Source organism: Poecile atricapillus, chromosome 9, assembly GCF_030490865.1.
Source record: "Poecile atricapillus isolate bPoeAtr1 chromosome 9, bPoeAtr1.hap1, whole genome shotgun sequence".
In the NCBI taxonomy this organism is placed as follows: Eukaryota; Metazoa; Chordata; class Aves; order Passeriformes; family Paridae; genus Poecile; species Poecile atricapillus.
The window spans coordinates 8121895-8192286 of NC_081257.1; the positions used below are offsets into that span (position 1 = coordinate 8121895).

At 46.2% G+C, this 70392-nt stretch overlaps 3 protein-coding genes across 18 annotated transcripts; 1 reads left to right on the forward strand and 2 right to left on the reverse strand.

Moving 5' to 3' along the window:
- Positions 1-2655: 2655 nt before the first annotated feature.
- On the reverse strand, positions 2656-28836 carry HEMK1 (HemK methyltransferase family member 1). 7 transcript variants are annotated; one of them, XM_058844730.1, is made up of 11 exons: positions 28337-28836; positions 24860-25269; positions 24302-24393; positions 23249-23342; positions 11595-11744; positions 9530-9594; positions 7673-7722; positions 6377-6482; positions 5543-5638; positions 3711-3824; positions 2656-3371 (listed from the first exon to the last, which is right to left on the reverse strand). In XM_058844730.1, the coding sequence occupies exons 2-11, from the start codon at positions 25118-25120 to the stop codon at positions 3335-3337; spliced, it is 1065 nt and encodes a 354-aa protein (XP_058700713.1). In that variant the 5' UTR covers positions 25121-25269; positions 28337-28836; the 3' UTR covers positions 2656-3334. The 7 variants fall into 7 exon arrangements, with proteins under 7 accessions (XP_058700713.1, XP_058700710.1, XP_058700711.1 ...); XM_058844727.1 differs by lacking the exon at positions 28337-28836 and adding an exon at positions 27658-27827 and having other exon boundaries at positions 24860-25272; XM_058844728.1 differs by lacking the exon at positions 28337-28836 and adding an exon at positions 27398-27827.
- C9H3orf18 (chromosome 9 C3orf18 homolog) lies at positions 27982-38666 on the forward strand. Of its 10 annotated transcripts, none has more exons than XR_009278246.1 (8): positions 28919-28937; positions 31454-31849; positions 32514-32744; positions 33179-33204; positions 34708-34837; positions 36118-37284; positions 37542-37629; positions 38196-38666. XR_009278246.1 is itself a non-coding variant. In XM_058844734.1 (6 exons), exons 2-6 carry the CDS (start codon positions 31616-31618, stop codon positions 36196-36198), a joined length of 702 nt encoding a protein of 233 aa, XP_058700717.1. In that variant the 5' UTR covers positions 27982-28079; positions 31454-31615; the 3' UTR covers positions 36199-38666. The 10 variants fall into 10 exon arrangements, 3 of the variants coding, with proteins under 3 accessions (XP_058700717.1, XP_058700716.1, XP_058700719.1); XR_009278248.1 differs by having other exon boundaries at positions 36118-36310; positions 37197-37284; positions 37542-38666; XR_009278249.1 differs by lacking the exon at positions 37542-37629 and having other exon boundaries at positions 36118-36310; positions 37197-37284.
- A 3101-nt stretch (positions 38667-41767) lies between these two features.
- LOC131582260 (high mobility group protein HMGI-C-like) lies at positions 41768-55614 on the reverse strand. The gene is made up of 6 exons (XM_058845218.1): positions 55520-55614; positions 48214-48424; positions 47519-47635; positions 47045-47092; positions 45201-45291; positions 41768-42257 (listed from the first exon to the last, which is right to left on the reverse strand). The coding sequence occupies exons 2-6, from the start codon at positions 48301-48303 to the stop codon at positions 42181-42183; spliced, it is 423 nt and encodes a 140-aa protein (XP_058701201.1). The 5' UTR covers positions 48304-48424; positions 55520-55614; the 3' UTR covers positions 41768-42180.
- Between the last annotated feature and the right edge of the window lie 14778 nt (positions 55615-70392).

Below are 70392 nucleotides of genomic sequence, written 5' to 3' on the forward strand. Positions count from 1 at the left end.
AGAGCACAAGCTCAGCAGAAAACAATGTGAGAATAAATGTTTGTCTCTCTAAGGTCCCTGCAAAGTCCCTTTCACCCCATATCTCAGGTAGAGACTGAAACATGGTCAGTGCTTGCAGTTCAGGGTGCTCACATGGACAATACACCAGAACAAGAATGGGATCTATCTCTGACCTCCAGTGCTGGGGGGCTTTGGGCTGCCCATTCACAGCAGGAGGTACAACCCCACTCCTGTGTCCCAGCTGAGTCCCCTTCCAGCCTCCCGAGCCCATTGTGGAAGTTCTGTTTCCCCAGCACAGGAACTGAGGTCAAAGCCCCATTTGCAGCTGCACCTACACTCCAGGCCTCTGCTGACCCCAGTTCTTGCTCTCCTGAGCCTGCACCTTGCCCAAAGGGGAAGGCTGAGGCAGGAGTGTCTCCAGCACGGACACAGCTAAACTGGGACCGCAGCTCCATCTGCAGGGCTCTGCCAAAGCGGCTCCTCCTCGGGAAGGGCAGTGTCAGCCCAGCAGATACCACACACCTGCTAACCCCCAAAACACAGCGTGAGCACAACCCCGCTCCCTCAGGGTCCTGAAAGCAAACAAAGCCCCCCTCTGACAGCATCACCTCAGGAATCAAGTCACCATTTGGACACAGTTCCCAAGACCCAGAAAATTCAGTATATGTCAGATACTGGATTATGCAGGATGCCGAGTGAAGCCTCAGCCTTTGTGGCTGCAGGGAGCAGCTCTGCCTCTGCAGAGCTCATGTGCCCGGGGCTCTGCCAAGTGGCAGCTCGGCCTCCTGCCCTCAGGCAACACAGACATGGCCCAGGGCTCCAGCCAGGCTCCTTCAAACCTCCAAAGAGCTTTGCAGTAGTTCTGTACCAAAAGGAGCCCGGGCCAATCTGTGTAAAACACCGAGGAACATGCTGTACTACAGCAGCACATTCCATCGGATGCGAGTCCCACAGGAACATCCAGCCTCCTGGGAGGAACAGCAATTTTTCCTTTTATGAAAAGGTCAGCAGCACCATGTGATTTTCCAAGAGATATAATGACTATGCAATGCAAATACATAGAAATGCAAGTGTTGTAGTGACAAATATAGAATTTAACACTTGTGCTACTGGATAAGACCACTAGTCTGTCTTGCATGGGATTTGTCCTGCTCAGGGCTCAGACAAGGGATTGACTGATGCTTCCAAGAAAAAGCACACTCCCTTCTGCAGTCCAGACACTGGCACTCTCAGAGGGCCACCTAACACTGCTGCAGGGAACCAGCCCACCCCCTAAAGAATGCAGCATGATGCTGTTTAACATTCCCATCAGCACGTGGACTATCCAGCTTTTAAGGTCTCCTGCAGAAGCAGGCTATGCATAATGCTCTGCTTCATATATAAACATTGCCAACACCCAGAAGAAATTTGAGAACTCATTTCTTTAAATTTAATTTTTAAACAGTCTGAAAAACTGAACTTAAAAAATATCCCTAAATTACTGTTAAAAAAAAATCCACAACCACACAAAATACCACCCCTTTGACTGTACTTTGTGCTCATGGCTCTAGGAGGCCAGAAATCAGCTGCACTGAAATGGTATTTCCAAACCTATGCTCAACTGCACTTTAACTGACCTATTTTTCTTTTCTCCTCCCCTAGATTTCCTCTACTGTGTTTAACCAGGGCAGGTACTGCAGGCCAGAGAAAACTCACAAATTCAAGTAAAAAGTGTATAGGACACAGTTAAACAACTGGGGTGGATAAATATAGTGTGAGATGTCCAGTGGGTGAAAGGCAAGACTGTGAACAGAGCTGTGAGGAGGGAAAGGTTCCAGCTGGAACCCAAGTGCTGGCTCATCAGAGAGAGCTCAGGTGTCTGTGGGAAAGCAGGGCTGATGTTCAGGAGTTAAAGGGATGAAGGAAAGACTCATTTAAGGAGTGAGAGTGTGGAAGAGGGGAAAGGAAACAGATGTATCAGTGCTCATATAACACCCTCTGAACCTGCTGCAGCCTTCCAACAGACTCAGTTTGCTGCTGCAGGTCCTGCCTGTATCCCAGGCTGTGCAGCCCCAGGTCAGAGGACAGAGCCTGGGAGCTCCTCCCTGGTGCACACACACAGCAGGACCCTGTCTGGACACTCCCACCCCTCCTGAGTGCTCACCTCCATCTGGACTGGCAGACCAGACCCTTTCCTTGGCTTGCTTTCCTTCCTTCCCTGGCTAGCTATGGTGCAGAAGGGAACCTGCACCACTGGAAACAGCAGCAACAGCAAGCAGCAGCTTGAACTCAATCCTGCCGTTATTTACACTGACATGATGTGGACTGTCCACTTCAGGGACTTCTCTCAGTGCTGTTTCAGGCAGCCCTAGTCTGAGTCACCCTTCTCAAAGAGACAGACCTCAGCTATTCCCATGCCTGTCAAGAGACTGGGTCCTACTCCAAACTCAGCTTGTCAAATTTTGTGCAGGTCATTCCACCTCCTGTTTTTCAACTTCTCCATCTGCAAAACCAAAGCAGTGGCTCTGGCTTTCTCTGTGAAGTGTTGCAATTAAATGCCTCATGTGGTATTTAGGCATTTCTGTTACTATCAGAGCAATGTGCGGGTGCCAGATGTTTATTCAGGCCTGCCAGCACCTCTGAATAGTTGCAGAGAAATTCTTTTAAGGACCCTGATCTGAAGCATTGTCTTTATTAAAATGCTCTGGGTGTTTCTGGCAGCATCCACCAAGTGTCAAGGGCTGTAAATTCAGGTGCTGTAACATGTGAACTGATCCTTCAGAGACAATCAGTCAGCAGGATTGGAAAACAAAAGCTGCTTTGCTATTGGAGCATCAGGATCCTGGAACTGAACAGCATTTGAAATGTGCACAACAGTTATGTCCTGTTATACCTGCATATCCATGTGCCAGTATAAGCCAGGGTTTGGGTTTATCATCATCCCATCTGATCACATTCCATATAAACGTATCTCAAGGCAAATTTAAAAACATATAATTCAATTCTTTCTAGGCCAAATGGATGATTTGGCATGTTGAGAAGTTGTATTTTTAATCTGGAGCTGTGAACTCTTCTGTCTTGGGTCCTGAGATGACTGAGTCATTTTAGCAGAGCAGACTGAAATGTTTCATGCAGTTCCCTGAGGAAGGTGAAACACTTCCACATGCTCAGCTGAACTTCTGCATCTCTGGATGAGGTCTGTGTCAGGAAATGAGGGGTCTATCACTGCATGGAGAGTCCAACACTGGGGAATGGAGATTCCTTTCACAAGGCAGAAGGAGTTTTCAACAAGCTGTTCAGCTGGGCTCAAGAGCAAAAAGCATCCTTGCAAGGAGAGTTATGTCTGACACAGTTGTCAGCTGCTTTGTTTCTGGATGTGCAGAAACCTAGGCCTGTGGGAAAAAGAAAGACCAGAGCTTTAAGTCTCACTAAGGACAATGTGCCTCTATCTCCACCCTATAAAAGCAGTAATTTTCCAATGGCAATAACCCCACCAGAGCCAGTCACCCCATCAGAATGCTCACCTGTCAGAATTTCTGGCTCAAACACTTGCATCAACTGCCAAAGACTATCCTGTCTCAGGATACCAGAAGGCTGAGATACTATCAGGGAGCCCCTATTTTGTCAGACTGGCTTCAGCTGTGAAGCTGCTCTGGGCTCACTCAATACACAGAGGTGCAGGAACACAGGACACAAAACCCCCAAAAACATGAAGGCAAAGAAGGACTTACTTGCCACAAAAGTCCTTGTGAATGGCATGGAGAGTGAGCAGTAACTCTGGGTGTGCCTGTAGCCAGCGCTCCACCATATTTGGATGCCTGGGATCAACTTCCAGAAACACGCCCCTGAAAAGACACATTTGGGAGTAGAAATGGGGAGATGCATTGGGTTGCTAAACTGATAAAAATTAAGATCTTTCTTTCTGTATGACTCTGACCACTGCAGGAAATGAAAAGGTCAGTAAACACAGTGCAGTCCAACAACTCTAAACCAGATCATAGCAGTCCATTTAAGATGCAGATCCCAGCTGCCTCCTTCAGGGGATAAAGTGTTGATCCTGGGAGGAATTCTCATGGTACTCTGTGAGCAGTTAAAGCCTTGTATCGAGATGTAATGAGCCCTTCTGAAGCCCATCCACAGGTACCACCAGCAGTGTTTCTGAAACCTCCAAAGGTTTAAGGGCAGAAGGCAGCTTTTATGCTGCAGGAACACTGAGCACTGGCAGCCTGAAGTCTCTCTGTGTATAAGCAGTGAGAGACATGAAGTACAAGTCAGAACACACGTTCTTCCACAGTAAATGTCTCCATAAATCAGTTATGAAAACAACACCAGCATTCACGCCTACACAGAAGTGATCAAATAAGCTCAGTTAGGGCACCAGGACCAGGCCTGGACACTGCAGGGCTATTTCCATCTCTGCCAGCCTTTATGACACTGGCTTATTCTCCACATCCCCTCCTGTGAAAGCAGAACCACCCCAGCTCACAGGCACAGGGAGTGATGGAGCTGGTTATGGCCTGGGACATAGCAAGAGACACATTTAGCAGGCAAAGGACACAGGCCAAACCATCAAGCGCTCTCCTGAGAACTCTTAAAACATCCCACACTGAATACTCCCTACAAATTCACCAGCTAACTACAAGCTGGGTGTGGATCTCATTTCTGACCTTAAAAAACTTCCACTTCTCAATGAGGGTTCCACCTTATTAAACAAGCAAAAAGAGAAGGAAAATAAATAATTTTAACAAACAACCCCACAGGACCGGTCTCTAATGCTGGGAAATTATGAGGAGCATCTTCTGCTCTTGTGGTCATGCAAAGCACAAGGAATGAATTCTGCATGCACTATGCCTCTCAATATTCCCATTCTTCTCAAATAGCGGATTTTCAATGACCTCTCTTATGGTGGCCAAATGTCAGGAATATTCAACAGGATGTGTGAATGCCCTGGCACGTGAACAGTACACTCAGACTTTGGGGTATCAGCATGTTGACATTCAAAATGGATCCCACATGACAGAGAATAGGAACAATCACTTTTGAATATTAATCATGGAGAAATTTAACATTTAAGAAGCTATCCCTGACTGATCTTCTTTCTCCTGGGATATTCAGCGTTGTATACTGGTACAACAAAAAGGTTTCCCCTAATTAAAGGGTGGGAGGGAAGAGGAGATCTACATCCACCCTCAAAGAGATCTCCATTGCTTCTCCTTCCATCAGTTACTCACGTTAGAAAGCTCCCCTGCTTTCTGCATTCTCTTTCTTGGTTACTCACTTCCATTTTCTTTTTGTTGCTGCTTTGACCTTCAAAGATTCTCACTTCACTAATGACCAGGAAACACCACCAACAACCAAAGAAAGGGTTCATACCACTTTATTAACCATTTTCAAGCTAATTTTGCTTACACATGACATTTTAAAAACTGCTGTTATTAACTGGGGCAATGAGGGGACAATTTGGCAACTACTTTCCCTCTGATTTGTTTTCCTACAGGGAAACACAGAATTTACAGAAGTGGATGGATAAAATACATGAAATTCAAAAGAGGGTAGTACTTACCCAGAAACTTTCAGAAGAGAAGGAGCCAAAGACAGAATTGTTTTAATGACTCTCATGCCATCATCTCCCCCATCCAGGGCACCAAGGTCCTCATAGCTGGAGTGTAAGAAAAAGGCATTTGACAGCAATTCCTGTGGCCCTTGAGAATGCATGACCCCACAAAGAAAGGTGCACCTGACACACCTGAACTCCAGTGGTCCCAGAGCAGGTGACAGACAGCACTCACCTCTTCTATGGGAAATAAAGGGAGGGAGAAGGCAGCTACCACTGAGCTGAGAAACCCCACATTTAGCACAAGCAGAAAATATCTCCTGAAGCATTTCTGAAAATTAGGAGCCAATTGTAGCTGGGATCTCATAGTTCAAACACACAGGTCTGCTCTCTCTAAGCTGGCCAGGGTGCAAGGGTGTTGTACAGCAAGGGCTTGACTGATCCATGCCAAACATCAGCTCAGGCTGTGGCTAACCCAGCAGAGCCAGCTGGGATGCAGAAAGCTCAGCTGTCAGAACCTGCTCTGGTACACATCTCGTACAGAGGTGGGGGCAGGACTTTCTCATCACATGCATGACAATGAGTTTTGGATTGGGAACTTGCTAATTTCAAACTGTGTGCTTTTTCCATTTTAATAAATCTTTAAAACACTTCCATGTTGCTTCAGGCCTGCAAGCAGTATCAAAGCAAGCCTGCATTATTATATCCCAAATAAACACACCTGTATTTTGCAGGTGTATATTACATTTGCATGTTTTTTGTGCAATTCTGTGTAGTACAAGGAAGCAGACAGAAAATCTTGCTTCAAGGAATAGGAGAGGAAAAATCTCTTTGTCTGATTACCGGAGGATTTCTGCATCCAAGGAAGCCATGTCTTCATGGAAAACATATGGGGGGTTACTGACTATGACATCTATGGGGCCCCAGAGCAGCAGCTGTTTGGCAGAACCTAGAAAAGAAAAAGAATCACAAGCAGCTCTCAGCCACAGCATCTTCCCTATAAGCTCAGTGTTGAGACCCTCCCCAGGGAACTGTCTCCAGGCACATGTAAATGTGTTTGGTTCTGCTTTGTGATAATAAAATTTTATCCTATTTCTTTCTCCAATAGCATGCCTTGTTCCCTGTCCCAGGAGTGCAAGAGTGATGCAAAGGAAAGCACAGGCAAAGTATCATTTTTCATAAGAGCCTGCTTAACAAAACATGCTAAAAAGCACAGGAGCTTGATGCCCTGGAGTTCATTGCCCACCTGGATCTAAAGCAACAACCAGAACTCAGAGAGCCCACAAAGACCTAAGTGGGAGCTCAGACTGGCTGTTCAGATGAACATCCTCCCTCTTACAGAGCTGCAGCAGGACCTTCAACAAGCTGCAGAGCCAGGGCCCCTCAGCAAAAACAACAATGGGCTGCTCTTCTGCAGAGCTACACTCCTGCTGCTGTCTGTCACAGGCCAGCCCTGAATCAGACCTCATGGAACCATGTGAGCATGGCATTGTCCTCAGGCAGCCTCTTGGCACAGGGCTTTCAGCTCTAAGAGGTAGCAGAGTGTCAAAAGTGTCAGAAAGGTGTGCTAATGAGCCCACAGTGCTGCAGCTCCTGGCTCCACAGCTGTTAACTGCATAGGCCCCACCAAATGTTAGTTTTAACTGGTTTCAGCTGGCTCTGGGGAAGAAAAGCATCCTTTCCTAGTTCAACTAACCTAAATTCAGGTGAATAAGGTTGGGCATTTAATCTAAGCTAAATATGTGGGCTCCTTCTAACATCAATGGAGAGAAAAACATGTACATGTTTATCTAAAGCCTCTGTGTCAGCATGGAAAGAATTACACTCTATATATTTATCTCTCCCCAGCAAAAGTAAAGAGCACCTGGACTCCCAGCTCAGATGCAACCTTGGGACATCTAAACCTAGGAACAATTCACTTTCTGATATTATCAGGGACTTCTGTCAGCTGATCATCTGCCCTGGAAATCTCTGCAGGGAAAAGCTTCACTGGCTCACTTCTTACTGACCTTTTTCTCTGTTAACCTCATGTTGCACGTATCCCAGAGTGGTCCCTTGGCTGTCTCTCGTGCCTCCCTCCACCCATCAAAGACAAAAAGGCAAAAAGACAAAGGGGATTATAACAGTGAAAAGAGTTACTGTGCGAAACATCTTGGTGGATGATGTGAATCCTTTCTTGGAGTTGCAGCCTGTAAAATTCCAGATGCAAGAACAGAAAGTAGAAAGATTAGGAGGTGTATTTGTGTTCATGAACAGTACATTCTACAAACAGATCATTAAACATTGTACCTCTTATCTGATACACATATATGCACAACTGCCAAGATCTTCCCAGCATGTTCTCTCCTCCCACCAGTGGCCTTTACACCCCAAGTTCTACTCCCTCTGCTGAGGGCCTGTGGTCCTTCCCTATCAGGATACACAGGCATCAGGAAAGGGAGGGATTCCTGCACTGTGTGCCATGTGCCCAGATGGACCTGGCACTGGGATTGATTCACTAAGGCTCATCTAAGCATTTATTGAACACAGCTGGGATAAGGGAGCTCTGAAAAGCAGGCAAGATCTAAGCTGGGTTCAGTCAAGCAGTAACAGAGCTTATCGTGCTGGCTTCTCTCCCAAGAGCTACAGGGCAACATGCCAGGGACAAGATCACAAAGATGCAATGAAAATATCTATGGAGAAATATGAAGCTCCCTGACATGGCATTTATACTCCCTCATCCACTTCGGAGCCAACAAGCAATGTTAATAAGCAAAACAATTTTCCCCAGAGATCAGAGTTAGTTTATCAAGGAGACAAAGATCTGGCCAGCTTTTATTATATCTATGAAAAATTGCAACAGAATTTGGTTTGACACTGACACATTAGGAGGAGACCTCTGCTCCCCATTCCCTGTAACTGGGCTAAGAGGCAAAGGGTAACAGTGAGGTGACCAGTTTGGGAAGGGCTTGTTCCTACTCAGCTCTTCAGACTCACACACAAGCTAAGACTTGCAAGAAGTGAAGAAATGCAGCCCAGTGTAGCCAGCACCAGAAGCGGCCTCCCCAGTGCCGGCAGCAGCTTGGGAAAAGAGAGGTATTTGGATCTGTGGACAGAAATCCCAGCTAATAAGCACCTCTTGAGACTCACAGTTGTACTGGACTCCATGAGAAATAGCAACAGGAATTCTTTCTGAGATGGCTCTAATGAATGCCTAGGGCCCAGCACTTATTGAGAATGTGCATGCAATCTGGAGCTCATTTGACAAAGCCTGCAGAGATGCAGAAGCATGCTGGGATTCCAGCTCTGGGGTTCCCTGTGGTAGGGACGGTCCAGAACAACCTGACAGAAGAACCAGCTGAGGAAGTGGAGCCACTGGGAAGGACAATGACAATCTGACATATCTCTCTAACTTCAGCACAAGGTGTTTGAGCCAGCAGCTCTGAACATCCATCCTGCCACAGCATAGGTGTCTGAACTGCACAGAATCCAGCAGAACCATTCCCACCAAACTACAACTGCAGGGAAAATGCTGAGGAACACCACTGAGCACATCAAAAGAAAAGTGCTACCTGACTGTGCAAGCATTTCTGGAGGAGCAAGGACAGAAACAAGCATATCAATAATGATTGAGGGATCCAGAGAGAGAAAGGCTCAGGATACACTTGTCCTGAACCTCCTAAGTGACATAAACATTCCTACTTTAGTCCTCAGCTTCCTGAGTTCATAGACAGGGATAAGAGTAGTTACCAAAAAACACTTTGAAAACCCTTGATGAACAACATGTGGGCACCACTGCTTTATTTAGGCTGCTGTCTTTGCAAAGCACATTCACAAGGCAAAGAAGCACACTGTGGTAAAGATAAGCTTTTTTTTTTCTGAATTATTATACACTTTAGGAGTTCAACAACTAAACATTTTCTGGTTTCCGCTGCTGATAAACATGAACCACATGTACAAGTATTGAGGACTCTTGCAAAAATTTACAAAAGAAATGAGTAATATGTGGTCTTGTACCTATGTGCATTCTCTCTAGTGAGATCCACGGCAGCCTCCTCTTTATCCATGGCTATGACTCTGCTCTGGAACAGAAAAAAACAACAAATCCCACATAACACCAAGCAGGTGTTATAACATCAAGATTCCCGAGCAGACATGCTCTGCCAAATATGCAAGATCAAAATTGACGAGAGACTGCTCACTCTTGGCTCCTGAAAGGAACAGCTCCTGAGGAATGCATGCAGGGCATAGCTGGGATCATGAGTGATGTGTGTAAGGCACTAAGGTGACTGAAGGCTCTCTGTGGCACAGCCAGCAGCCCACCAGAACAGACAACAACAGAGCTACAGTGACCCACCTCACATGATCCCTCACTGCTCCTGGCAGGGTGAGACTCAACCCTGGCTAGTCTGGGTTAGGCACAGACTGCAGGAAGGTCATGTTGGGACTTATCCTCCCTAGCACAAACAGGATCCCTCCCGACACTACACAACCTCTTGGACACAGATTCTGGCATTTTCCATCTGTTATGCAGACAACTTTTACCCAGTTACTCCACTGCAGTCCTTACACCAGATTCACTGCCTGTATTGACTGCATGTACTTGACTGTGTGTTGAGTATTTGACAGCTCTCCAGCATAATGGTAAGAGACAGGGCTCCACAAAGAGAGATTTGTTTGACCTTCAAGTCCACCTTGGGAAAAACCACAGACAAAGGCCTAACACTCCATGCTTTTTTAAGCCCAGATGTTGGTAAGCATTTACACAGAGGACACATGCTTGAAGAAAGTGCTTTGCATTTGGAGATCATGGTGTGATTTGCCACCACTCCTAAGGGGATTCATTTCATGCTGCCAGACCAGCACCCACAAACATGAAGCTCACCCTTAAGGTAAGGAACATAGCTGTGACCATAAATGAAAAGTTGCTGCTGTTTTCTCAGTACCTTAGTGCCAATTCTGCCTCAAACACTAAGGAGATTATCCAGAGTGTGGCTACCACTAATTCTAATCAGTCAAGGCTCCTTATTTCCCTGGACACAGCAGTTTGGGCTGGGAAAGAACTGTTATGAGTTACAGAGACAGACTGACACAGCTATTTGAGTTAACAAGCAAGGAAAAGAGCATGAAGCTCTTCTCCTAGCTCAGGAAATCAGAGCCATTATACTCTGAAGTCATGAAGCTCAATTATTAACCTTCTCAGGTCACTGGGAGGAGGAAAACCCCTTCCAGTAGAGGCATCAACCTCTAATTCTTACACAGCAGGGCTCATACTTCTACAAGAGAAGGGGCTGGCCACAGCAATTCTCATTACTGAGAAGGACCTGGCTGGTCTTCAGTTCTGAGGAGAGGCAAATACTTTTCCCTTGATCACATGCAATGAGATCTCGAATTCATTTCTCATTTTCTTGACCAAGAGTATCTCCATAAAGATGTTACACACCACAAGAATCAGGGTCAAGAAGGGCTTTGGTCACCCAGATCTCAGTCCTCTTCCTGCTCTTTTGACTCTGTTCAGAAGCTGTGGGTTGTAACTAGGGAACAAAAGACCACAAAAGCATGGTTTGGAAGTTGTGGCAGTGAGATTTGTTTGTCTTTTTGATCCCAAGTACTGACACTGCTATGCTAATCCCTTTCCTGTATCATTTAGTCTTCAGTTTCCTAGAGACAAAAACTTTTGATTCACAGCAAGGTGGTTTTTAGAGATGACTGCCCCATAAATTCAACTAATAGTGTGTGTGCCCATGCCTCAGTCCCTCCTGTCCTCAGCCCAGGTTAGTATCTTAAATCAACACCCACCAATGCTTCAAGGTAAGGCGATTATTTGTGAGCTGCAGCAGCTCAAGAATGAGCAGATTCACCTCTTTCATTCCGATTGTCTCTGCTATTCCTGCAGACAGATGGGGAGAGGGAGCAATTCCCAAATATCCCTCTATGCACTAGAAACTTACAGAGCCTGTCAGAGACCTGAGCTGCCAAAGTTCCATCAGAGAAGTTTGTGACATCTCAGTGAAGATGAGCAGAGTGGGATTGTCCCCTGACACAGGCATCTATTGCACCAGGAGCACTGAAGGGAGCTCACCTGTGGCAGTTTACAGAGCAGACTCAGAGCAATTGCTCCAGAGCCACAGCCAATTTCCAGGATCACAGGACGAGGAACAGGAACTGGGAAACAGAGGGCTGAGTTCTCACATTTCTGAAATTCTTCCTCCACAATTAAAGAGACAAGATCCTAAGAAAACAAACAAACAAAATTACTAAGAGAGCTGTTTTGACTCACACCTTTATGATCTGAGGACTGGAGTTTAAATTTCTTGACTCTGTACCAAATAAAATGTATTTTTATTGCTAATTTTAAAAGCACAGATGGTAGTAATGGAACTGAGATGCCAGAAGTCACTTCAGCTCCATCTGCCCCACAGGGTGCTTTGATTAGTAACCAAATCCTTAGGATACAATCTCCCACAGATCCTCTGAAATCTTCTAGCACTGTTGGGAAAAAAAACAATAACCAGGTAGCTGGAGCACATTATCTTCTGCAACACCACTTACTCCAAAATTTTTGCTTTCAGAATTTAGAAGCTTCAAAACTCAAGATTTCTATACAGTCTCAGTAGGTAGGTGACCAGGAGGCAGTTGCACAGCTCCTAATAGCATCTAAACCAGTAATCCAGCTTGCAGATGAAAAGTCAAGGCAGTGAGTTACTAAATGATCCAAATGAGCAGCCCCCTGCATGTATCTCCTACTATGTTTTGTTGCTATAAAGTCACATGGAAAAGATTTTCATCCATGCTCCGGGATCTGTATGCAGTTCTGCCATTTCTGCCTCCTCCCTCATGTCACTCTTATTTTTTTAAATCTCTTTGCCATGTTATATAAAATCCAACACAGCAGGAGAGGTCTCAAAGATTTCTAAGGTTTGTGAAAATGAGATACAAGAGCAAGCATACACGTGCGTCCCTCTGACTGCAGCATGAACTTCCTGTATTATTCACTGGAGAAAACCGTAAGATGGAAACCTTATGAACACCTTGAGTGCATCAGCAGCTCAGCAGATGCTCTCAGCTCCCTCCCATCCTTGTGCTTTCAGGGCACAACAGCACACACAGGCCTTACTGCCCTCGGTGTTCCCAGCCTGGCTAGGATTCTCCACTTGAGAGGGCTGCTCTTGGATCTCACCTGTAAATCCAGAAGGTTTAACAAAATGTACAAAAAAAAAAAAAACTAGCATAAGATGGAATATTTAAAATTAACAAGTTCTGGCAGGCAGAACAGCTTCTATTTTACTTTACAATGGCTTTTATCAGGAGTCTGAACTTGACAGGCTTGTGCATAAGGGCAGAAGCCTTTCCTTGGACCTCTCACCCAAATTGTACTGCAGCATAAGAGATGCCTTGTGCAAAGCTGCAGTATTTCTGACGAGATTCATAGCTGCTGGTCATCCTTCATGACAGGCCACTCCAATGTGCAGTAAGTGGGAAGGGAGATGCAAGCAAGTATAAAAATGAAGTGTTCAGTTAGATGAGCTTCGATGAACCATCCCTGGAGCAGGCAAGGTTGGGGACTGATATCTAAATATACTCAGCCAGGGATGAAGAGCCACATCACAATGCCCTGCCCTGGTCACAGTGTCATTACTGGCATTGCCCTTGCATGGGAGTTTTGCTAACAGCCTCCAAAATCACAAATTCCTCACTGCTGCTCTGGGATTCCTTTCCTAGATAATTATGGATGAAAACACTCTCACAGGCTCCCAATCTGGAGGAAACTATTACAGGATTCAGACAGCATCAGGGAAAAATAAACACCTTAGCTACCCACTTCTGTAAGAAGTGGCTTTGGCCATTCAAACAAGCTCCAGATGAATCAGCCTGAAAACACTTGGGCACTGCAGCCAGAGACTGCAACCGCAGCTGCTTTGGCCAAGCAGGTGAGCTGCTGAGGATTCCAAGACCACTGAAGAAAAGGCACACAAAAACTTTTGCTTGGCTATTTAATCACTTCTTTAAATACCAGCCATTTCTGGACACTTAAAACATTTCCTGGAAATCTCCACAGTAAGTCAGAACCATCTGTTCCCAGAGTAGCACAAGTTACTGATTACAAATGTCCAAATGTGACTTCCATACACTAGAACTATTCTAACCATTTATTAACTTCCTTAAGGTTTATCATTAGTAATTTCAAGCTTGATGGGTTTTAATGGAATGCCTACTTTATACATTCCACAGTGAAAGCATTTTAGTGTGCTTGCCAAAGCTCCCATTTAAACATGACCTATTTCAGGTTTTACCACATAAAATATAAATAAAATGGGATGTTGATATTACTTAGGCTTTGTATCCTGCTTTCTGACTGCCTTGCCTTATTGTCTTGGTTATTTCATTACAACTCTTACTGAAGCAAAGGCTGGTTTTCTCATAATGCACATTTACCATAATAGTACAAAAGTAAAAGACATAAAAAATAATGGGACAACCTAAAGGAATAACATAATTTCCAGACCTTAGTACTTCCCTACAATAAAAGGCTGAATGATTATTTTCAACCTGATTGACAAGCAAAGAAGAACATTTATTCTAACTGGCAAAGAATCAGGAAAATCCAGCAACCATGACACAGAGTATGTCCAGTCATCCCACTCCCACTGCCACTAGGTTTCAGGAATGATTAAATTATCAAAAATTGTTTTGCAACTGTATTTTTCAGATTCTTCTCAGTATTTTTCATTTCTAGCAAATGATCCAGCCAAAATCTGTGCTTCTCCAATCACACCATCACCTCCAAAATATCACCACTGGAAATTGATAAATTACAGCACTTTGCAGAACACGGCAGAGCCCCTTTCAAATCTCATCTTGGGACATGAAGTGTTTCTGGCAAAGTATTAACAGTGTTCATACAAAGACTACGAAACACCCAGCAAGTCAGACATTCCCAGCCTTTGCACAAGAATCCGACTGGAACCACAACCGGGGAAAATCAACAAAGAGGCCGATGGTGCTAAAAAGAGGTGCCTTGGACTGGCACAGAGAAACTGGGACAACAGCAACTGGCCAAAGGCTGGGATCTTTACTGGGTAGGTTACCCCATGTCTTCTCAGACTGAACTGATTCAGAGTACAAACGCCTGATAATATAATGCCAACATTACCAAAAGCCATTTTAACCACCAGTTTGATCACCAGCTTTGAAGGCTGAGATATGAAATTACAAAAATTCCCCTGGGAAATAAAAGAAAACACTTCATGACCCAATTCCATATTTGCCCACAGCATGCCAATCACTGGGTAGAATGAACTCTCAATTGTGGGGTTATTAACATTCAAATTATTGCTTACAGTATGAGTCATTATTGTCAGTTACAACCCAATTTACAACAAAAAAAAATCTGCTAACCAGTGCTACAGGTACTGGCAGAACTACTTTTATCCTGGAGCCTGGTGTACAGGCACGTGGGTATCAGTGTGATAATTGGGTGAGAAATGGAACATTTTGAAGAATTTTTCTCCTCTAGTCTGTGCAAGAAGCTCCTTCCTGCAGCAAAACTTAGTTTTGGAAGGAGTGAAAGGACTGAATGGCAAACAGAACCAGAAAAAATGTAAAATCCTCTGGTGACTTCTGCTAGCATTGGCAGCAAGGTGGAAGGAAGGTCCCCTACACAGTTTGGGCAGCCCCACGATGGAGCTGTTGACACCTGCATGCAGGGTCAGACTGTCTGCATACAGACTTCACAGGCACATTTCATCCCATAGACAGATGAGCAGAGGTGTTCAAATAGCCAGGAGAAAGAGACAGAAGTCACATGGGAAAGTGGATTCAGTGGCCCCTGCTTTTCCTTGGAGCAAGTCTTATGTACAGCCATAAACTAAAACACAAGTTTCACGTCAACATGAGGAAAATGTTCTTTACATTGATGGTGACAGAGCACTGGAACAGCTGCCCAGGGAGGGCATGAAGTCTCCCTCTTGGAGATATTCCAAACTCACCTGGACACATTCCTGTGTCACCTGCTCCAGGTGACCCTGCTTTAGCAGGGGGTTGGACTGGATGATCTGCAGAGGTCCCTTCCAATCCCAACTGTTCTGCCATTCTGTGATTACCCTGTGCTTACAGGTACAGGAGACACAAATATTTGCTTCTCATGCTACCTAATTTCCAACACTCAAGAGGCTCTCAAGCTTTTGTCTTTTAGCCAAACCACTCACAGGCTGTTCTCACCTTGTGACTCCAGGAAATCTTGCTTCACTGCCAGATTCACCCTAAGTTCACACTATCATTTATTTGGGTTCCATCCACCCCATCTTCTCTTGGAGTGCAACAATTGTGAAACTTTATGAACACCTCCAGCTTCCCCTGAGCCTCTGCCTCACCCTTCCACCCACAAGTGCAGTTCCCCAAGGCCCCCCGGCACCCTCTCTGTTCTCACAGGCTCCTGGTGTCACCTCTGGCCTGTGGCCAGGGCTCTGGTTCACTGCATTTCTTGGAAATGCAGCTGCACAAAGCAGTGTGAGGCCAGAGTCTGCCAGTACCCAAACCACAGAGGCTGCAGAGCTGCAGCCCAGGCAGAACCAGCACAGGCTCAGCTGGGTTCCAGCCCTGAGACAGCTGGGAGGAGGCAGCAGAGATTCCTGGGCTCAAAGGTGGCTGCAGAGCCAAGCACAGGGACAAAGCTGAGGGGATCCTCTGCTACAGCCCAGCACCCAGGAATAACCCATCATATGTTTCTGCCATCAACAAGGACAAACTAAATAAAACAAGAGGCAGTGAGGAATGGGAAAGGCAAAGGTGGCAGCCACAAACTCCTAGTGCATTCCCTAAAAGCACCCTTTTTCCATGCCCCAGGAAAAGGAGGGAAGACAAGGTTTCAGAGGTAAGAGAGCCAGGGTGGCAGGAGACTTTAAATTCCCAGGGCAGTCAATTGGAGAAGGAAAGCAAAAAAACCCAGAAAACCCCTGGTAACCTTCTCTCTGCTCTCCTACACTTCTTGGGAATGTTTTACTTGTTTGTGTGCTTTCCAGAAACTTCTGTTCTTAGAATCCAGGACTTTTCATAGAACCTGATCTGATATTAACCCAATCACCTCTCCTGCCTTGTTTGCCCACTTGGCTGCCAATCAGCACATGACAAACAGCGGGAAGCCAAGCTGGAAACCCAATTCCATGGTAATGGCCCTAGCAGATCCCTGCCACATATCCCACTTCCAAAACCAAGCCACCAATCCACTGCTTCATGGGCAGGCAGGGGTTTTGTCCTGGGCTCTTCTGCCTGGTGACATAGTAGGAAAGAAAAAAAAGAAAAATCACAGAATATTCTGAGCTGGAAGGGACCCACATGGATCACTGAGTCCAGCTCTTAAGCAAATGGCCCATGTGGGGATCAAACCCATGGAACTCCCACTATAAACATATGGGAATCTGAGTAACTCCAGAAGAGCCACTGATCCTGAAAGGGTGGCTTTAGGCATCAGCAATGACAGACAAGCATGTCAAAGCATACCTAATAATGAGGAAGGGGTTTGGCTTTGATCACACAGCAGCAGCTCCTGATGTCAGGGCACATGCCACGTGCTGCTTCATCTGTTGGAGCAGAGGCTGTGACAGCACCAAAAATTACTTTACCAACAACCCATATGTGCTTGTGCCCAAGAGAAATTACCACAGCTGTCACATCTAAATTTAGCCATGCCTGAAGGGCAAGAGTGGATCCAAGTTGCCGTACACTGGCCATACCTCAGGTGTACAGCACAGAGCTCTAGCCAGGCACACCTCTCCAGAAGAAAGGTATTTTCTTTCTCTGCAGATACAGGTATTGACCCCTGCAGACACAGCATCTGGACAGATGCACTAGTCTAGCTTTCTAATCCCTAGCTCTAGTTAGTTGGATGTTTGAGAATAATTTAGGGGAGGAAATGGATTTTTCTCCCCTCATGTGGGAATCTCCTTGAGTCCCATCTGTCACAGCCATTTTAGAGCTTGTTTTTCTCCGGTTCTAGTCCTACATCCTGCTTTCACTGCTGATGAGCTACAGGATTCAGAAGAAACACATGGAAACAGGAGGCTCATTCAATCACAACAGGGAGATTAAAACCCCCAAAAAATACAGGCATTAACAACAGAGAGATCTGTGAGAACATATTAGAAAAGTCTATATAAGTTAACCTGGGGAACAAGCTTGTACATGATTTAAAAGAACAGCTGCTGCTTTCCCTGCCTTCAGCACAAATTTTAGCTTTAAATTTCCATTTTTTAGTCTCTACTGAAAATCACCAGCTTGGAAGTAACTTCTCTGCACTAGCAGAGTCTTGTTTTCTTGCATAGGAAGCCAGCAGAAACTACCACTACAGTTCATCTTGGCCAGTCAGCCAGGAACGAACCTGTTTCTTCCATCATTTCCTTTCAAACAACAAGAAATCTGTCTGGGGAAAACATTCTGTCCTGATTTTCAAGTGGCCAGCAATAGACTCTTGCTACGCTGTTTCAGCATTTAATTACACTCTGTTGAGATGTGCACCTTTTCTTCTAGCCTACATTTATAGTGCTTATTATACACTTGTCTGTAAAACCAGAGAGACTTCAGTTTTCAAATTTCTGCTGTGTGTGCCAGATAATTTACCCCTAAGCTTGTCTTTGATGAGCTAGACAGTCTTCACCAACAAGGCAGACTTTTTCAACCTATTAATCCACATACTGTTTTTTCTCCAAATCTAATTTTCCACTTCTTCCTCAAGCAGTCAGTAACCTAACTGGACATAATAGTTCTGCAGCTATTCCATTACTGCAATACTCATTATTTAATGCTGCTACATGCACGTGGCACTCCCCTATCCCACATGCAAGGATCCCATCAGCCCCCTGGGCAGCAAAAAGTGGGTGCTCGTGTCAGCCAATATCCCACAGATACTAGTGATCCCAAATCTTTCTCCAAGCCCTTCTGGCAGCACAAGTGCCTCAGCCACAAGGCACAGGCTGCTTTATTTGCCTCTCCCTATATGATCCTATTAAACCCTTGTGCCTAACACAAAGGGAAATTCCAATTGCTCTACAGCAACAACAGGCTCCCTTCATAATTTCCATTCCCCAGCCTCTCTGCCACATCCCACCTGCAGAAAATATTCTCCTCCAACACACTGATGAACTATTGCCTATCACATGGGCAAAATCTGATCTGTGAGGACACAACAGCAACACTCCATCCTTAGCACATTTGCTTACAGCTCTATTTTGACAGATAGCAGATAACTATTGATTTATTAAATAATGCTCTACTGCATTTATGTTTAAGATACCTTATACAAGTCTACACATATTTCAAGAAAGGACCTTAAGCTATGTCAAGACAGACTATTAGCCTTCTCATCTCCCTAACTGGGAGACCCATTACACAGAAAGGGGAAGCAGCTTTCCCTTGAAGAGGCAACTGCTCAGACGCAAAACTGTGAAAAAAACCCCATTTCCTGACTCTTGATTAATGACTGTAGTCACTAGACAGTGTAACCTTTAGACCTTTCCAAGAAGTATCCATCTGTGGTAAAGAAATTAGGGAAATGAAAGGACATTTCTGCATCAAAGTGTTCCTTTCAGCACTGATTGAAACAAAGTATGTCACTGCTTTGACACAAAACTCTGGAGAAAGAAAGGGCCCACCTTGCAATCCGTTTATTTGCATATACAGGTCTGGAAGGGAAAATTCTCCCTTCTCTGTGCACTGGACCTTCTTGAAAGGTTAATGATTATGTTTGTCTAGAAGTTAAACTTCATGAAAGGCTTCTCTGAGCCAATCTTTGACTCAAGTGCTTTCACAGAACACCCCACACAATGAATGCCATTCCACAGGCAGCTGCAAGTAAACAGCATTGACTTCAGGTTTCAAGCATGTTATCATGGGAAAGAAACAACCTATTTTTGGAAACAAGCAAAAGAGCTTGAAAATCACAGGTGGAAAAAGAATAGAAAGAAACATAACTAAGAATTACAAATGCTGTAGTGAATGATTTAATTGTTATACAGTAAAAACCAAAGGTTTTCCTTTATGTGTAAATGAGCAGGCAGCACTGGAAGCAAAGAATACACTTTTCACACCTACAATACAAGATTTGCTGTCACATGATGCCAGGGAGGTTAGATACCGACAGACTCCAAAGAGGATTAAACAAATCAGTGGGGGACAGATCCATTAGCAATTATGAAGCAGGATGGCCCCAAATCCAGCTTTGGCTAAGAACAGTCCTTAACTGCTATCAAGAGAAGAAGGGACCCTTCCACACCCACCTTTACTCTTGTCATTTTGCTCCCACCATCTGCTATAGGAGCCTGGATCAATACCTGCGAGGCACAAAGATGGCCATTTTTGTTTCCACTGAACAACTAACCTTCTCAGAAGCACCAGAAATCCCGGGATAACGGACGGGGAATAGAACCGCCAGGAACGCAGCGAGCGTGAGCCTGGAGCGCCCTCTGGGGGTAGCAGCGGGTGTGCCGCGTGTCCCACACCCCTCCCTCGGAGGACGCCTGGACCGAGCCAAAACTGTCCCTAAGGAAAGCCATGGTGAGCCCAGAGAGCCTGCAGTCACCTGGACACAAAAGGAGTAACACATCCATGGCTGGCTGAATTCTCCTCCTCTTTGTCCTATTTCTTCCAAAGCAAGGCCTTCGCAAATGTTAAAATTTTAAAAGTTAAAAAATACTTGCCTTGGGAAAAGGTCTTTCTCCTCCATTAATAGTGAGGGAGAGACAGGGATGCCTTGACATTACAATAATCACCTAACAAAGATAATTCATTGTGCACACCCCATAACTTTGGTCCAAACGTTCCCCAGTGCAGAAGCCTGGCTCTGGTGCCACAGGAGGAAAGCTGGGAGGATGCCGAGTTCCAAAGGCCCTCACAAACCCACCCAGCACTCACAACAGCCAGTCCAAGGCTTTTCTCAGCAGGCCAGAGCTTGAACAGGACCTGCTCTTTCCCTGCTTTTGGCTGCCTGTCCCCTCCCCAGCCAGATTCCCATGGAACAGAAGAACAAAGCCACATGTGCTGTAAAAATATTCCCGGAGGGAGAGAACAGGAGAGGGCTCAGCTACCAGAGAGAACTAAATAGATGACATGGGGGCAAATTTCACACAGGACAGAATTAAGCAGACAAGGGAGCTTCTCTCTCTGCATGTGTCTCTGTCCCCAGGCTTGAAACAATACTCATGGTTTGGGTCATGCTGTGTTTAATTTCATGCCATTACCAAGGCCCTGGGAGCAAGAGTCATAACCCTTCTGTTGCAGCCAGAGAACAACATGTGTGCCATCAACATGGCTCCCCTTCTTCTCTGACTCGAATCAACACACAGGAGCACCTGCAGAAGCTACACACAGAAAATCAGGAAGAAAATTTTGAAGCTGACTGTGTATCTGCACTAACGAGTCAGTTTAGGTAGTCACATTTTCTCAGCCAAAAACAAAATGTGTGGCTTGTGTGTGCAGTCACAGATAAACTTGAGCCTGGGATAACAATGATTCCTAAAGGACATTATTAAAAGGATTATTTACAGAAATTATCCAGTGAAAAGTTTCAGCACTACTGGTTTTAATAACACTGCAGACAAAGTCTAAACAAAAGGAAAGCAACAGATGCAATGAACTTTAACATTTCTGAAAGCAGGTACTTCCATTGCAGTTTTCAAGTCCAGTGAAAGATGAAAAAAATTACTGATGAAACAAGACATAGACAAAGGCCAGTCCAAACACATCACACAAAGTCAGTGATTACCAACCTCTCCTTCCAGCAGAAGGAAAGGATCTGGATATGACTGTGCACAAGTTAGACACAACTCCTGAAAGCAGCATCAGTCCTGCAAGGGGCTGCTGAATAGCTGGATTTTGTCCCCATGGCTCTTCCTGTCACAGGAACCTCCCTAGCACATCACAAGCAAACTCTCCATTGCCCACAGAGCTCCATTCCTGAATCATTATCATAAACTTCTGGTCTTCTGTAATCAATGTGTTGAAAATGTGCCTTCATAGTAATTTAAGCAATACAACAAATAAAGTTTTGCCAGAGACAAGGTTTGGGTTAAGCTGTTTACACTCCATTTTTGCACCAGGGTATGTTAAGTGGTTTCAAACACAGCATTGCACTCCAGTTTGGGCCAGCAGAGATGCTTTTACCAAAATCAGGCATGTGGGCTCAATTAACAACATTCTCAAGCATTGGCCAGCCCAGCTTCCAGTCCACACAATAGGCTTTTGTTTTGAGCCTGGCACTGCATGGGGACAACCAGAGCACAGCTCCAGAAGAAGCCTCACCAGCAGATATTTTGACTTGCAGAAGATAGAAGCTCTCCTTGACTGCAATACTCCCATTGCATCCATGAACTAACTGGGATTTGAAGGTTGGAAATACTTTTTTGAATCATCCAGAGCAGAAATACTGTTGACAATAACAAAGTTAACCATCACTGGCTTCAACTGGCAAATTATTCCTTGGAGCTCCATCTCCAAACTCAATCACCACAGAGTGATAAATCCAGACCAGGCAGAGAGAGCCCAACAAGTGTCAGCACTATGACTTAGGGCCCAGCAGATTCTCCATGGGGTGCTGCTGATGCCCCACACCAAACCAAGAATCTGGTTCTAAATATTCTTCCCCTCTCTGACTTGAGAGGATATCTATGCTGTAGCTGTGCTGATTCCCACTAAATGCTCTGGAACCCCCTCATGGATTCCAGTAGCACCCTTCTCCTGAAAGGGCACGACAGAAGCACAGGTTGTCTTTATCCTTAAATTTTTGTTTAACTTTTGCACATTACAACAGGCAAACAATTGAAGAAATGACTATTAGACTGAAAAAAGTTTAAGCTTCTGGGACTCAAAAATGGACAAGGTAAGAAGACCATTTCCAAAAGCTAACACAGGTTCCAAAAGAGAACAAATTCTCAGAAGGTAAAAACCCAAACCAATCCAAAATAAAAACATACAAAAAACCCACTTTGCAAATCCTAAGCCCTCCTGAGGACTAGTAAACAAAAATTTTCCTTGCTAGGATGGCCTGTGTGCTGAAAGTGAAAGCTAGGCTACTGTCAGGGCCACCATGTAGATTTTAAGCTCCTCCATAGCAGTAGGAATGTTGGGGAACACATTTAACTTGGTCATGTATGGCTGTCCTTTGCAATCTTATGACTGACAGTCACACTTAATTCCAGCCCAGGTCAGAACTTACCTTTCAGATTCCTGTATTTGTCCAGAAACCACCACAGAGCCATGAGACAGATGGTAGGTGCCACTTCCTACCAGCCACCACATGGACACTCAAGCTCTCTGGATTCCATTACTGTTTTCCTACTACTGCAGGGCTCTGCTGGCATTGGCATATCACTGGATATTATTTAGATGCCTGTATGCACTAAACCACTGGGATACAGCAGTAGATGTTTTGAACTTCCCAGGAGTCCTTACTACTGCACAACTAAGGAAAGCAAAGCCACATCCTTAAATCGATGGCAATTGATTCCTGTGTAATTATGGGATACATCAGCTTGCAACATCACTCCCTCTGAGGCAGGAGGCAAAGGTTACCAGCATCGGGTCCAGATCACAAGCTTTGAATCATTATAAAAGAAGTAGAGCAATCTGATTTCCCCATCACTGCAGCCTCACAACACACAGGATGCCTCCACAACAGTGCCCTGATTGTATCATGTCATGTAACTCACACATCCAAGCCTGCCCCTGCCACATTCCCCACATTCATACCTCTGTTTCAGGCCGTGGAATAAATACTGGGGGTCTCATCTTCAGGGTCAGGTCCTGGAAGTCCCACTCTCCAAGCACGTACTGCACTGGCATCCTGTGGCAGGCAAAAGGAGCGTGAGCGCTTTGGGACTGTGCCGTGCTCACCTCACTGCTAAGCACAACCCCTGCTGAGGGCCAGCAATTGCATCAGCAATGTGCATGTGCACGCTGAGGGAGATCCCTTGGCACAGCCCAGCTTGTTATCAAGAACTGGAATTGGGAACTACAGGTCAGCCAGCCCCACCTCGATGCTGGGGAAAGTGATGGAACAAAGAGTCCTCGCGGCTGTGTCCAAACATGCCAAGTGCAGGAAGGTGACTGAGAGTGTTCAGCACAGATTTACAACGGGGAAATCATTCCTGAGTGAGCTGATAGTCACCCATGACACAATGACCAGTTTGGTGCATCAAAACCACATCCTGACTTTCCCTAGGGTTCTGACACTGTCTCCCATAACATCCTCATACACAAGCTGATGCAGTACAGACTGGATAAATGAGGTGGGCTGGAAACCGACTGAACTGTCACACTTGGAAGGCTTATTTCAGCAGCACAAGGCCCAGCTGAAGGCTGATTCCTAGTGAAGTACCCCAGGATCAATATCCTGTAACACCTTAATGGTCTGGGTTAAGGGACAGAGCACCCTTGGCATGCCTGCAGTGACAGAGAATTAATTGTGAGGAGTAGTTAACAGACAGGATGGGTGTGCAACTTTTCAGAGAGACCTCTGGAGAAATGGGCTGACAGGAATCTCATAAAATTCAGAAAGGTGCAATACAAAATCATATAAACTGGGGAGGAACAACCCCATGCATCAGTACAGGCTGGCCTGACCAATTGGATAATGGCCTTGCAGGTGGACAAGTTGTGCCTCTCACTCAAATCACCATGAGAGACCACCAGAGCACAGTTACTTGACATCTGAGCTGCCTTCCCTCTGCTGCCATTCTCCTGGCTGCTTTTGGGCTAAAGGAAAGCCCTCCAAAGGAACAGGTACAAGAGGATTGCTCCTACCTTTGTAGCCGCTTGTGGCTCAGCTGCTGGATTTGCTCCTGCTGCAGTGCTGTGAGTGGAGTGTGAAGGCTTTTGGAATCCAGGCTCTGAAACTGAAGACAAAGTCACTTTAAAACCTGCCCACCTGTGCCACTGGAGGGCCCTCTGCCACCCTGCCAAGGGCATCCTCCAGGGTGACACAGGATGCTAACAATTGCCTGGTACTGCTGGAAACCAGATGGAGAGCGATCAGAAGAACCCATCTGCATGTTTAGAAACAAACCTTTACTACTGTTCTTCTGCTACTTTTGGGGATTCACGAGAATAATTAAAATTAAGAATCATTTCATCAGGCAAATCAGGGTGAATGTTTATGTTAGACTTCAGTGTCTGCAAAAGAGAGCATTTAAGAGACCCCTGAGTGTTCTACTGGCAATAATAAACCATCCCTCACCCTCTCTGCCATCTAAGGGAGGATAAGTTGTTCTACTCCCCCTAAGAGATGGAAAGGAAAGAGATTCAATCAAAATGAAAAAGTGAGAAGCACACACAGACCTTATTCTTTTCCTGTTACTTAACTGTTTTTGCTCCCAGGACAAATGACACGATGTATTGACTGGATTCTCGTGCTTCGGGGATCCCATTTGTCTCGAACACCTTCTGCCAATAGTTGACCGTATCAGTGGCAGTCATGAGCCCAGGTTCTGCACCGCAGCTCCACCTCAGAAACAACTGCTTTGGACTGAGGACAGCACCTTTACTTGGAGTCCCTCGCCCTGGTACATGCTGAGGTGGGAGGCTCAGCAACTTCCTGAGCAGTGGATGGGTGAGGCATCTCATTGTGCCGAAGTTTCTGGCTTCCACAAGTGTTCCTCGTTGCCACCTACTGATCTCTCAGTGCTGAGATTCATCTGGTGCTACCACAAGTCACTGGCTAAGCACCAGCTGACCACAGTCAGTGGGTTCTCCACAGGGCAGCATTTGCAGCTCTTCTAGGCAAGAAAACAAGGCAAGAGAAGAGTGTGAATTCCTCAGGCTACTAATTAACAGGTTCCCCGGTGACAGAATGCAGACTGCTTGCCCTAATCCCAGCCCACAAGCACAAAACCAATTACTCACACTGTACCAGTAACAAAGTACTACCCCCCAAAAATATTCATGCCAACCAGCTAAGCCACTGCAACCCACTTCTTCCCAGAGCAGCACAGCTCCAGAGGTCAGAGGCCAATCCGTGCCCATGGCAGGGCAGAAGCGAGCTGCCCACACACAGGCACAGCTCTCCTGCCTGTCCTTGGTCCCAGAAAGCCACTGACACACCAACCTTCAGCTCCAGCCCTTGGCCCTCCACCCCACGAGTGGGTCACCCTGGTTTCCCTGCAGAAAGACCTTCAGTCCCTCCTAGATTATTTTTATTCCTCTCTCTGTTCATAATCCACAAGGAGGTTGGCAGGGATGCTCACAGAAGACCTGGACCTCATGGATCAAGGATCTTTCACACTGCCACCATCTCCAGAGGGCAAACAAGAAGACACAGAGGCAGAGCTGAACTGCTAAGAGCAGAGGAAGGAGAAAACCTCACAATGTATTAGAGGGAAGATAAACACTTGAAAGATGGAAAGGCCAGAAAGGGCAAACCCTGCTAGAGGGAAGTTGGTCTCTTAAAGGAGAGAAGAGGCAGAGCCAGACAGAGGGAATAAAACCAAACAAGATGACTGCAGGAGACAAAGGAAATGAAACTTTACAAAACAGCTGCTGCATATCACACTTGGAACTCTGCGAGACAAACACAACAACAACCACATTTTCCTGCTGTGACCCATGAGGAATGAGGGCCCCTCTCCTTTCTGACTCACAGTCCCTGGAGCAACTATGGGTTTCCCTAAGCACTCCTTGCCATTCCCCTATTGATGGATGGTTTTCAACACTGTCTCAGAGAGGCCACAACCTCCTCTACTCCAATTTCTCCAAAAAATCACCACACAAACTAAATATCTCTCCTGAGGAGCTGGCAGCTGCCCCCTAGGAATGCTCCTGCAGGGAGAGCTGGGGAGACTGACTTGGCTCCAGCCTGGCAGATGCTGGCACCACAGTCCTGCTCCTGCTGCACAGGGAAACCCTGGAACAGTCAGGCCTCACTGCCCTCCGCTGGAGGGCACAAACACAGCCCAGAGAAGCAGCAGAAGGAATACCCTGCAGCAAAGTTCTCTAGATTGTCTTACCTGCTACCTCCTGGCAAAGGGGTGGATGCTCTAAGAGTTCAAAGATCCCCTTTTTACCATCTGCATTACTCTCAGAAGAGAGACAAACAGCTTCCATGAAAACTTGCCTTTTATGTAAAGTCTGTCAGCTACAGTATTTATTTGGGAAGCTTCCCACTCCATGGCCCTGTTCACTGCTCAAGAGAAACACTAAAAGAATAAAATGTTAACAACCATTAGCATTCTAAGGGAGGCAGAGAAGACTACAATTGGTTGAATTGATTTTAATTGGTTGAAACAATTTGCACAGAACTACTGGGGTTAGAAAGGACCTTTGGAGATCATCCAATACAATTTCCCAACCAAGGAAGGTGACACAGGAACATGGCCATGTGGGTTATCGTACCTACAGAGAGGGAGACCCCTTGAGCCCCCTGAGCAGTCTATTCCAGTGCCCTGCCACCCTCAGTGTAAATTCTTCCCCATGTTGAGATGAAACTTCTTGTGTTTTCATGGCCATTACCCCTCATCTTGCTGCTGACATCACTCTCTTGACAACCTCCTTTGAGATATTTATACACATTAATGAGATCCCCTCTCAGGTTTCTCTGGACTAAACAGGCCCAACTCCTACAGTCTCTCCTCATAAGTCACATAATCCACACCCCTCATCACCTTTGTTGCCTCTGCTGGACCCTCTCCAGTGGCTCCCTGTCTTGTCTCTTTGAAGAAAGGACACCAGCTACTGATGTGAAGTCCCTGCATTCTACTTGGTACAAAGTCTGCACACAGGTATGAAGCAGATTTCCTTTCCCCTCTGGAGTTCCTCTTGAGTGGTTTGGCCTTTTCAGCCCCATCTCCCACTCCCTGTAGCCTCACACGTGCACAGGTGGCTGTGGAAAGGCCCTGCCCCACTCACAGGTTTGAGCAAGGGCTGCAGCTCGCTCCGTCCAAGTTCCCCTCCAGCTGCTGTCAGTGTCCGGCTGAGCCAGCGCCGCACGGGGAGGGCAGCCAGGAGCCGTATGAGCAGCGCCGGGACCGGAGGCGGCTCCTTTTCCAGCCTCCCAGCTTTCCCCGCACATTCAACACCGTGAGCACGGCCGGGGGCTCCCTTCGCCTGAGGGGCGAGAGTGGGCCCGGGGCTGCTCTGAGGCGAGCGCGCGCATAGCGACGCCTCACCTCATGGCTCCCGGCGCGGCCGGGGTCACAACCTGCTCGCTCGGGGCCGGGAGCCCGACCGGCCCCAGTGGGGCTGGGGGCACAGCTGGCTGCCTCAGGAACCGGGACCGGGGCCGGGGTCAGCCGCCTCCCGTCCCGCCATAGGGCCGTGAAGGAGCAGCCGCGCGCGGTGCCGCTCCCGAGCGCGCCGCCGGCCCGCCGCCGCCGCGCGCATGAGTGACAGCAGCACCGACCAATCGTGAGCCGAGCCCCGCGGGCGCTGACCAATGGCCTGGGGCGGCCTGCGGCGGGGCGGGGGCAGCGGCGGTGCGCGCGGAGCCGAGCGGCGCGGCCCGGCCCGGCCCCCGCGGCCCCGGGCGCGGCCCCCGGCGGCCGCTCCGCCCGCGCCCCGGGGGGACCGGACGCCTCAGCGGGAGCGCCCAGTAAGTGCCGGCCCGGCCGCCCCGGCGCGGGGAGCGCTTCCAGGGAGGAGTGGGGTGGGCCGGACCGGGCCGCGGGGGTGTTCGGCTGCGCCGTCCCGTCCCTCCCGCGGGCACTGCGGGGCTGCCGCGGCCTCTCGGGGGCCGGCCCCGGCCGTGTCCCGGGCGGGCCCGGCGGGGCGGCGGCAGCGCAGCGCGGGGAGCCGGCTGTGAGCCCGCGGCTGAGCCAGCTCCGCCTGGGCAGGGGAAGGGCCCCGTACCCCGTTATCCGCCTGGAAAGTTCTCCTCGGGATGGGGAAGGACGGACTGCCCTCAGGGCTGGAGCCCCCGGCCGGGTGCGGTGGCACTGCCCGCACGGGACCGGGCGGTCGCTGCTGTTGCCGTGCGTGTCAGAGCGGGATCACAGGAGCGGTGACATTGCTGGGAGGGTCCCCGCACCTGGGCAAGGGTGGGATGGGACCGTGCCCCTCTCGGACAGGGGAGGGTGACAGCCGGGGAGCTCCGGGGCAGCGGGCACACACGGCCCGGACTTTCCCGCTGCCCTGGAGCCTGGTCAGCTCTGGAGTAGAGATGGGGGAAACCAGAAGTTCACCCATTGGGAAGCCACAGCCCGTTGCCAGCAGCAGCAGAGTGCCACTTCCATTGCTGAATTACTAGAGATACTTCATCTTGGTGAAGTAATGCAGAAAATATACTTGTTATTATTCTTCATCCAGAGACCCTCTGACCCATCTTCACCCCTGTGACACAAATCTCTGTTCCTGCCATACCCAAAATGAAGCAGCAGCATGGAGAGATTAAAACCAAAACTTCAGAAAAGGCTCGAGGCTGGGGCCCAAAACAATTTTCTGCATCTCAGAAGTAAGCAGCACCTATCAGAGATCAGTTTGGAAATGCTGGCTTGGGAGAGACACGAACATGTTCTCCTTATTTGCAGAGCCAGCAGAGCCCAGCAGAGCAGCCCTGGCTGTGCGAGGAGCTCTCTGGTGCAGGCAGTGGAACAATGCCAGCTGGCAGCAGCTGAGGATCTGGTTCCTCTTCTGTTCTATTTGTGCATGGACTATGCTGGAACCTGCCAGTGATAGCAAGTAGCTGTCCCCGGCCCTACAGCTGCCGTCAGAGGCTTGGAGTGTGCCCAGCCTGCAGATCAAACTTCCAGCACCGGGATGACAACTGGGAAAGGAGGGTGTTGGGAAAAGATGATCCACCCCAGCTGTGCTGTGTAAGCTGTGGGCCCTACCCATCCTTGCACTCAGTCTCCCTATGTGACTGTCTGCAGCCTGGACCAGGAGGAGCTGGGGGGCAGAAACAGCCCTATCTGGACCTGGAAATGGTTGTCCAAGCCAGGTCAGGAACTTTTGACACAGGATTGCTTTTAGAGCTAGATCTGTGGGCACAGGAATTCTTCAGCATGAACAGGACACCAAGAGCAAGAAAAAGAACCCCCATTCTCCCTTGACCAGATTTTCAGCTGCCTCATTTTAACCCAGCCTTTTTTGGTTTTTCAGAACTGACACCACATTCAGCTGAAGGCCTAACCCATTTTGTTTCCAAAATTCAGGAGCTGTTCAAGATCTAAAGCCATACTGTACAAAGCCCTTGGGCCTGCTTCACTCCTTTCACTTAAGCTCTTTTTCCATATCTTATTTCCTTGGTAGTGGCTTTTTAAAAAATGGGTATTATCATAATGGAAAGTTTCCCTGAATAGCACAAATTGATGGATTCTGCCTGAGCAGCTGCTTGATCTGCTCAATAATTCTTTCCCTTTCCCTGCTGGGCTGTTGCTGCTGCTGCTGCTGGTGTTATTGTGACAATGATTTCAAATTTGTTGTCTTTGTGCCCAAGTGTCCACTACACCTGAGCTCAGCAGTGGTCAGTAATGGCTGGAGAAGTCCATGGAAGCCCCGTGGTTTAAGCAGAGTGCTGGGCTTAATGGTCAGTGAAGGGCACAGTCCCCTTCATCTGCAATGAACTCGTGACCCAGCACAATGTTAGGAGAGATCAGAGCAGAACCGTTAGTATTCAAGTTTTTCTGGAAACTCCAAGGAGTTTGACAGCTCCCACAGTCTCCCATGCAATTCAGAATTCCCCTTTGCTTCACAAAGTTGTTTCCAGGGGGTTGAGATAGACCCTAATGTGTGGCAAGGCATTTACCTGCTCAGGGAGCTGCAGGACAAGTGGAGGTGACTACCCCAGCTGCTTGCTGACCACGGCACAGCCTGGTGCTGCTTGCCTGGGGTGGTTTCCCTGCTCCAGTTGTTAGTGGCAGATGTTGATCACGCTGCTTCCTGCAGTTGTGGACAGCAGTCAGGCACCACAGTGTGGGAACTGCTCAGTAACCTTGTCTGCAGTGAACAGAGGGGAGCAGAACAATGGCTGGTTTCTCTTTGCAGGCACATCTTTTTCTCTTCAGAGCTCCCTAACTCCTCTCTCCCAGCTGCATTCCAGCCCAGAGATGTAATGTCTGCTAAACTGCAGAGAAATTACCAGAGAACTGCTACAGAAGTTCTCAGGTCAGCTCGGCTCCAGAGGTAGCTGTGTTTTCAGGGAAGCAACTGATGATCTAAAGTTACATACAGTGCTTTTACAAACAAAATGTGCAAATACTTTCCATAAGCTCATCTCATGGTGTTTTGCAACTCTTGATCATTTGCACAATGGAAGTATAAAGCAATTAAAGTTCTCAGCATGAACAGATCTATCAAATTTCACAACTCCAATCCAAAATTGGACTAATTTTAAAATTAATATCGATAATTGCCAGTGCATGACTAAGCTTGAGTGGGTGCTTTCATGAGGGATTGAGAAATACTTGGTGTCTTTTGATGGAGGACTGATGCAACCCACCCTTTCCAGAGCAGCAGTGAGCAGGGATGAGCAGCAGTGGGGTAATGGATAGTGCAGGGACTCACCTCAACAGGGAGCTCCTACTTTGGATTCAATAAAAAGCATCCTGAGATATGGATGCCTCACAGCTGAATGTCATCTTATTGGGTATGTTCCTACTGGTAATGGGATCAATGCAGCTTTCCAAAAATTAAAAGGAAGAGAAAGAAGTAGGAATATGCTCTATCCTGGGGCAGATAGAGACCACCTGGTTCAGCCTGGGGTACACCAGAGACAAGGGCTCTGAGGTTGTCCCCACACAAATCTCCCAAGTTACTGCAAGGAGGCAGAGCTGGAGTAGAGAGGGGAGAGTTATCACCAACTCCAGGTGAATCAGGCATGACTTTGGGGGCTCTCAGAATGCTTAAAAACCATTTTTCTTATTTTGAACAGGCATTGCAAAACTGTGCTGATGAATTGGGGAACCGTGGGAAAGATTGTGCCTGTCTCCAAGAGCTCTGCACTGTTCATTTGTTCTCATTCTCTCCTAGGCTGAGTCTAGTGTGGTTCCCACCCCGAAGAAAACCCATCAGAGGTGATGCTGCAGGAGAGGTCTCACGTTGGGGCCCTGCATTGGAAGGGCAGCTCTGCACTTCTGTAGCTGATGGGAGAGGACAACAGCTTGGTAACAGGAGCTACCAAGAGCTGGCAGGATGAGTTACAGCTCACCCTCTGTGCATGACTTGCATCGCAGCACCCCCAGCACGGCCAAGCCAGACCTAGGGACAGCTCTGGATGTGACTGTGCCACAAACACCCACCGTAAGCCCTGAGACTACCAGTTTCAACAGCACCAAAATCCCAGATGTGGCCAGCACTGGACCTGGCATGAGCACCATGCTGCTTTCCTTTGGGATCATTACTGTGATTGGGCTGGCTGTAGCAATGGTAAGAGAGCCCAGCTAAACATTCCTGTCCCTTGAGGGTGGAGGGTGGTTAGAGGTTCTAGGACTGATTTGTACTGAATGATTTATTTGCATTCTATTAAAGTCTCACACAAAACTTCTGGGAACTGATAGTTCCTGAGATTCCTTTCTTTTTAAGGCCTTTATCAAGTGCTCCAATATTTCTGCAGTCTCCCTGAGGTCCAAATGGGATGCTCAGCAGGCCTAGGAGCAGCCATATGTAGTATCAGTATTTGTTTTTAATAGCAATGGGAAGTTCAGTTAGAAGGAAAAAAAAAGCAGATTATGTTCTGACTTGTTACCTGGAACAGCTGCATTGATTTAAACCTTCTCTTGGGCCCCACAAGAACGTTTCTCCATATTAACTTTTCAAGTTGGTGGTTGAAACCATGTTAGTCCCCCCTGTGGATATGGGGTAATTCTTTTTGGATTAAAGTGGCCTGAATCCATCTCAGCAAGACTTGTCTTGGACTGCATTTCCAAGGTTCTGCATGCTGGGTATCAGTCCTTGAGGGTTTGCTGTGTCACTAACCTTGTCATTAATGCTGTGGGCAGAAGCTTTCAGAAGCCCCAGTTCTGGGCCCACCATGGGCAGTGCAAGACCTCAGCTCTCCTTTTATGTAACCAGATCATTTCCCTGCCAACAGAGAACAGAAGGTAGCAGCAAGCTCCCATTCCTTGTACAAGGAAGGGCTTCACTAATGCAGCCATCAGAGGAGCCTACTGCAAAATTTCATTGCAGGCCCCAGGAGGAGTTTTTCCAAAAGCCCCTAAGAAAACCTGGAAACGGTCAAAAGTTCCCAAGAGCAGCATCCAGCGTTCGTAGTTCTCAGAACAAGGCTGTGGAGGCCCAAAGCCTCCCTTTCTTCCCAGCAGAGGCAAGTCCCTGAGCATGCCCTCCCTCTTTGCTTCTTCCCTTTGTACTGGGGAGGGGGTAGCAGCACTTCTGCGCTGTAGGAAATCTACACATGAAAACCACAAAGGGAAGCTTATTTTCATCCACTCTTAAATTCCAACACGCGTCCTGCAGCCACAGAAATGCGCTGAGCTACACCTGATAATACCCCTAATACTCTTACTCCTACTAACACACCTAATAACAGGCCACTGAGCACTTAGTGTTAGACGTGATGTGCTGCCAAGCTCACAATGATGCATATGAAGTGTCATTTTCCTTGTCACTTCTCCCTTCCCCCACTTTGGTGCACAGTGACATCAACCCTCTCTTTCTCTTTCCTGTGTGCCCAAAATTTCTCAGCTCTTCCCCATCCTACTGGGGACTGCTGTAATGATGCTTCTTTTTCTTCTTCAGGTTCTGTATATCAGGAAGAGGAAGAGGTAAGTAAGATGTGTTGTTGGCTGAAGGGAACTCAGTGCTTCAGAATGCAGAGTGAGCTGAGGAGGAGATGGAGAGATGGGGATTGTAAGCGATGGCTGTGTGAGAACACTGACTGAGGCTGGGACACTGCACTCCTGGGACTGGGCAGCCCTCTGACTCCAGAGTATCAAAGACTCCTCCACAGCTTTGGAAGGAGAATAAGGCTGAGCAGGAGGAGGTCAGGGATCCTGCAAACTCACTCACTTCACCTATGAGATGCACAGAGACATAGGAGATGGATATAGGTGTATAAAGAAACTCAGAACTCCATCATGTGGATCTCAGGTTTCAGCCATTCCCAGATTTCTGTGTTTTCTTGCATCCCAGGCAGACAGCAACTGGAAGCAGCACAGTGCAGAGATGCAGCTTCAGCCCAGGAGTTAATGTCTTAATTTCCTTGCTAAGCTTGTGGCTGAAAATAGAGAGGAGAGCAGCACGCAGAGAGAATCGTGTCTTGATTCTTCCGTCTCACAGCAGGGACTCCGGTGGAGACCCATAAGCTGTGGTACCTCCTCCCTCCCTGATTCCTTGGGGCAGGCCTAGCCAGGCCAGGACTTCCAGAAAGTGCTGCTGCCCGCTGTAAAATTTACAAGCCCAGTCCCCAAGCCCAGGTCTGGGTCCTGCTGCAGGAGCAGCCAATGCTTGGCCTGTGAAAGTAGCACTGCTGGAGATAATGGTTGTGCTGGCAAACCCATAGAGAAGCAGGGGAAGAATGTGTCATCCTAAGACTTGCCAAAATAGATATTTGTGGTGACACTGCCAGTAATTGCTTGTGTTTCCTTCTACTCCAAAACTCAGCTATAGCCAAAGGCAGGACTCAGTGTTTTCCCAGGAGAAAACACCATCCATCCATCTCTGAGGAGACCCTTTGAGTAATAATTTATAGCTCTGTCTCTTGGAGCAATGAGATACAAGAGTAGGAACAGTGTCCACAGGCATTAGCCCCCTGTGAGAATCTCTCTCCTATTTTCTATTTTTTGTTTATTATTTTCTATTTAATTTTGTGTACTTCAGCCCCAGAGTTAAAGTACTCTCAGGCCACTGGAGCTTGAAGTGAACTGCTGCTGGCAGACTGTGACATGGCAGGATGAGCTGGTGTGGAAGAGGGACAGGGGGAGAAGTCACAAAATGCCAAGCCAGTATGTTCCACTGTTTCTTTTGTCCCTCCACATAAAGCCTAATCTTTTAAGGTCCACAAGAACTTAAATCCTGATTCCTCTGTGTGTAAATGCCTGCCAACATAGATTAGCAACGGCAATTAATCCCTGTAACTGCACTCTGGGTGTCTTCCACTCCTGCCAGCTGTGTGTAGTGGGTTCTTAGCCTCACCCAGCAAGAGCCACAGGAGCAGAATCCCTGTGCAGCAGGAGAAGCAGCCTGCAGGAAGCCTCAGCAGTGGGGTGGGGAAGCAGCCTGAGCCCTGTCCTTCTCAACCAACCCTTTCCCTCCCCTTCCACGGGCAGGTTGGAGAAGTTACGGCACCAGCTCATGCCCATGTACAACTTTGATCCCACCGAGGAACAGGATGAGCTGGAGCAGGAGCTGCTGGAACATGGGCGAGATGCAGCATCTTCCCAGGCATCACAGAGCAAGGTAGGCAGCAACCACCACGAGTGTCACTGCAGCCACTGCTACCTGCACTGCTTTCTTACAGGGCCAAGGAGATCCTGTAGGGCTGCAGGGTAGGGAAACCATGTAAGACCTCAGGAGGATTTCCCCATCTCTGCCAGGCCTACAGATAAGGGCTTGAGAGTTTTGGTGTGCTTAGGGTGGACTGAGGAGTCAGGCAGGTCTTTGACAGGAGGCTCTCTCCTGCCCAGAGTAACAAGAGGTAGGAGAAACTGGAAAGAAGGGCTTCTCACCACTCTTTGGGTCCAGCTTCACAGTGTTGTCTGTTACCTTTGTCACCACCACCACCATATGAAAAACCTTTTTTAAAGAGCCAGCAGGAATGGTTGGAGCAAGTGTCTCTTAGCTAGTGACAAAGCCTGTCCTTGGAGCAGACATACCTTTCTTCTCACACATTCCTCTCCAGCTGCTCTGTGTTGCCTATGTCATCTCCTGGTTTTCCTGTTCAGGAGCAGGAATTCTCCCAAACAGTTCTCAGTTTCCACACACTTTATACCTTCAGAAAATCTGTAGCAAGCTTGTTGTGGGCAGAAAAGGAAAGAAGAAATAATAAGTACAACTGTAATTATAAAATACTTACCTTGAGACATTTTTAACCTGCTAAAGAGCACAAAGGAGAGGTGTTGGAATATGAAAGATAGCCAACATATGGAATATATTAGTTTGGAAAAGCAGGAAATGTGGTGTATAAAAGCAAAGGATCTTGTCCTTCGAGTAGCACATCCTAGGACATCAGGTCCCTCTAGTAGCCCACATAGGGGGCTTACCTGGAGGTAGTAAAGGGAGGGAATTGTAAGGCCAGTGTTAACCTCAGCACAGTAAAACCAGAATCATCCTCTCCAGGGACTGGCCAGCAGGATACCTCAGATTCCTCTTGCTGATGCTCGGCAAGTGCAGGAGTTTAAAGATTCAATGTATAAAGAGAGGGGGAGTCTAAAACAACAGCTCAAGTTCAGGCAATGGCACATTTCCAGGCCTTCTTGATATCTCAAGCCTTTTCATGCTGCTTTGTATATATAAATAGTGAGACTCAGTAATCCAATGATGTGGGGATTTTAAACTGGCATGGATGTACTGACTTACTCTCCAGCCTGTTGTATTTTCCTGTCACAGCCTTGTTAATGCCTTGTTAGCCAGGCAGCCTCCCCTGGAAGGGGTGAATGCAGTTCCAAGCGTGCAGCCTGTGCCCAAGCACAGCCCTGAGCCAAGCAGTGCTGGCTCTCAGCTCTCCTGCTCCCCTGCAGGTGCTGCTGACGAGTCAGGGAGCCCTGCAGAGACCCAGCCGCCTCGTGTTCACTGATGTGGCCAATGCCATCAATGCATGACCAGGACCTGCCCTGCTCCGGGATCCTGCTGAGAACAAGGAGGATGAAGCCAACAAAGCAGTGACTTCCCTCAAGCATGGCTGATCCACTGAGCCCAGCTGGTCACCTGTTGGTTTGTGTTACAAATGGGCACGGGAAGTGCCATCACTCTGGGAAGCAAACCCTTTGTAAGGGCAGTGGTGATTTTCTGGTGTGTGTGTGTTGCCACTGAAAGGTCCTGAGCTCCAGTCTGTGGGCTGGCACTGCCTGACACCACCTACCAAGCTTTGTGCTTAGTAACAGTGCCTGCTCTGTGTAGATTAACCTGCTGGAGCACAAGGCTGTGCTCTCTGGGTCAGGGAAGGGGAGAGGTGCACGTTTCAGAGACCTTCTCCACTGGCTTTGTGTGCCCAAGGCCCCTGGAAAGTGATGGATGAGCCTCTCTGTGCAGTGACCATAGCTCCGGCCAGTCCTGGGTGGGACTGGTGGCAAATCCTCTGAGCCAGGAGAGCTGTCTGTCCCAGCTGAGGGGTGGCCTGGGGCACAGCAGGGAGGACACAGCCACAGGATTATCCCCTCCCAGGCCTGTGGCTGCTGATAAACGTGCACCAGGGTGATGGTGAAGCATGGGGAATTCACTGGCTTTAAATGAACATCTGGCTGATAACAACTGAGGAAGTGGCTGAATATCCCAAATTAGAGGTACTGTATAGACAGAGGGGATTTCACACAGCTAGAGGCAGGGACTGTCACTGCCTGGCTATGTGAGCCCTGCTGCTGAGCTAGGAATAACAGTGCTTGGGCCACGAAGAGGAGTTGAGCAGACCTAGGGTTCCAGTACCTTTAATCCCCTCCTGCTTTGGCTCAGGGAAGTTTCTACAGCGCAGAGTGTTATGCAGGAAAAAAGATGAAGCTTTGAAGTACTTTAAAAAAAGGAGAAACATATATTGGCTCAACAGCAGCCCAGTGTCTGCCCCCAGAGATGACTAACAGCTGGTTTGTACTTCCTTACCTGCCAGGACCTGCAGTCAGAGCCTTCTCTTCCTCCTGCTGAAGGGAACACAGAGCTTTGCGTTAGCCTCTGCTCGAGTTACCTGCTAGGAACAGGTAGGTGGGACTAGACAGGTAAGCCAGGGGTTTCCCTGTAGCCCTGAAGCTTCTCTCTGCCTCTGCATCCTTCATGGCTGCAGGAGGAAGAGAGTGGGGGCCTGTTGGCTGCAAGCCTTTTGGTTGGCACTGGCCCCAAGTGCTGCAGACCAGCACAGCAGCCAGGGACCAGCATCAGTGCCCAGCCACACCCTGATCACCTCCTGATCTTTGTGTGGTTACAGGCATTTGTCAATCAGATTTTATTCCATCCACAGCACCAGTTAAAAGGGAATCAGGGCAAGCCAAAATCTGAATGCAGACCTAAAGCTTTATGCAAGGAGTTGTTTGAGAGTGGCAATTCAGGTATCATGTGCTTTGTTGCAAGTTTGGTTTGTTTTTCTGCTCCCAAATATTTTGTTTTCTTCCCCTGTGTGATCGTTTTTCTCATATTCATTAAATGCAGACTCTTTCCTGGGCCCGTGTCCCTGACCCCTGCAGGGCACAGCTCCTTACCAGCCTTCCCTCTTCCACTGACACAGCTTCCCTCAGGGCAGCTTTGCAGGGCTAAATTGCTTTAGTTTTTCAGTATCCAGCTGTCTTTTTGGAACTAGGGATTTCTGGGAGTATATTAGGGGTTGGAGTGTGGAAAACAGCCCAGTCCTCACTGCCAGGAGATCTGGCAGGAGGCACTCCCAGGCTGCTGCTGTTTGCCCCCAGGGATGCTGCTGGAAGGAAGGTGCATGGGTACAAATACTCAGTGTAATGCAGATTAGGCCCTTAGAATCTGGAGTCTGTGTTTGGGTATTCCCAGCGATCAGCTGAGAGACAAACACCTCCCAACACACACACACACTTCCCAGCTCCTGCAGGTGCTCACTGAGAGCAGCCACACATCTGATTTCTCCCTTCACTGCCTGTCCCCTCTCCAGGCTCTGCAGCAGCACAGGGATGCACGTGGCAGAACGAGTGTCCAGCTGTCTTAAATTGCAGAATTTTCCCCAGAACTCTCAGCACTGGAATTTTAATGGTTGTTTTAAACTCAACAAAAGGCAAGTGTGAGCTGAGCTGTTTCCTCAATGCCTCAGCCCAGTGTGTGCCCTTCTTCCAGTTCCCTGTGCTGCAGCACAACAAACCAACCTACAGAGGAATTCTCTTGAACCATTGTCCCTGTGATGATAGGCTTTGTCCTGTGGTGACTGCCCTTAAAGAAGTACAGATAATAAGACTAAAAGAATATTATGGGTAATTGCTGGGCTCATACTGGAGTATTCTTTTAGTTCCGCAGCACCTCCTCTCACAGTTCTTGGATGTATAATTTAGCAGAAGCATTATGATGTAATTTAATTCAAGTGTTTCTGTGTTTTAAAGCATTGAAATATAATTAAACTATTTACATGAAAGTCTAGTGTGATTGTCTTTTTCCCCTGTCACTTGCATTTTCCCACAGAAACTGCTGGAGTGTATCCCCAATATCTGCTGGCTCTTTGTGTGCAGTAAATTCTCCTGCTCTTTCAAAAAATGAACTAGATGTGAAAAATTCAGAAGGGGAAGCTCTGTGGGGGTCAAAGTTTAGTGTTCTACAGCACAGAAACTCAGATCTCTTCAGAAAGGCTTGCTGGAGAAGTCAGGAGGGCAGGAGCTTCCAGCTGCCAGTCCTGGGCATCCAGAGTACAAAAAGAAATCCCAATTTATCCTTAGGCTGAATTCCTGTACAGACCAGGGGTTCAGCAGCTCACCTGCAGCTCTGCCCACACCGAGGGGAACAGAACATGACGATATTGTCGATATATTTCAGATTTGCTGCTGCCTCATCTGGCCCACAGCCCCAAATCTTGGGACCAGTTAGGAAAGCTATCAGAGGAGCTGAAGAGGCAATGCTCAGGCAGAGAATTAATTGTATGAAAAGCTAAATAGATGTATAGCCCACAGATGTGGCTATAATGTGGGGGAGAACAGACACAACTGTAGAGACTTTTGGTGCACGTGTGAAGCAGAACTGGCTTGTGTTCCAATCAAGACACACAAAAGGATGGAATTAGGGACCCACATTGGGCTTAGAAGCCTATCTGGTTTTCTCCATTTGTGATTCCTCATACTCATTATTTCTTGTTTCCATATCAATCTGGGGCTGTTCCTGAATGACCAAATTTTTGTTTAAAATCCCCAAAACACCAGGTGAGAGACACTCACCTTGTCCAGCAATGTGTGTATGTGTGCTGAGGGTGCTGCACAAGGAAGAGGCAAAGCAGGCTTTTGTTTAATACCTTTATTTAAAACAAACTTCAAGGTTAATTTGCAAGTTGCCAACACTCTCTGTGCTTTCACCAAAACCATATATGGAAAACTTCCAAACTTTGCTAGACAACAAACCTCGCTCACCTCCTGTGATTTAACCAACTGTAATGACCTTTTATTTTTGGCCAGACCAAAACTGCCTGAGCTTAAAAAAACTTGATGTGTACTTGCTTCGAGGTAGGTCTGTCTATACAGAAAAGGTAATTAACTATATAGGTAATAAAAATGTTTATAATTTCAAAGAAGACAATCCAAGTGATCCAGTGAGAGATCCCAGCTCCCTGAAGATGTCTGGACTTCTGCCCACCTTTCATAGACGTTGACTTCCATTCTAATTCTCTGTGTAAACATGGAAGCTGAAGCTATGGGCACATGGAAGAGGTCCTAAAAGAGTGGAATTCTGTTTGTTCTCCTGCAGCACTTTCATTTTCACGGAAACAAGTTTATTACTGTGGTTTTTCAGCAGAGTAGTAAGAGTAGATTTTTGGAGGATTTTTTAATTTTAAGAGAAGTACTTTGCAGGTACTTCCCCAGAGGAATACTGCTGACCTAAAGCAGATGGATTTACTATCTAGCCAAGGCAGTCTGCACCCCTATTCCATGCCACCAGCTGAGAAAGGACTGTCTGATGTCACAGGAAAAGCTTGAGTCTTTTACAGATGTAATCCCTAATCCATTTAGAAGCTGAAGTTCCAGTCTCACTCTGCAACAGCTATTGCTCTCAGGTAGCAAGGGTTAATTAAATAGGCAGCACAGCCTTGCAAACGGAGACTGAACCTGCCAATTCAACTGGAAATCAGGCACAGAAGTTGGTAAAATATTTTGGTCAGCTACTGGAGTGGCCTTTGAATGCACACATGAACTGCAGCTGAACCTGTGTGTGCACTGGAGAGCAACAGAATTCCCCTTCTCATGTAACCATCAGCAGCACAGACTCACTTGTGTCACGTCCCACCTGGAATTATCCCCACAGCACCAGCTGGGGGTCAAACTCTGCCTCGTGTCTGGCAGCACAGCTCATCCCATAGCACAGGATTTAGGTCAGTCCCTGTGATCTAATCCATTTAGTCCCTGATTTCTCTGCTATTTGGTAGTGGAGGCACAAAGATTAGCTGTGATGCAGTTTCCTGCTGTGACCACCAAGCTCCACACACAAGAGAGTTCCCTTAGGGCAAATCAGACACCACACAGAATTAGGACTGGGAATCTCATCACTACTAAGCAGAATTAATGGGATCAGGACTCATCAGTACTAAACTGGGTGGACTGAACAAGATGACCTAAAAGGAAAAAAACCCACTTTTCCCCCAATATCTCTCCAATCAGCCCTTCTTAATTCTGCATACATTTTCTTGTGTTAAATAAATATGTGCCAAGGGAACAGAACTCTGATGAAAAGATAATAAATGAGTTCAATATATACATCCATTTCATGGCTTTCTGCTCTGCACCACCATAAATTTAAAGCAAATTATGTTCTGTTTAAATATTTAACACTGTAAAGCTAGCCAATTTTACATCCTGTCAGAGATAATTGAAATACCCACTTTGTCCCTTTAACAGGCAGGCAAAACGTCCAGGAGATGGAAAATACCACCGGGATTTCACTATTTGCAACTGGATATTGGAAATACCCTCAATTCCTCAGAATTTAACAAGTTCAGCTCTGACACCAAAAGCACAAAACCTGCAAACAGTATGAAACTGAGAGCAGCCAGCAACAATCTCAAACCAACTGGCTATTGCTGTCTCCCAAAACTAAACTATCAGCAGCTTTCATTTGCATAGTTGTGACACTAGAGGACCTCACACACGCATGTTAGGGACTGAATTTAAAATAATTTAAATGTAATCCTGAGGCTCTGCAAGGAAGCAACTTTTGTAGAACTGGTTCCTTCCAAACACTCCTTTGAAGGGATCAAATCCAGTGGCTGTGACTAAGCTTGTGAGCACTGTGCACTTAGAGCTGCTATCCAACTCAGGGGGAGAGCCACTAGGCCAGAAGATAGAGAAGAAGGCCCTGAGCTGATCACATAACAATTTTTGTTTAAGATAAACATTTCAGAATCAATCAGGGTGCAAACTTTCCCCTAAAGCATGCAAGTTACTGGGGCAAGCTGGAAATGCCATGAAGGCTTTTCTTTCTGAACTAGTTAATAAAGGACTCAAAGACTGTCTTTCAGATGCAGTCCCTATGGGTAACACAGCAAAACTTAACTGGTGGCACTGCTCCATCAGTCTGCCAGAGGTGATACAGCAGACAAGCCCAGCCATTAGCTGTGTAAATAGATTTCCTTTCCTGTATCTGTAATTGCTGAGTCAACTTCTGTTGAAATACTGCTCTCTGTGTCAGGGCAAGGCACCAGGTTATACAAGTATTTTAAAGAGAAATTGTTAGACTCACAAAGGATATACTACAAACTGTAAAAGGCAACTCTCCAACAAGGCATTTGCCATTTCTTCCTCTAAATCCTTGTTTAGATGTTTGGGGTAAGCAGGTCCACAGGCAACAGGAGAGAACTTGGCTAAAATTATCAGAAATGAATCTCAAATACAACATTAGAAGTCCTGTTTGCTTTCCAGTCCTCTGGCTTCAGCAAGACACGAGCAGGTGGGACTCTACTGAGCTGCAGCAGAGATGTTACTCAGACATCTCCTAAGACCAGTGGTTTTGCCAGACCTTGAACTGGTGAGGCCTAAAGGAAAGATCACAGGGGAGAGAAGGTTAGAGCTTTGGGTCCAGGAGCCCTGCTGCCCAGCACCCCTTACAGAGCCAGTAAAAGGCTGAGAGGTGACAAGGATCCATTCCTCAACAACACTCCCATTGCTCTTGTATCAGCTGCAGGCTAAATGGAGCTCCTGACACAAATGGCTGCCCTGGCAGCAGGGCTCAGCATGATGCTACTGAGGGCCCAGAAGTGACAGTCTGTCAAATTGTCTGGTTTCTGCTCTGCAAACACTCATCAACCACCTCTGCTGACAGCAATTCCATATTTCCTCAAATCCTCATGAGACACCAAGTACCCGAAGTGCCCTACCCAATATTAAACACCAGGGAAGTAGATGTGCAGAATGTCTGGAAATGGGGTGAGTGGGGAATGTTTCTGGCTACACAGGCTTGCTGTGATCTGTGCCCCACCCTGGCTTTCAGGAGACCTGAGGTGACCATTGAGGCAGCAGAGGAAACAAAGCGAGACAAGATTTGTATGAGAAAGAATTCAGGGATGGCAAGATAGACAAAAAGGAGCAAGATCCCAAGGCTGCTTCTGGACTTTGCACTGGCTCTTGGAAATCTGACCATAAAGCACCCTCTTTCCCCCTCACACCTACAGTCCATTAGCCAAGAACAGTTATTCAGACAAACCACATCTGCCACGGTGGCTTAGGAGCCTATGAAATGAAATTAATCAATCCTTCAGTAATGGTACACACAGAAAAAAAACCAAACACTTCTTGACTCAGAAAAACAGAAATGTGAATGCTGGAGTTGTGATTGACAGAATCTACAGGCAGCAACACAACAGAGCCTGATCCATTAACAAACTCCTGCCTGCTCTTAGATAACCTGGAGTCCCCCATAAACAGGGGCTGCCTTGGGAAAACCAGAGCTAGATCCCCAGGAAAAGGCCATGGAAAAAAAACCTGCTGGCTTTAAAGCAGCTCTCTGCCCCACTGGAGGCTTGCAAATCTTGCATATTTCTAATTCAGCTCTGCACGTATCTTGATTTTCTCCATAACAGACTGAGAGACAGAGGCAGTGTTTATTTCAGTAATTCATCTGAATGCTGCAGACACAAAGCCCAGGGCAGATCTCTTTCCCACTCAGAGCTGTGCAGTGTACAACCTGCAGGTTGGACATCCCTTCCCATCCCCTCCCTGGTGCAGCACCTCAAAAATCCTCATCTGGAAGGAAGAAACCCAAATCACCAAAGCCCTTAATGACCAAAGCTCTGGCTGTGTCTATAGCAGAAGATGATTATGAGATCACATACTCCTAACAAGTCTCAGAGCAGCAGCCTCCTGCATGAGTAGCACAAAAACTTGCAGGCATGTAACACCCCAGTTAAACCCAGAGCCACAGAATGGGTTAATCATGTCTGCAAGCTGCTACAGCTGCACTGTGCTTGCAAACAAGCCCCAGGATCTACAGTTTCCAGTAAGTCAGAACAGCATGCTTCCCCTTTCCCTTTCCAGTCAGAAGTTTTAAGCCAGGATTACCACTCCATCTCAAGCTCCTGAGCAAATAACTTAAGAACTTCTCCAGAGGATTGCCTGGTTTCATACTGTACATATCCCCAGTGATTTCCTGGCCCTTTTTTTGTTCTCAGAGAAGTGCAGATGCTCCCCAAGAGCAGAGGTCCCCTCTCCACGCCGGGCTCGGGGCTCACTATCGCGCTCTGCACGGCCGTCTCCCATCGACCGCAGCATCCGCTGATCCCGTCCCATCTGCTGCTGCCTCACTGCAACAGCAGGGAAACGGATTCCTGCCATCACTGCCCCGGGCCCCACTCAAACTGAAAGGAGGAAGAAAGTACCTGCACTGGCTGTGGTTTGGGGTGATGTTTAACTGTACCAGAGGCGGCAGCCGGGCCGGAGGTGAGCTCATCCCCTGTGAGCTGCGGCTCCGCTGATGTCAGCGCACAACTCCGTGGCAGGAAGCGATACGGGAGCAGGAGCCCCAGAGGAAACTGAACTGAGCAACTGAGGTTAACTCCTCTGGCATTTAATCATGTGGCTTTTCCAGGGACTTTCTAAGAACCCAGGGCTGGGCTGGGCTGCCCAGTGTTGCTTTGCACACCAGTGGCAGGAGGGAGCAGCTGTGCTGCCACATGGCAAACCAGGCAACATCTGCCTCCCCTGGGCTCTTGGCCCCTTTCTCCCTCTCCAGGGAAAACATTTCATGAAGAGCTTCCTACAAAGCCCACTGAAGGTAGGACATGGATGCATACAAGTTTTCCTGGAATCCACCTCAGTCCTGAATGATATAGACTCAGATTAGTATTTTTGCAGGGTTCAGGCGAGGTTGGGGCTCTGGGTGGTGCACCTGTACATTCCTACACCAGTGGTAAGAGTTATCTGGCATCTCATATCTCAGAGAAGCTCAGATAAATTGGAGCCTTCTACAGAAACAGACCAGTGCCATCACTGTGCTGCTGAGGCACCTCTGCCAATGCCAGCCACTGTCAGAAAGCTCTGCCTTAGACTACAAACCAGGAAAGAGAGAGGAAGACCATCCTGGAAGCATTCTGGAGTTAATCCAGAGTAATAAAATGCCCCAAATACCAAGGGATCTTCTATTTATTATAAAGTCTTCAAGGCAAGACACCAACAATAAACTATTTTTACTTTTTACAAACCAGCCAGCCAACTTCACTGAGCTATATCTCTACCAGTGACCAGAACCTCAGATGTGTGACTTCTTGGAAAGACAGACAGAGATTTTCTTCCCTTCTCTTCTACCTCCACTTCTGCTGAAGCAGTCACAACTGAATTAGATGGAAGGAAAACTTTCCAAATGCTCCTCTGTTTATAGGATTTACCAAAAAGATTGCAGCCAGTGCTAGAGCCTTGTGCATGGTTTGCCAGAGAACTGGCTCCACTGTTTAGTCTCGTCTAATTATAATTATCCAATTTCAAACCTTGTGTGGCTGGTGCCGAGTTCAAATTCAAGTCACTGCTTTCCAGAGGATTTCCTCCCTCAGATTCTCCTTCTTGGACCACTGCTTGAGGCTACAAAGAAAAACATCACAAATAAACAAGTCCCCCCCATGCAAAATTAGGTATTGAAAGACAAAATTGCAAATATGCAAAGTAGCTGGATTATTACTTAAACAAGACTGTGCAGCCCTGACAGCACATCCGTTTACCACAAACTCCTACATCCAACCACAGGCAAGAGCACACACCAGGGTATGCAGTGTCCACACACATTCACCAGACTCTGAATAGCTGTCAGAATCCAAGATAAACCATCCCATTACCAGCCTTGTGGGACACAGCCCAGCACTTTAAAAAAATCTGCCCATTATGCAGCTGTGGAGATTTCTTTTATTATCACAAATGTTTTTTATATTTCAGGTTATTCCCCCGTCTTGAACAGCTAAACATTTTGTCTACTGAAAATTAAAACCAAAATGATTGTTCTTTTTCTTCTGCTTCCCCCAAAAATTCTTCAGCTGTTTAATTCTGAACTGAAACATCAGAATACTTCAGTAAGCAAAGTTAAAATGACACATTTTGAAATGTTAAAAACTTTAGTTCCTCCTTCTTGTCTTTGAGATTTGTCAGTCCACAAATGACACCAGCAGAATTCACTGGGTAAGTTTTGTTCTGTAAGACAGGGCCACTTCTGCCTCTGATGACTTTCCATAGAGCTTGAGGATCCCAATTTGCACAGCTGGTTGCTTTAAGCACTGGTAACACAGGCCTCCCTAATCCATGTATTCAAATAACATAATATAAATGGGCTTAGGGAAAGCAATGGCCTTTGAGCAAGAGCAGTGTGCTGAGCTAGCCTGTTACCTTCTCACCTGGATTACAGAGAAGGAGCAGATTCATGGAACAGCTCCCTTGTCTGGGATGTTCTGCACAAGGGCAGTTTCCCACTATGCAGGAAATACCTGCGTGGCAAGGTCATTGTCACATTCAAAAATACTTTTGATTTTTTCCTGGCACTTCCTTGCTGGTGAACATTTCTTTCCAAGCCTTCTGCATGGTCCTTCCTCACAGGCTGCTCTGTCCATCTGGTTCTGCTGTACCAGAAGTGTTCCTTTCCCTCTTGAGCACTCCTGAGCCACCACAGCTGTACAACAAACCTATGGATTCCTGCAGCAAGTGCACAGCTTGGGTTTGGATCCAGCAATTTTTGTGATGCACACTAAATAACAGTTTGTGGCTGTTGTGGGGTTTTTTAATCACTCCTAATGACAGGTAGCATACCATTAATAGTTTACAGGACTGAATATCCTTATTGATTAAAAACTTTTGTCTTGTTTTTACACCTGAAATGTTTTATTCTTAACTACTAATTCTTACTAATCCTTTGTTTGCTGCATAAAATAGTCTCCTGCTGGCAGGACTCAATACTTTCTTCATTCATTAAAATTTCTCTTCTAGCTTAATTTTAAGTTTCTTCTTTTGAGACAAACTGTTATGCTAAGCAATTGCTTCAGTCTTTCAAGTCTCCTAGGAAGACAACCTCTGTAAGAAAAGATAGATCTCTGGTCTGCCATTATATATAACCATTATATAGCCTGAGAAAGTGCTATACTGTGGAAGTCTGGTATGTCTTGAAGTACAGCATCTCCCCCAGGCTCTTTTGGAGGCCATCAGGAAGGCACTCAGAGCTTCCCTAACTATTTCCAGGCTACCAAGGCTGAAAGAACATTGTGGCAGACACAGGGCCTGAGAAGGGCAAACACAGCTGAAAGTTCCCCAGGATCTGTGACTGGAGAAGAGGGAAAGGACTGAACACCATACTCACCCACTTGCGGGGCCTCCCTCTTGGCCTTTTCTCAGCAGAAGGATCTGCCTTTATTGAGAACAAAAGGGGAAAAATATTGTCAGCTCTCAGATTTGCTGGACATTATGACTAAACCACTGAACATGGCAAGGTCTGTATAAAGGTCTCATCTCACAAGTAGCAGAAAAAGCAAAAGCTGGGGATAGAAGACAGTTGAGGAGGAAACACCTGCCTGCCTGCGCTGGTTGTGATTATTTGGCAGTGGTGGAGAAGAAACACTGAAAGGAAACTGCTGAACAGGCAGTAGCAACACAGGAAGGCTGGGAGGTGAGTAAGGACTAAAACCACAATAACTGATTTGTCCAACAGAGGCAATTAAAGTTGAGCTGAATTAGGGTCGATTTTCATTATCTTTAAAGTAAGAGAAACATCCCTGTTTGTCTCTCCAGCAGTGCTTCTCTCCCCTGTACAGGAGTATAAACCATTTCCTCTCACCATTCCCCCAGTTATAGCAGTCAGTTTCTTGCTTCCTTTTGGCCTTCCTCGTGGTTTCTTCACTGGCTGTGGTTCCACACCATCCTGTGGGATAATAGCTGTGTTTCCACCATCCTCCTGGGATAAAAAGAGAAAACCATTTAAACAGGATGATCCCTGACACAACTTACGTTCTCTCATTCTGGTAGCACTGTCTTACCCCACTAAGAGCACCCAGACCCCTAAATAGCTGGTTGTTTCTGCTTTTCCAGCTGTGAAGTGCATTAGAAGATGATCAGCAATACTCCTACCTCTTTGTCTTTTGGGCTGGGGAAAAGAGAAGTTCCAAGAACTCTGGTCAAGGAGCCTTGCCTGTTCTGTCCAATTACTGGTGCAGACACAGAGGGTGATAACATGTGAAAGTCTCCAGGCTGTAACAGAGACCTGGTCAGCCTCTCTCACACGTGTCCTGGCTGAACTGTCACTGCCTGTCACATCAGAGGTGCCTCTGAGGCCAGGAGCTGAGATTTCCCAGGCTGCAGATCCTGCTGCTGTCCTGGGTAGCAGGATGACATCTACCATAGGCGTCTACCACAGAACACCTCTTCTTCCCTTGTCCTTGTTAGCAAGCAGCTTTCCCAGGGCTGCCTGCAAATCCCATCAGACTACTGCCATGACATCCTCAGGCAGCCTCTTGGGATGAGGAGTTCCCTCACCTGTGGCTTCTTCTTTGGTCTCCCCCTCTTCCTCTTCAGGCCCTCGGTCAGTGCAGATGCGATGGGATTCTCTGGCCCCTCGTTGCTCATGATGGCACTCTCCACTGTTTGCAGATTGTAATCCAACAGGTTATTTTTTCTGGACTGGGAAAGAAAACTTGCCTCCTCTTTTTTGCTTTATCTTGTTATGGATTCTCCTCTACCTGCAAGGCTAAAATTATGAGAAAGAATCAGGCATGGCAGCTTGCTGTGGTTTTCATCAGCTGCAAGAGTTCAGGACCCAGCAGACATATACAGAGCAGAACTGTGCTCTATAAATATTCTAGAACCATTCTTCTACCTGGCCTATTCCTCAACCTTCTGAGGCTTTTGGCCAAAGGAGGTGGATTGCTCCAGGCACGGACTATGCTGGTATTTGCATTTGCCTTTCCCTGTTTAATCTGAACCAAAAAAAAACAATGTCTGCAGCTCTCTGAACTCCACTCTTTGGAGGCTTCCTCTGCCCAAAGAGGAAGGAGGTGGGAGATAAAGTGGTGGTGAGTTATAAATGCACCAGTCAAGGGTAAAGCCTCCTTTGGTGCTCCTATGCTGTCAAATACCAAAGCTAATCCTCAGACCAAAATCTACAGCTAAGCGAGCGTTACATGAGGATGCCTGAGAGAGCAAGTCCCAGGGTACAAAATCTAAGAAGTCTGGCTCTGGAGCCACCCCTCACGAGTTTGCTCTTAGTTACTGATTGAACAGGCACTGTCTGGAGAGATGGCCTGACCCCATTCAGTGCACTCAGCCCTTCGTCCTACATGAGGCTGTTTTCTACAGGACAACACAAGCCCCTAGACCTGGATTTTGTTTGGGTCTTGAGCACTAGCTTGTCTGATGGGAATGTGAATCAACAGGCTTGTCAGCCTCCTCCCTGGCCCCAAGCTCTGCTTAGTGCTGGCTGTGGCTGGAATGAGCTCTGATCCAAACTGTTTCCTCTAAGAAATAACCCAGATCACGAGCTGCTCAGAGTACATAGGAAACCAGTGACCTTCCCTGCTTCTACCTGAGGTGTCTCCTCTAGCTTACCTGCCAGAGAAGGTGGAGGTCTGACTGCAAGCCTTGATACCCTCACACCCCAAAGCAGGAAGAGGAAGGGAGATCTTGATCAGAACCTCAGCAGAAACCTGAATCCCAGGCACATCAGGAGAGGTGGGGGTCACTGGAGTTTTGCTTGCGTGCGAGTCAAAACCTAGCCAAGGGTCTGAACCCAGCCCACTTACAGCACCTCCAGACCCTGGATTTCCTTTCCTTCTGACACACAAGGGAGGGCTCAAGAAGATGGGAGGAGATAAGGAGGCTAAGCTTGGCTGGACAGAGGCCAACAGTGCTGGCTGAATCCTCTTTTGTCAGTAGTTCTTATCAGAAAACACACAGCTGAGAACAGAGCAGTTAGGAAAGCAGCATCATTTATTGCTCAGGAAAGCAGGAGTATCTAGATGAATCATGCATTTCTACCTTCTCTGCAAAACCATCACCTGAGAATTATTTTTTTTTTTTAACTCTTCATTCTACCTGTTTTACTTCTTCTTTTCCACCTGTTAATTGAAAGATAACAACAGCAAGCTTAAAGAGCCCTTTACCCCACTGGCTTTAAGCACTGCTGAGTCTCCAGGTCCCTCCACCGGACACAATAAAGGCAGTACCAAGCAAAGACACAGTTGCACCACATAGAAGAATGTGACTTTTTTGTTCAAAATAATGCTGGAGGGCAGCAGCTGGCCTCAGTTCCAGTTCATGCATGAGCAGCCCTACAAAGACAACTCCCTGGATAGCCCTTTGTGCACACTGTTGGGCCCCAGCTCACAGGTGCTGCTGCACACTTGGCTTTTCTATCAAACTTTCTGATCAGAGGGTGATGGAAAGACTACAACTTGGGTCTCTGAGTTCAGGCTGCATCAGGAGGAGAGGCAGTTAGGGGAAAAAAAAGTTTGTTTCTATGTGCAAGCCACGCACAGTTGCCACCAAGTCCCTGCGAGACAAGCATGAAACACTTGCAGTCTCTTTCAGAGAAGAGCTCTGCTTTTACAGACACAGTTTTGTAGTCTGATCAGATGTTCAAATTCTAAAGATGAGAGGACCTTAACTGAGAATGACAACAAATATTCTGCCCTCTGGCTAGCTACAGTTCCTTGAGCCTCCACTTTTTGCTCAGAATTAGGGTCCAAACAGGCTGGTGCCAGCATCTGGAGCTGGCTGTGGCAGGAGCAGGTCATTGAGGCTCTGGACTGCCCTAGGAGGAGAGAAGCCCTAGTGTCTCTTCCCAAAGGCAGGTCTAAGCCAGGCCTAGCTCATGTCATACACATCTGCTCCTGGATCAGCCCAGTGTGCTGCAAAGGTGGCTTGAAACCTCCAGAGCCAGAGCCTTCCCTCAGCTGCCAGTGGAAAGGGAACAGATCTGGCCATAGGAATGGACAAGTGTGAAAGTGCTGGCCAGACCCCTGAGCAGAGATGACAGCTGCTTATCTGGGGGAGGCTGCACTGATAAGAGGTGGAGTTAAGCATTTTCATTCTGTTTTTCAGTCTCAGCTTGCATTCTCTGCTTGGTCACCACAGGCTGGACATGCAGAATCTGACAGTCAGACAGATGCAGCAAGGAAACTTCCAACTTTCTTCCATAGTCTAACACAATGTGTGCATTTGTGACAGACACCGAAGCCACTGCTCTTACTGACACAACTTCTCTCAAGAGCTCACTCTAACTGACACCTGCGTGGAATCCAAATTTTGCATGTCATTATTCAAGTAGGAACAACTACAGTGCACAGAATTAATTTTTCCCCAGATGCAAAAAAAAGTCAGTTCTTACACAATGATTTTTTTGCTAAACTTTGCTGAACTAATACACTCTACAATGCCTTTAACATATCTGGCCAGCTTTCTACAGGCAGGACTGCAGTCAAATGCCAGAGACTGCCAGGAGATAGCAGTTGCTTTGTACATCTCTCTTCAACTCTTCCATCACCCACCAAAGGCATATCCTTCTCGAAGCCTGGTGTGAAAAGGAAAACACACAAGGAAAACTATACAAGCATCAGCCTTTAGGGCTTCTGTCAGCTTTACATGACTCAAGCAAGATACAGACAAAGCAAAAGCACCCACTGCAATTTTACTTCAAATTTCTCAACAACTTTCCATGTATACATATCAAGCCCCAAACCAATACTGAGTTGCACTGTGTACCAATACCCAAGTAAACCTTCCAGGGTCACTGCATTCCCTGCTGACATTGGAGCCAGCAGGGCTGAAGCCCAGTCCTACACTGTGTTCATAAGGGCACAAGACCTGAAGAAGTTAACCAAACGTTTGTGGGCCTTTGATCACCTTTATATCAGCCATATACACAGCTTTGCAAATGGCACAGGGATGTGAATGGTTTTGGCAGTATGGAGACCTCTGTGTTGCACAGACATCACCTAAAAGAAAGCCTCATCTCCCAGATGCGTTCCCAGGCACTCGGCAGAGGGCAGGGAATCCTCACAGTCAGTACTTGACACCTGATTTAAGTCCTAAGTTGTACAAAGCCAGTTTTCTCATGTCACAAATGCTCAGGAAAGAAAAGTTCCTCCTGTGGGCAATGCAGCTGCAGCCTAACACAGAGTATTGAACAGTGTTCTTGAGGGACTTTTCCCTTTCCATAGACTACAGAGGAGGCCTTGGGGATGAGGCTGTTGATTTGGGTGAGTAAATTAAACAGGAGAACCCCTCCCTGCTTGTTTCCTCAGGGAGGTTAGATTTTAGGCTATGTCCTTGGGAGAAACGGTATAACACAGGGATACCTCAGACATTGCACTAAACCCCCCAAACCATGCGCGTGATTCAGTGCCAGAAACGCTTCTCTGGCTGCAGTGCTCACTTACAAAATAAAAGCTTGTAAAGCCTTTTACAAAGCATAATAGGAGTGTGATTATAAGAGACCCTGCACTATAGCTGAACTCCATCGCTGTCTCTATAATAACATGAAAAAATATCTCCCAAGCACAACTCCCACTTAGCAGCACGGCACCATTGTGCTGCTGTCATGTGTGACAGCAGACCCAGGGGAGCTTCACTGGCATCAATGTGGTCACTCTTTATTCCCTCCGGTAAAAGATGGAGGGAAAAATTTGGCCCAAGCTCTGCATCAAGCAGAGGAGGATAAAAGACTTTGTTAGTCAAGACATCTAAAGAAGAGCACTAAGAAGGCCAGGCAGGGAGAAAACTCATTCCAATAACTGCAGCAATAACGATCTGTACTCGTATTACGAGAAATTACTTTCACCTTCCGAGAAATCAAATGCTCACATCTTTTCAGATCTCACGGTAGATCAAGATATAACACAGCTCGTTGTGGTTCCCCACGGACAGTTCTACCAGAAAAGCAGGATAGCCAAGCACTGGAACAGCTCCCTTGGGGAAGTACAGTGGCAGTAACACTCTGGCAAATATGCCTTTTCTGCCAGACTTTTCTGTAAAAAGAGGAACTTATGGGCTACTAAATCAAGTTTGTGGCAACAGAAGCTAACTGCCACTGTCTTATAAATCATTTCTCAAAATCATAACTAACCTCTCTACGTGATTTCCCTGACTACTTTCAGTGACTAAGTCTAAAGCTTCTTTGATCTCATGCTTAAATGTCTCCTAGTTCCTTGCCTGTTAGATTTTGGGTTTTTTTAATGAGCAATTTATTGTCACTTGTTCTTTCATCACCAAGTCCTTCAGCAGCAACATTTCTCTCTCCTCCATTTTTAAACTCTACAAGATTATACATCTCCCTCATCTTGCCCTGCTGAATAAACCAGCACATTTGTTACTTGGATGTGATCGTATCTCCTGATCATTCTGGTTGTCATTTACACCCTTTCCAATCTGATCTCAACACTGAGTATGATAAAGATTCTTACTCTCAAAACTATTTTCAGTGAGGACAGCTTGAATCTGAGAATCATGGGCTAAGCAACACTTCAGTGGGGAAAATTCAGTTCTTCTGTAACGTTAATAGCATTGGCTTCCAAAATGATTCAACCAGCAAGCTATTCCACTGCCTCTAGCATATCCTGACTGATAAAATACCCAGGTCAGAAGACAGAAACTATTTCAGTTTACAGAGGACAGAAAGTACAGGAACCACACAGGCTTCCACACTTCAGTTCTAGAGACTTGCTCAAGGTCTGAATGAGAGCTTTTGTAGCTCAACAGAGTTAGATTTCCAACTTGGTTATAGACTCCTCTGTGCCACCCTAATCCAAGTGCCCTCGTGTGTCTCAGTTCTCCACCCACAAACTGGTGTGTAGCTCCCTGACTGCTGAGCTACCCTGGGGATGGGGCTGAGGGCAAAGAGCCTGAGTGAGGCAAGCAAAGGCCATCCTGCCTGGGTTTGCTCTGACACAACCAGCAAAGGAGGCAAGGCTGGGACAGGAGCTTATGGACTAAAGACCTGTCTTCCAGGAAACAGGGCCAGGAGCTTTATTTTTTAACATTAGAGACATGCACAGCTACACGGGAAAGGGGCTGATGATTACTGAGTTTCAAGCAATGATGTGGACATGAACAGGCTCCATTTCCTCTTTCCCAACCTCTCAATGCCCAGCATCAGCACAATATCAAGGCACTGCAAGAGCTCTCTTGAATGAGCCTTGCTTGATGCAGTGCCTGCCAGCTTCTCTCTGTCCAGATACCTAAGGCACCTATTGCTCTGAGAGGAACCTTGTTCACCCTAATCCATACAACTAGTCATAGAAATACCACCATGGTTCTGCTGTAGTTAGCCTAAAGCATTCCCAGTTCCTCCTCAAGAAAGTGAGGCTTTGCACTTGCCTGTGCAATGAGTCAAGCCGCACGTGCAGTCCTGGCTGTGCTGAGGTCCTGTTCGCATCTACACGCACAGGGCTTTCCCTGAAGGTTGCCACAGAATTCCATAGTGAAAGGTTCAACCTCAACCCTACCTCAGCATCATCAGCTTCCAAACCCTACCAAAGCCCCAGGCTTCTTATGGTCAGAGCAGGCAAACCAAGAGGCAGTTAACCTTCCCAGGAAGCCATGGAAAAGCACTGTGAGGATACCGAGATCAGAGAGGAAGAGAGTTCTGGAATCTCTTCCCGACTCTGAACTTGGCAAGTTGTCTTTCTACGCTTCACATTTTCTCTCTAAGATTATGGAACAGCACTGAAGTATTAACAATTCCCTCAACCTGGGGTAGAGGGATTGAGGGTTAAGCAATTCTTTTCTGCAGAGTGACACTAAGAACCCTCAGCAGCAGAGAAGAGACCAAGGCATCATTAGAGGAATGCACCAGCAGCCTCCCCCATGCTGTATTTGGGAGCACGAAGGAGAGGCGGTGGCAACTAAAGAAATACAGCTCAGATTAGCCACATCCTGCTGAGCAGCAGAACACACCCTCACCCTCTTTCCCCAGGAAGATGAAGGCTCGTGGGACCAGTTTGGCCCAAAGCCGTCAGGTGGAATTCCCTGCCCTGGGAACCTGGCACAGAGCCTTCTGAGCGGCAGCTGGGTTCCCCAGAGTCTCACAGCACTTCCCAGCCTCTCCCAAACCCCAGCAGGCAGGGGCACACCTCAGCTGTCTCTATCCAAGGAAACCCTTGCACCAGACCCAGGATCCCAAGTGATGAGGCCTGGGGTTTGAAACACCTTTCATTCATACTCGGGACATTTCCAGCACTTCTCCCAAAATTATCAAGCCAGATCAGTGAGACTCCTGTGTGGATTGTAGACTCCCTAGCATTACATTACATTTTGAGCCTGCTAGAATTCTCCCCCAGGGAATTTGTCCAAAGACCCAAACGTTTGCTAAAGGACTCTTCCTTATCTTAAAGTCTCTGTCCAGACACATCAAAAAGAAAGCGCTCCAAGCACGGCAGAGTTAAATCAGTGGAGAAAAACCCAACAGTATTTACAGGAAAATAACAGAAAAAGCAGAAATCTGTGTTTAGTAAGAATTTAAAAATCACAGTTATTTGAGATAGCATCAAGCCTTTTTCCTTTACAAAATATCTTGTACAGCTCAACTACTGACATCAGCAAAACACTGTCCACTTGTGCAAAGCCAGAAGACGGCCCTCTGCACCTCCTGCCGAGGACTGGCACTGTGGCACCTGGCACAGGGACATATGAGGTAACAAGTTCTGTAGCTCAGACTGCTTGAAAGTAGGTTTTCTCAATTACCAACCTCCAATTCATCAATCCCCACACCTTAATAAACCCCAGCATCTTGCAGACGGGCTCTGCATACGCATTTCAGATGACGCGGTAAGAAAGGAACAAGATTTACCCGTTGAGAAGTTGGGCAGCTTGACTTGGCCCCAGCAGAGTTAGCAGTGAAGGCAGGAGAGAAGGAGAGGTTATCCAGCAGCTGGGAGCCCCCTGCAGTGGTGAGAGGCAGCTAACCCAGGTCTCTGCACACACTCATCTCAGGAGCCTCACACCGAGCCCAGCGCCGTGGGTTGCACTCCCAGTTTGTGATATGGAAACGGCGCGAGCGCTGCCGGAGATCTCCTTCTGATGGCAGTCCTGAGCAGTGACTGCAAGCAAACCCCAGCTCCCCTCAACCTGCCTGGAATCACAAACTGAACAAAACAACCAAAACCAGAAAAATCCCCAACTTACAGCAGCCAGCTTCTACGTACCGGCCTGATTACTGAAAATAAGGCCGGCTTCCAAATGTGAAATGAATGATCTGAATAAAGGGGACAGATCATTCATGTACTTCCCTCTTTTCAAATGCTAGAGAGAACCATGCTGACCCTCTTTTATGAAAGAAACAAAACCAAACCAAAACAAAAACCCTAAATGGGCAGCCCCAGGAAGGCTTGTGATGATAAAGTGGTTATTAATCTGAGTGCAAAATGTGCTCAGGGCATTTACTTTAAGCCACAAATAAAAAAAAGGAAGCTGAGCTCAGTTGAGCATAAACATATTTAGAGGGGAGTTGTTACATGGCTCTAAGTCAGGTATTTTGCATTAGTTCTGTGAACAACCATTAGATCTCACAAAAGTCCCCAAAAGTATTTTGCAAAGGAAAACACAGACTTTTCATGACTGCCTTGACATATTCCAGACACCTATATTGGGATTTTTTGGGCACATCACCATTAGCAAAACCATAGACTTCAAATATCTCAGTCTGTACCTGCACAAAACCCACTGCAGTATCTGAAGAGACAAAATCTGAGGCTTTTCTTTATGTCAAGTAGTAAATTGCTTACAGTGACAGTACCACTGAATAAACTGAAGACGATTTTTTTTCATCAGTCATCCATACAAAAGGTTTGCATCACTTGAGCTCCTAAGTAACTTCTCTACATCTAAATACAGCTCCTAAATAATTTACTGCAGTCTGGAAAAATACTGATCTTGACCTTATAAACAGGGAATGATCTTCTGGTTAAAGCTGTTCACAGGAGCTCTGGAAGTGTGTCCAGACCTGGGGCTCCCATGTGACCTCAGGAACGGCGCCTTTTTCCTGTACTCTATTTCCCACATGCGAAGTGGAGATAACAAACCAGAGAACATCTGGCTTATTTAGACAATATTTTTTGGGGAAGAGATTCATTTCCCACCATGGAATTTAATGTCTTAGGCAAAGTGGCTCAAGATTTTGTTTGGAGCTCCAAACCACTAACAAAGTAAAATCAACATGAAACACTAAGAGAGCACTTTGATCTCCCCTGTACCAATGTCTAATCCAGAAATTATTAAATAGTGTATGAAATCAAGTACCTGAAAATTATTATCTCTTAATTTAAATGCATATATATAATTTATCAAATATCTTCCTGCATATGCACTACTGTTCCATATGAAAATATGCAAACAATTTTTCATTTTTACATGACTTTTAAAAAGTTTTTTTAAATATCACTAGAGACAAAGCTGTAAGCTTCTGTAGTGTAATCATAATGACTGAGTCAGAACTCGAATTGTTACACTTTGTACGAAATGAAAAAATCTGCATTTCATACAAATACCTCCCAGCAATTCAGTATTAAACTTGATTCTACAACACTAAACCAGAGATGGTTGACAGTCCTTAAGTGCTAAAGAACATTATTAATATTGTAGAAATTAAACTCCCAGTTAGGAAATGTCAGATACAAAATTGGAACATGGAGTCCTATTTAATCTTCATTGGGCACATATTGGTGAATAGTGTCTTTAATATCTGCACTTCATAATTTCTTAAGTATTTAAGGCTAAGAGAAATTATTTGATCATTCTGTATATAAATGACTGAAATTTGATCATTATTCTTGGACTGAGCCCAAAAATCTCACACTTGACAGAACCATCAGTCCAGAAAATGTGTTCCTGAAGACAATCACAGAATCACTAAGATTTTAAAATACCTCTAAGATCATAAAATCCAACATTTGAACAAATCCCTCCACATTAACTGAACCACAGCACCAAGTGCCACGTCCAGTTGTTTCTTGAACACCTCCAGGGATGGTGACTCCACCACCTCCCTGGGCAGCCCCTTCCAATGCCTGACAGCCCTTTCTGTGAAAAAATTCTTGCAGATGTCCAACCTCAACCTCCCCTGGCACAGCTTGAGGTCACTTCCTCTTATCCTGCCATGGGTTATGTGGGAGAAGAGGCCAACCCCAAGTTGGCTCCCACCTCCCTTCAGAGAGCTGCAAAGAATGAGGTCTCATGGGATGGAGAATGTACCATACCTTGGACAGGCGCTCCAGTGGCTGATCCCTCTCAACAGGGTGCCTAATTTACACTTTGCTTTGTGGTTTCAGAGTGCAGGTGCTGGCTCCTATCATACTTTTCTCAGAAAAGCATCCAGCTTCCCTGCTCAGTTACCAAGTCCACTCAAACTATTTTTAAATTAAGCAGACAGAGATCCTTAAATCTCACACTCTAAAGCCTTAAAGAAAAAAAACAAATCAACCAACATTGTTGTACCCCTCTCTTCATCTCCAAATATCAGTACCTTTAGGAAGAGGAGTACCAAGCAGTGTGCCCACTTCAGGAGCAGCCTTGAGACCTGTTAAACCACTGCTGTGCTTTAACAGCCATGGATCACTGGAGTCCTTTGAGAACACAAAAATATTTTTTTCATTTCATAAGCTGTCCCTTCCATCCAGTAAACAGAGCTGTTTCTTTTCACTCTTTGGCCAGTTCCTCACTGCTGTGTGCAACCCTGTTCCTGTCCCAGAGCACCCTGGAGAAGAGCGGCTCTCCTGCTATGGGGATGAGCAGCTCCTGGCCAAGGGGCTGAAGCTTGGTCTCAACTGCACCTTCTGATGAAATATCCCTTCTGGAGGTCACACAAAGGAGGAACAAGCATGACCTAAACCAGTCAGCAGAAAAGCAGCAGCAGCCAAATCTAGAGTACAAGGATTCCTTAGATGGCATGGGGTCAAATTAGCACAATTTGAGTGACCTGCCAAGACATTCATGCTCCCAGAGAGTTTCATGTATTTGCAGCAAGACTTGACCTCCACAAGGTTGTGCCTGCAAAACCCTTACTAGTTTCCTTTTGGAAGCATCCAGATTTTACCACAATACAGTACAGTACTGTATTCCTATTCCTTATCTTCACTCTTCCAGAAACCAGACCGGTCACTATGGCACAGTGTGAGATATGTAGGCTAACACCAACTGTAGAGTCATTTGTGTATAATCCCTTTCTGTTAGACAGGTGTGTATAAAAAGCTTCATTCACTGCTATTCTGATCTTGTCAGAACCTCTTATGTGCACAAACCCGTATCTCCTAAGTATAAGGAAAGCTGGATTCAGAGTAATTGTTCTGTATGTCCTCATTATTCAGTCTGTATTAATGAATATTTTAACTGGAGATTAGGCTGAGGTGTGATTTCCACAAGATAAGAAATAGATTTGCCATGCTCTATTTTATCATTGTAATGGAAGTGTGCCCCACAATACTATACTTCTTAATTCTTTCATTCAAACTCCCTGGATGACACAGGGTTACAAAATCTCACTTGAGAAAGTTGTGGACTTAGTGGAAGGCCTCCAAAAAATCAGAGGCTTAGAAGACATGGCCTGTGAAGAAAGACTGAGAAACTGGGTTGTTAAACCTTGAGATAAGAGAGCAGAAAGGACATTATAATGACTTTCCAACACACAGTGTAGTGCAGCATCTAGGAAAGTAGTAACATGTGGATAGGACAAAGAGTTAGCTTAAATGCAGGAGCTAACTTGAACACTGAGGAAAGTCTAACAACTTAACTGGTCAGGACAGCAAAGCACTGGAATAAGTTATGAGGTTGTAGAGCTTCTTGCCATGGAGAAACTACAAATGGGTCACACATACACACACACACAGTAGGATTGGCATAGATGGTAACAATAATTCCCTGAGAAATGAAGTGTGTATGGCAACTCCTCTTTTCTGTGACATGAAGTTTCTAAGTTGTGGCTAAGTATGTTTATGCAGAATTACCTATGAAAGGGCCAGAACAGGTGATTTCTGGGAACCAGAATCAATTTTTACTTGTCCTCTATGGCTGCAAAATCTCCTGAACTGGTTGGGTATTATTTGAAGCTTTAGAATCCAGCTGGTTCTACAGCTACAAAGCTTGTGATTCATACTGGGAAAGCTACAGAATATTTCACAATTTCAGACCCCAAATTCTGTCAATTAATTACCAGAGGTGAAAGAAATTTGATTCTTGCAATGGGAAGAATAAATCTTGCCAAAGTAATGCCATAAGCACTGTCAGCTGGTAAGAAGGGTGACCTTTTTCTACCTTTATAGCAAGAGACAGTTACTGTTCCTGACAATGTGCAGACAAGGAAGGTGGGATAACTGAGGATGTGAAGAGGGAACAGCTTTGCTGCAGGCAAGAAAGGTGCAGCTAGAATTAGAAAGAGCTCACACTTTGGTTGATAAAGCCATGTGGAGACATTGTGAAAGATGGCCTGGGGATGGCCTTGAAGGACCTTTGTAACACAAATTGAACCTTCCACCAGCAGATAGCTGGCTGTGAAAGAGGACTAGGATGGGAAACTAAAAGAGTGGAGGGTGGTGTACATATGGAAGAAGAGGTTTCTGAGGGAGACAGCTCAGGCCCATGACTATCCCCCGCTTTGGTCACCCTCCAAGGGAAGAGCAGCACACACATAAAGGGGGTGTGTGGGTATTTAAAGGTTCAGTGCATACTATGCCCCCTTCCCTGATTTAACAACACATATCCCATGTGCAGTTTCAAGATACCAGTAATTGAATCCTCTCCTCCTTATGAGAATGAAAGGGACAGTGAAAAGGGGAAGTTCACATGCAATTCCAAATTCTACCAAATTTCTTGAGATCAGGCTGAAGAGCTCGTGAAGCCTGGTTGCTTTGGAATGATGTCTGCAAAGAGCCACTGAGCATATGGATGGCTCAGCTGCAGAGCCAGTGCCTGGTTTATAGCACAGGGAAAGCCTGCAGGCTATGCCCCTGGCAAGGTGGCTGCTACTTACTGTTGTTCTCTTTTCAATCTTACAACAAACAACTTCAGATGGAAGCCTTCCCTTCCCTGGAGCAGAACCCAAAGCAAATTATCCACAGACTTAATATAAAAGGTAAAAAACACTGAAAAGCAAGAATTAAGGTGTGAGACCTATTAGCAAAGCCAAATGACCAAGTTATGAGGATGCCAGGAAAAGTGACTAAGACAACTTCAGTCTCAGTATAAGCCCTGTGGGTGCAGAATGCACACTGTAATAGTGGTATGATCTCAGTACAGCCCTGGTGATCCTGGCAGAGGTACAGGAAAGCACAGCCCTGTGTACTTGAATTTGTGCTGTCTACAGCTGAGACAATTTGTAACATCCTTTGGACAGAACTTCAGAACACAGCATATTATCTGTATGTGTCCTGTTCTTACCTCCTTAGTTCCCTGCCCCTGAAGGAAAGACATGACATTAACACACAACTAGAAAAGAACACGTTTTGCCTTACCTTTGTCAAAAGGCTACTGGGGAGAAAAGGGAAGGAAAAATAACATAAAACCAAAATATAAGCGTCTGGAGTGTTGCTCCTGCTCCTCTACCAGGCAGAACCCAAGCCCTGTGAATAAATCGGGCATCTTTGCACTAACTTCAGAGATGTTCCTTCCACCCCCACCCCGTGCCAAGGACGCCGTGCTCTGTGTCACCACACAGCGGCACTCTGCCCACACATTTCCCAGAGGGAAACCTGCAGGTTTTTTCCCCATTACCAAGATACCCACGAGCATTTCTGCTCATTGCTGAGCAGGCAGGGCTTTCAGAAACCACCAGTCACTGAAACACACAACGTGGAACCCGCAGAGATGGTCAAGCACCTGCTTTGACAGCACAAGCATTAGCTGATTACGAGCTGTTAGAAACCAAACGCTAGGAAAATCTGATTTTAAAACTGCTGGGAAATCTATTTTCAGGATCTTTTTTCTTTCCACCTTTTTCTGCACACTTCAATTACATGTCAACATTCTGGCAATACCATTTTGAGATCTCAGGTACTTCACACCACTTCTCTCTTCCATAACTCCAGCAGCACCACTCCAAACTCTGGCAGACCATTTACTCTCCATAACTTCCTTAGAGGAAAAGCCCCAAGGACTCCCAAGCAGATACATATCCACCAGAACACCTCTCTGCTAGACACACACGGATTATTAAAGGTGACAATAATAATGTGCTGATAGGACTGTGCTGGAGAAACAGGACTAAGGCGGACTGACAGAAAAGCAGCAATGAGTTGGACAAGAGCTGCTTATACACGCTTTCCTGATAAGGGCTAACTTTTCTCCTTAAGTCCAGGGACAAATGCAAGACTTAATCTTTATGAGCTAAACATTACACACACCTTGCACAGTGACAAGGCAGATCCCATGTCTGTAACGATGCACATAAAAGAGAGGAAGCCTACACAGTACGAAAAAGTCCTGCTCAGCCCTCCCAAGTGACCTTTGGATGGGGTTATGTGTTAATGTAGGTGGGAGCCAGCCTGCTAGTGATAAAACACTGTCCACCCCAACGCTTTCCCCAGGTTCTTTAAGCCACAAATTGATGGGGATTTACAGATAGAATAGTCAGTATATTTAGCATGCAGTAAGACTATGCAGGTGCTCTGAAGTCCACAGGTGCCCTTTCTAACTCCCCATTCCCACTTTCCCCACCTTACCCAGCTTTTATGGAAAGTGTGGGAAGCTCCCTGAGCTCTGGGAACAGAGATGACACAGGGCAGTCTGTAAGCAATGGTGCTAACATGGCAATCAAGCGTGCAACACCTTCAAAGCAAAAGGAAGAGAGGTCTCCAGAAAGGGTCTTATCAATTTCCAGCTATTTCTAGCCAGTCTCCACCTTTGCAGCTGCCAGCTGTGATGAGCCAGGCTGGCTGCCAGTTACCCAAGCAGAAGAATCCCAGATGCCTACAGAGATCAAAAAGATTATCATGCATGTATGGCATAAATACCAGTGAGTGATTCATCTGGGCGAGGAAATTCCCTCCACAGCCAAACCTCTGTTTGGAGGCTGGGCCAGCATAATGAATGCATAAATTATCACACAAGACTTTACCTAGGGGGACTTTGTCTTCCCTTTACAGCAAAGAAATTCAGATAGGAAAGCAGTATTCCTCAGGAAAGATGATTCTGCTGGACATGAGAAAAACCACTCCACAACAGAAGAGGTAAGAACATTCATGATGGTTCAAGCCAAGGCTTTCCTTGGAAACCCATTGTTCTTGTGTAGGGGAAGGCAGTCCTCAGCACTTCCACCTTTGCTCATGTCTCCTCCAAGCTGAGGACAATTTCTCATTCAATCCTATACAGAAGCTGTTATTGGAATTTTCCCATGTCTAGTACACTGAAGTATGAAGAAAGCAGAACCACGTGTTGTACTCAATGTGAAAGCACATCAGGCTTTTTAAAATTAAAACAAACAAGCCAACCAAAACAAGACTAAAACCAAACACCACCTCTCTCTCCAAAACCATGCAACAGTGTGTTTTCCTGGTTTGTTGGTTTGTTTTTTTTCTTAGCCTCCAGTATTTGTTTTTCTCTTAAGCTCAACCTGATGCTTTCATGAGGTTATATGACATAAATCCAAGATCTTGGTCAACCCCAAGCCCATGATTTTAGATGCACAACAATCCCTATTTCTCTGCATACCTCATTTCACATTTATTTACTTGAAATTTCATCCACCATTTCACTGGCCAGCCGCTCAGTCTCAAGATTTTTCAACAATACTTCACTGTTAACCATCATCTTTGCTATCTTGAAAAATTTTATTTTAACAAGCTATTTTGAAGTCTCACTCTCCCTGATTTCAGTGGTCTTTCTTGCATAGGTTCAACATTAGAAATCCCAGAACTGAACTATGAAACTCCCTGGCTCCCATCTTGTTTCCAATCCCTTTGCCAAGCATTTGTACATCTCAGGACCTTCTCTCCTTTGCAGTGTCTGCATAAGTTCTCAATAAGTATTCTAAACTTTCTCACAAGTCTTACAGAAATCTAGTACCAGCTCTTTCACTCTTGTCTACATTCTTTTCAAAGAACTCCAAGAGGTTTGCAAGACAAACATCCTGTCTTCATATAAACCACACTGACTTTTCCCAAACTGATTGTGTTTATCTCATTGTCAAACATATTTTTGTCTATTACAGCTTTTACTAGTTTATGTACTACAGATGCCAGGATTACAAGCTCTTGGTTTCCTGGATTCTCCCAAACCTTTTTTTAAAGATTAATGTTATATTTACCCACTCTCCATGCTTCAGGTGCCAAGAAATTTTTAAAAGCAATGTTACACACCGCCTTTGGCAATTCAGCTATTTCATACTTGAGTTCCTCAGACCTCAGGTGAAGCCTTCCAGTCCTGGCAATCTGTTAGCATTCACGGCTGCTCAAATGTTGGATTCTGGATCCAAATCAGAAACCTGTTCTGCCAGCATTTTATGTTCTGTGACGAAGTGTAGGAGCAAGAAGGTGCTATCAACATCCTCAGCAAGCAGCCAGTGGGAGTTCAGAATGAAAGGAGGCCTAGTGAGAGCTGGGTATAAAGCCCCACACACATCCTCCTACACAAAACCCTCGCACATGCCCTGTGTGGGAGGGTGGCACTCATTACAAATGTAAGAGGTTCTGTGACCACTGTGCTCAAGACCCAGCAGTGGAACTACACAGCATCTGCCCAGTACTGATCTACAACAGGCCTGGTGTTCCCCCCATCACAGAGCAGCAGCAGTCACAAAAGGGATGTGTTTTCAAGTAATTTAATTGCCCAGCCATTTGGCCAAATGAAGCATGTTAGTAAGTGGGTAGTTATCTCTGAACAGACACATTATCCCTCACCTCAACCTTTAGAGCCTGATCGAGATCACATCAGACAGCAGGGCCCTGGTGTTGCCAGCCACAACATCAAGGTGATAAAACACATGGACAAAGGTAACATGTTTAATGAAAGAAAAGAGAGAAGGTTGCATTTATTAAGTCTTCATGTTCTTAAGGGCTGAAAGAGGTGGTGTCACTACACCAAAAAATGCAGATGGGAACAAGACTTCAACGTGTGTGCCAAGACAGTTGGGACAGAAGTTGTGATCAAGACAGAGCTTTATTTGCCTTCGCCACCCCTCCATCACCCCCAGATACAGCCATGATCAGGACAGAGAGCAGCACAGTCCAATGGTACAAACACAGCCACTTACCTTCAAGCAGACATTTCATAAATGGGGTAGAGTAAGGTTAAAAAATAGAAAGTCTCACTGTACTGCACTCCTCTGTCACAAGTGGCACCCTCAGCCCTGCTGACCTCCCAGGAGCACACAGCTGCTTGGGGTCCTAGTCCTCACTTCACACCCCAAGACTTTCAGGATGTGTCTCCTGGGCTGCACAGAACAAGCAGGGGAAAGGCACAGACAAAGTGCAAGGCACCTGCAGAAGGATGCACAATAGGTTTTAACTCACACCTCAAAACAGATGCTGTTTTTTGGTTATACTCACGAACGCTGCAAATTTGGGTGCTAAAAGATAGCTGCAGATAGAGTATTTACTTGTATTTCAGCTTGACTGAAAACCCAGTAAAACCTCCAGGTTTTATGAAGACAATTTCAGCAACACTTCTTGAGCTTGAAAAGGAACAGAGCTGAGGAACTGCAGTGTCAAATGAGCTTGGGCCCAGGTCTCTACACTGTGATTTACTTTGCCATCTGCCCAGGACATTCCCACAGGCTGCTGCTTTTGCCCAAGTGCAGGTCTCCAGTACTGGTGCTGTGTCACCCCTGAGAGAAGGGACCTCTCATGCTGCAGGAGGCCCCTGCATCCAGCTACTCCCAGGCCTCCGTAAGACTGCCCCATCTCCTGTCCCTGTCCTCATTGCTAGTACAACTTCTGAATTCTCCTCAAGTCTTTCATTTTTCACATCAGAGGCTCTGGGAATTCATCATTCTTCCAAAGGAGTCTATTTGCCCCATCTCTTCAACACATGCACTTCACGTGTATCCCCTTATTCCTTTGTCTAACCACACTTCGTTTTCCCCCTGTTTCTTTACCAGGCCTTTGATTTCCTCTCTTTCCAAGGACTTCATATACCATGAATTTCATTGTTTTTAATCTCACTGACAGGATCACAACTGCTGGGAAAGCTGTGTCTCTTTTACCTCTTCTGATCTTAAATAAAATCAGTGGCTTTCTATCCAGAAATCAGTCCTGAATATTACAGCTAATCAGATGCAGCAGCCACTGGCAGCTTGTCATAGGCAGATACTGCAGAGACAGGCAAGCTCTTACTCTTTCACCTTGCCTCTCTAATGGGCAGATCAAAAACACTAACTGTGTGACAGAAATGAAAATAACATATCTGGGCTCCTCAAGATGTATTCATTAACCAGGTGCTAGGTTTGCCAGGGATTTCAGTGGCTTGGGGTTTGAGATACGGGCTTTGAATTTTGATAACAATGATGCCATTTCAATCGAGGTAGAATTCAGATTCCATAGATATGAGAAGTGTTCATTAAGAAGAAAAGGGAAGGGAACTAAAAGAACAATCCTGCAGAAAAATCAATCTATTTTGAAACATTGGCTCAGCCACAGCAGGAAATTAAGTCCTCAGTCTGTTATCCAGCTTTGGACTCCACTATCCCAGGAAGAAAGGAGAGGCCAAGGCATGGAGCACAAGGATCTCTGTATGCTTTAAGTACTCATGGATTAGTTTGAAATAAAGTAGTTCTGGTTTTGGAAAATCCTGTGCTAGCAACAAAATTGAATAAAATAAACTAGGTTTGCAGACTGCTTGAAAGTTGAGGAAAACAGGCAAACATGTTTGACAAGCCAACCTGTTTTCCTTACAATTATCTCCAGTTTCCAGAGAGTTTCCTCTGGGTTTATTAGAAAGCTAGCAGCATCTGGCTCCTTGGAGTCAAGTTCATCAAGAGATGCAGTATTCACTTGGCTAACCTAGGCAGCTTTTAAAGTGTGATGTCTCCTACCTGCAGGCCACCAGGAGACAGGAAAGGCTCATTTAAAGGAGAGGTGATCAAACAGGGAGGGGCAGAGGGGGCAGAGGAGAGCTGACAAGCACTAGCAAGCACGAGGGAGCCCATGTAAAATTTCAAACCCTCTTCTAAAGGAAATCAGATAGAGATCAGGCTTGGGATTCATTTGCAGGGGAACTATTTGCTTTTCTAATCTGGCCCTCCATTCCTATAGCACACCTGTGACGTGGTATCCTCCTCCTCATCTGTCTCTCATTCCTGATCCAAGCCTTCCTTCTGCCCACACAATCCTGCACCATCCCACCTTCTCTTCTGGCTCCTACCTGTGCCCAGAGAGCCCAGGCACAGGCACTTGCTGTGACTCCTCATTACAGCTCAGAATTTTCCATTGCCCTCTGCAGCCCTCATGGTTATTATACTCTCATCGCCTGGGCAAGTGAGCTCAATCTTCGCTTTTCTGATTTTCTATTGTCTGTTTATTAGATGGGCCCTTTGTGAACTCAGCAGTTCACACTCTCCTGTGGTGCCAAGTGTAAAATTAATATTGACTAAAAAATCTGGGCACTTCTTTCTGGTCAGAAAGGAGACATTTCAAATTAATGGGAACGTTAGAGTGTTTCACACCCACTGCCACCTTTCTGAACCCTCCAACTCTTGCTGCTCATTTCTAATTGTAGGCATTAACTCTTAATGGGCCCTGTGTGCTCCGGGTGGGTGGGTGCCTCAGCCAGCCCAGTGCCCATGCCCAGGGCTCGCTGGTCTCCTCACAGGCAGCCAGCAGAAGTGGTGCTGTGTCAAACAGCTGCCTGCTCCTGCTCACTCCTTCAGAATCAGGCAAAGCCGCTTCCTCTTCCTTTGTGGAATATCCCAACAGCCTAATGGGCTTTGGCTGAGGGCTGTGCTGGCACCCAGGGGTGCAGCCCAAGCCCTACTGCCCACCTTGCTGCTGCTGAGCTCTCGGGCTGAGCAGGCACAAATGTCTTGGAGCATGGAGGTGGTTCTGTCTCCATGGCTCAGTTCAGCTCTCTGGCTGTGACTGCCAGTGACTGAGGGGACAATTACCGACAAATCCAGTAGGCTATCTACCCCCACACAACAGTACCTACCTGGTCTACATGACACCACAAGCTTTTTTGCCAAGTGTCACCAAATAGCCCCTGAAAAGATGACAGTAACTTCTGCTAGCTCAGATTTCTGAGAGGAGAAATTCCCTATCAGCCAAGCACGGGCTGTGACCCATGGTGGAGACATCCATGCCAAAAAGTCCAGTTCCTGGGCCTCCCTCCAGACATTGCCCTGTTTCCATAGGGAAGTGCCAGGATTTTCTAACTGGTGTATCCCCCACAGGTGGTTATGGTCAAGTTATAGATTTGAGGTTTCTACTAGTGGATCAAAATCCCCCAAGGAGGTCAAGAAACACAGTCCAGGGAGCAGAAGAGGGTTAGAAACATGATGAACATGCAGCTACAACTTCAGGCAAAAGGAATCTTGCTCTTGCCTTCCTTGAACATCCTAACCCTTTATAGCCAAGAGCTGTTTGCCAGCCTCTTAAAACAAACATACAATGCAATTATACCAGTGTAACACCGTTACCATTGTTACCTCTGTGCACCTGCATGGCAAGTGTAAGAACAGAGTTTGGGCTTTATTAATTTCATCCCTTCAGGTTGTATTGCCAACATGAATCACTTGATAAACACTGAACAACAAACAATTTATTTGTTCCTGTTTTCCTCACTTTCATTAACTGCCCCTACCTGCTACAGAAGACTCCAGCATCACTGCTCTTACTTTCAAAATGAAGATAATACTGAATAAACTTTTGTTCTCCAGTGGAACCAAAGGAATGACAGAGGTCTGATGTGCATCTCTCCTGTGTCACCTTAGACACGCTGTAGACTTCTGGCCCTGTTATAAATGAAGGAATGGTGGAATATTATTGCACACAAGAGAGAACCAAGGCACAGGGAATTACTTGTCATATCACATGCCACTGGATGACCAGGAACTGAGCTGCCACCTCCAGCCATGACAGATAAAGAATTTCCTTTTTTAAACAGAAAGAACACATGGACTCTAATGCTTCACCTGTGGACGCTTAAAATAATTGGATCTGGACAGATTAAAGACAAATGGCAGTTGCTCAGATGAATATAGCATACTGTATGGAGCTATGAAAACTGCCAAAAATACTTGATTTTCAGATTATACCAGCCATAAAAAAATATGGATCACAGAACACTGTCAGGAGAGGACAGCAAATGCTTTCCAAATGAAGTGTCAGATCAGGCACTAACAGAACTGTGCACCTGCTAAGCAGGGCCATGTGCAGTGAACCCCCTGCCCAGCATGGCCAAGCTGCAGGTGTACAGCCACAGCTCACACACAGCCAGCACAAGGCTTTGCAGCAGCACAGATCCACATGGGACTCTGTCCTTCCCTTCCTACAAAACTGGAAGATTTCCAAGCGTTCAATTGAGTGAGCTTTCCTCACACCACAAATAACGGGCAAGACCAACAGTGACAGGTTTTGAAATCCGCATCCTCTGGCTCACAGGAGGATCTATTATAGTGAAGGCACAGAGAGATAAAAACCTTCATGTCATATGAAGAATTTCACTTTACTAAACCAAAAATTAAAAACCTTGTCCTCAGAAAAAGATAGCAGGTTCTTCTTTGTCTTGCAAGATCTTTACAAAAAAGGAAAAACCATGCACTCCAAGTTCTCCATCTCATTAAGATAAATCAACTTAAGAGGCATATTCTTCTCCTGTGTGGTCCTGTAAAACCTAGAAATCATATTGGCAAATTGGTGGCAGATCAAATGAGGAAAGGCTGGCAGCAGCTACCCAGGGTGCAGCCCCTTGTGGGACAAGCAAATCAGCCCTGCTGCACACCTGACAAAAACCTTTCCTTGGTCCTTCATGTCTCTGCTTAAAAGATACGGAAAGCGCAGCTTTGAGAAGACAGGCTCAGCCTTTATACTAGAAAAAACATGTATGTCAGTCTTCACAGTAAATGTGTCAGTAGTCTCCAGGAGCATCAAGCAGAGCAGGAGTGGGAGCTCCTAAAACATGGCTGAAACACATTGTTTGTATTGAAATATACCTTATAATATAACAATTTTCCTTCTTCAGATGAAGCCAAAAAGGTAAGGAACATAGTACCTTTGCTTGGTGTGACTATCTCCACTTAATATCACCAGCTGAGACTTCACATTATTTCATTTCCTAACTGATACTTGTCTCAGTTTTTCATAAAATGGCCACAATGACCATTGTTATTGTGCTATTTGTCTAATAAAAACATAAAAGGGACATTTTACTTAGCAGTTGTTTATGACTGTGATGAAGATAAACTTCTTCAATAACCACTCAGTAATGATTAAGGCATGTTAGAGTTTAAAGCTCTAGATCACAATAACCTTTAAAACCAAATTGTTTTCCTTTGCATTGCTGCAGGGCAGAGTAAAGAGGTTAAGATACCTTAATTGCATTTCCACTCCTAGCATGTTGTTAAATCACACTTGGACTACTGTTCTGGAGTTTCTAAGGCTTCAGTTGAAAGGCTGCCATCTGAACTGCAAAAATGGAAAAAGAAACCCAACCAAACTAACCAAGAAAACATAAGCATTTCCTGAAATTAAATCTCAGACAATTGGGATATGTCTGACACTCAACAATGATGCAGTGCAGAGATAATGG

Bases quoted from the DNA above. Each gene is read 5' to 3' on its own strand.
- LOC131582260 (XM_058845218.1), bottom strand. From the start codon at position 48,303: ATGAGCAACGAGGGGCCAGAGAATCCCATCGCATCTGCACTGACCGAG. The intron at 47,093-47,518 runs GTGAGAGGAAAT...TTCTCAATAAAG, and splicing joins CTGCTATAACTGGGGGAATG to GCAGATCCTTCTGCTGAGAA. The intron at 42,258-45,200 runs GTTTGAAATTGG...TCTTTCCTTTAG, and splicing joins CTCGGCACCAGCCACACAAG to GCCTCACCAGTTCAAGGTCT.
- C9H3orf18 (XM_058844734.1), top strand. From the start codon at position 31,616: ATGAGTTACAGCTCACCCTCTGTGCATGACTTGCATCGCAGCACCCCC. The intron at 32,745-33,178 runs GCAAGTCCCTGA...TTTCTTCTTCAG, and splicing joins TCCCTTTCTTCCCAGCAGAG to GTTCTGTATATCAGGAAGAG. The intron at 33,205-34,707 runs GTAAGTAAGATG...TTCCACGGGCAG, and splicing joins TATATCAGGAAGAGGAAGAG to GTTGGAGAAGTTACGGCACC.
- HEMK1 (XM_058844730.1), bottom strand. From the start codon at position 25,120: ATGAGATGCCTCACCCATCCACTGCTCAGGAAGTTGCTGAGCCTCCCA. The intron at 7,723-9,529 runs GTACAAGACCAC...GGAATTTTACAG, and splicing joins ACTAGAGAGAATGCACATAG to GCTGCAACTCCAAGAAAGGA. The intron at 5,639-6,376 runs GTAATCAGACAA...CTTACACTCCAG, and splicing joins TTGGATGCAGAAATCCTCCG to CTATGAGGACCTTGGTGCCC.